General features: G+C 46.6%; 3 protein-coding genes across 6 annotated transcripts; 1 reads left to right on the top strand and 2 right to left on the bottom strand.

Moving 5' to 3' along the window:
* Nucleotides 1-21,594: 21,594 nt before the first annotated feature.
* On the bottom strand, nucleotides 21,595-30,349 carry Rem1 (RRAD and GEM like GTPase 1). 3 transcript variants are annotated; one of them, XM_046433858.1, is made up of 5 exons: nucleotides 30,235-30,349; nucleotides 28,907-29,454; nucleotides 27,739-27,821; nucleotides 23,485-23,686; nucleotides 21,595-22,282 (listed from the first exon to the last, which is right to left on the bottom strand). In XM_046433858.1, the coding sequence occupies exons 2-5, from the start codon at nucleotides 29,244-29,246 to the stop codon at nucleotides 22,011-22,013; spliced, it is 897 nt and encodes a 298-aa protein (XP_046289814.1). In that variant the 5' UTR covers nucleotides 29,247-29,454; nucleotides 30,235-30,349; the 3' UTR covers nucleotides 21,595-22,010. The 3 variants fall into 3 exon arrangements, with proteins under 3 accessions (XP_046289814.1, XP_046289816.1, XP_046289815.1); XM_046433860.1 differs by having other exon boundaries at nucleotides 27,739-27,818; XM_046433859.2 differs by having other exon boundaries at nucleotides 30,115-30,249.
* Nucleotides 30,350-30,453: 104 nt separating this feature from the next.
* Nucleotides 30,454-36,171, top strand: Defb124 (defensin beta 124). 2 transcript variants are annotated; one of them, XR_006849628.2, is made up of 2 exons: nucleotides 30,454-30,612; nucleotides 35,973-36,110. XR_006849628.2 is itself a non-coding variant. In XM_046433954.2 (2 exons), exons 1-2 carry the CDS (start codon nucleotides 32,894-32,896, stop codon nucleotides 36,128-36,130), a joined length of 216 nt encoding a protein of 71 aa, XP_046289910.1. In that variant the 5' UTR covers nucleotides 32,490-32,893; the 3' UTR covers nucleotides 36,131-36,171. The 2 variants fall into 2 exon arrangements, 1 of the variants encoding a protein (XP_046289910.1); XM_046433954.2 differs by lacking the exon at nucleotides 30,454-30,612 and adding an exon at nucleotides 32,490-32,951 and having other exon boundaries at nucleotides 35,973-36,171.
* Nucleotides 36,172-54,272: 18,101 nt separating this feature from the next.
* Defb123 (defensin beta 123) lies at nucleotides 54,273-60,843 on the bottom strand. Its single transcript, XM_046433040.1, has 2 exons — nucleotides 60,786-60,843; nucleotides 54,273-54,418 (listed from the first exon to the last, which is right to left on the bottom strand). Exons 1-2 carry the CDS (start codon nucleotides 60,841-60,843, stop codon nucleotides 54,273-54,275), a joined length of 204 nt encoding a protein of 67 aa, XP_046288996.1.
* Nucleotides 60,844-61,286: the final 443 nt, after the last annotated feature.

Genomic DNA, 61,286 nt, shown 5'->3' with positions numbered 1-61,286 from the left:
GCAGGAGTTTTATTTTATTTTAGGAAAAAAAAATATATATTTTTTAGGTGTAGATGGACACAACACAATACCTTTATTTTTATGTGGTGTTGAGGATTGAACCTGGGTCCCGCCCGTGCTAGGCGAATGCTCTACCACTGAGCCACAATCCCAGCTCATATATATATATATATATATATATATATATATATATATATATATATATATATATTTTAAAGTTTCAACAGTTCTTTGTTAAGTAAAACCACAGCATGGCCTAGGTGGAGAGGAAACATCTAAGGTACCACCAATATGGCTGGTTTGCTCAGGCCTGATTTCTGTACTTCTGCATATACCATATGATAGCACAACACCACGCCTCCCTTGCTCCCTCAAGGTACCAGCTAAGTCAGAGGATGGATCCACACCGAGTGGGATCATCTGTGGATGTCTGTACCCAGGGCATAGATGTGAACCAGCATTGCCTTGGGTCCCCCTCAAGGTCTCTCCTTTCTCTTGGGTATTTCTTTTTTTTTTAATATTTATTTTTTAGTATTCGGCGGACACATCATCTTTGTTTGTATGTGGTGCTGAGGATCGAACCCGGGTTGCACGCATGCCAAGCAAGCGCTCTACCGCTTGAGCCACATCTCCAGCCCCTCTCTTGGGTATTTCTATTCCCTTATTTTCCTTCTACTTTCAAAGAATTGACATTCCAACATTTACTAGCCAAATTTTGCCACTTGCTTATATCAGTTCTTTGAAATATTATTGCCTATGATCCAGAACATGTTCTTTGCATAACAGAATCTAAAAGTTGTACACATCACACAATGTAATTCAATGACTATTTCCAAAAGAGAAAACAATGATAAAAATTCAGTTGCCAACTTGGAGGATTTTAGACATTCCAAGTGTTCTATTTTGTTTCCATGGCCTGAAATTTCTCACTCAAGAAAACAGACTTCTTTCCTAAACATTTACTGTGCTTTTGCAGGAAAGGCCAGGTAGGCAGGCTTAGGATTGGCTACACCCCCAGCCATGGCCCCTTTATTTATTTATGTATTTGTTTTTTGTACCCCATGGTGAAGTGTGGGGCAGGGTTGAACCAGGGCCTTGCCTATGCTAGGCAAGCTTTCTACCACTGAGCTACATCCTCACTGGAAGCAAGTTTTCTCTCTGACGAACTTCTCCCAGGGGAACAAATTAAATGCTTTCCAAACTGGAGCATAAGTTGCCTTAAATATCAGGGTCTGATAACTGGGATATAGTAGCAGTTTCAAAATTTCATAAAAGTCATAGCTAGAAGGTGTTTTGGCTGTTTCGCAGATGGTCCACCTTATGTTCATCTTCTGCATCATCTTTATCATTATAGTCCAGTGCCTCATCCGGGGACACGTGGTCCTGCTGTACCAGGGGACCAAAGATTTGGGTTACAGCTCCTTCATCTGGGCCATGTCTGACAACAGGTTCCAAAGAGACTCAGTGTCACCTGACTCATCACAGAATACGCAAAGTCACAGCAGCTCCCATCTGGCCCCACTTACTCTCCTCACCATACCAGTTTTATAAGAGAAAAGAAACCAGGATAAAACTCTGCCCCTGTAATTCCTTGTGTTTGGACTGAGATCCTCATTTGGGAAAATCTTTTTAGAGGCCCCAAATGCTTATGTGGAGATGTATCTAATACAGCGTTTTCAGCTTCATGATCCTAGAGAAATTTGCACATGGGCTAATCAGGGGACACACCCAGGATTGTCCTGCTCTGTGTGGGTGTGGCTGTGGGCTCCCGTTAATGCATGGTTACTGGGGAATGGATGGACAAAGTGCCAGATGCTCACAGTGGGACAGCAGGCAGAAGCAAGTGCATGGCCAGTTAGGGTGACGCTGCATTCGGTGTAGGCAGGGCAGTCCTGCTTTATGCCATTTGTCCTGGTCTGATTATAGAGCCCCTTTTCACTCTCAAAAGTGTATTAGGGGCTGGGGCTGGGGCTGAGCAGTAGAGTGCTTGGCTGGCACGTTTGAGGCCCTGGGTTCAATCCTCAGCACCACATAAGAATAAAGGTATTATGTCCATCTACAACTAAAAAAAATTTTTTTTAAAGTGTATCAGTGTGGATGGTAATCTATGGTTGGTAGGTCAGGGTCCTTAGAAGCAGACCCTGCAATTTTGGGGAGAAGGGAGTATTTTTAGGTGGCAGGGAGTGAGAGAAGGTGACAGGGTCTCAACTGGAGGTGTGTTCCCCAAGGGGAGCTCTGGGGCACAAACTGAACCAGAGGTGTTCTCACCTTGGGACAGGGGCTCCAGCCCAGCCCTCTGACCCCTGCATCTGTTAGTTACTGGCCACAGCCAGGGGATCGGGGATCAGGCTCATCTTCCTGGCTGGTTGGCTCCTGTTGGACCAAGGGCACTTCTCCAGAGAAGGTGGCAGCTGAGTGGTTTTCAGCCAAGTTCTCACCGAGTCAGAGGAAGGCTCCCATCACCCAGCCTCGTCAACATGTGCAGATCTCATCAAATAAGCTGAGCAGTAAGAAAAGTGTACAGTATGATACTTGTGGAAGTTCGTACTCCATCTAACAAGGATGTTCACACACACTCACACACACACAGACACACACACACACACTTTTTGAAGTGCTAGGAATTGAACCCAAGGCCTCGTGCATGCAAGGCAAGCACTTTACCATCTGAGCTATATCCCCAGCCCAGGATGTTCACTTATGAAAGAATTCCTGCCAAGCACATTCAAGTGGTCGCCTATTAGGGGGATGGGAATGAGAGTGGGAACTGAGGATTAAGACAAAAAACTATGTACAGAAGTAAGATACAACAGGGATCTTGTGAAAAGTGCTGATAATAGTCTAGGAATGAGCATAATGTGGTTTTCTATTTTTATTTCTATTTTTTTCCCAGTACTGAGGATCAAACCCAGGACCTTGCACAGGTTAGGCAAGTGCTCCTGCAGTGAACTACATGCCCGACTCAGGAGTGAGTATAACGAACTTAACCCTTTCTTCCTGACATTCAAAAAAGACCATGGAAGATCTTTGAAGTCTTCAGGAGAAATTCACCATTTGAGTTCCCTTTGTTCTTTGTTGGGTTGCTATGGAGGCTGGATTTACAAAGAGATGGCAAGTGCCTCTCTGATGGTGGATCAGCATTCTTTGGTTGACAGGGCAGGAAGCCTGGCTCGAAGCACTTTAGGAAAAGCAGAGAACATATCCAAGGAGGAGGTGAAGAGCGAACCCCTGCCCAGAATGAGTAGGGCTGGCGCTGGGCCTCGAGAACTCTTAGAAGCCGGGACATCCATGCATCCTTTCTTTGCTTTTATCTGCTTACTGTCTATCCTCTTTCACAGCAAACCTGCATGCTACTAATGGCAGACTCCATGGACTGAGTTAACAGGTTGTGATTTGCCTCAAGAACCTGGGAGTTCCTCGGGTCTGAGCCTCCTTGGTTTAGCTTGGTGAGGGGTCTCCAGGCTACCCAGCTCTAAGGCCTCTAGAGTGGGAAAGACTTCCATTACTGGGTCTGCAGGCGAGAATTTCCACCATCTCAGGCTCGGCCATAAGAGGTTGGCATAATGGAATACTGGAGTCATAATGTTAGCATCAGGTATGTATTTCCAGGTGAATGTCATCATCGAGCACAGGTATATTCCTAGGGAGGGAGTGGAGTGTATGTATGGAAGGTACCTTGAACTTGGGGGGACGGAAGAACCTAAGGGACCTGGGTTCTAGGGCTGAAATGGCAATTCTACTTTGCATTAGGAAGGAACTGGAATTTTTAGGAGGCAGAGAACGAGGAACCAGGAAAGAAGGGGAGGATGCAGGAAGGAGTGGAGCCACTGAGGTAGCTCTAGCACGAGGCCAAGACTCTAGGCTGAGAGAGGCGAGCATTGCCAGCGGTGGGTAGCCCAGGGCCTTGCTTGAGGCTCCCACGTGAGCCATCTGGTGACCCAGTCCGCAGTGCAGTCCCAGAGTGTCCTGGTTCATGGGGATATGAGCACATCAGGGATTTCCCATCTCCATGAACGCTGAGTGGTAGGAGGTATAAACTGAGGACAGAGGATCTTGGAATCAGAGGATACCACAGTATTTTGGCTGCTGAGTGAGATGTGGATTGGTCAGGACAGGAATAAAAGTGAACAAATAGGTGCTGAGGATGTAGCTCAGGGGTAAAGCGCTTGCCTCTCATGTATGAGGCACTGGGTTCAATCCCCAGCACCACATAAAAACAAATAAAGATACTGTGTGTTCATCTACAACTAGATAATTTTTTTAAAAAAAGTGAACAAATAGATGAAAGGAGAAATATGGTGGCTTTGACTGGGGTGGGGCCAGGGGAAACAGAAATGGACATGATTAAAATGAAGTTGGGACATTTCTGTATTAGGATTCTACTTAAGAAATAAAATGAAAAGGACTCCCTGTTGGGGTGTAATGGAGGGGGTAGTGTGACAGCTGGGTTCCTGAACTGACCCACTGAATGAGGAGATGGGAGGACCCAGGGAAGCAGGGTGTCCTTGGCCAGCTTCCTCTGCCCATCTACAGAACTTGCTGTAGTGCTCTCTCTCTCCAGCAGGGGGCAGCCTAGGCCAGTTAACAGGGTCAACCCCCAAGGGTGTGGCTGTGTCCAAGATGAGCCCAGGAACTCCCACAATGGGACAGCCACTGCTTGGGCTATGGAGCAGCAGTAGACCTGCTCTAAGACTCAAATTTAACCTTTGACTTTGGCGTTGATTCCAAAGAAATCTGGGCATATCCCTGTCCAAGGCTGCTGGCCAATCCAAGCCGCATCATCTTTCTTGCATTGTTTCAACAGATTCCTAATTCTCCTAGAGTTCCTTCTCCATCACACCTCTTTGCTTCAGTGACTCCCCATTCCCCTCAAGGTAATTTCACACTCCTCTCCTTGGCCCATGTATGCTGCCCCTGCCTAGTTGTCCAGCAATTTCAGAATAACCATATTTGGCTTCTTCTCTTTTTTGGGGGGTGGGTACTGGGGATTGAACTCAAGGGCACTCAACCACTGAGCCACATCCCCAGCCCTTTTTTTGTATTTTATTTAGAGACAAGGTCTCACTGAGTTGATTAGCACTTTGCTTTTGCTGAGGCTGGCTTTGAACTCGAAATCCTCCTGTCTCAGCCTCCCGAGCCACTGAGATTACAGGCAGCCTCTACCATGCCTGGCTATTTGGCTTCTCTTAAAGATTTAGAAGGTTCCTGCATTTTCATAACATGCTAATACTTACTGAGTTCTATCTACTAAGGACAGGCACTGTCCTAATTTGCCCAAGGTCACACAGCTTGGGTTGTGTCTATTAAATAGAATACAATGAATGGGATGAGTGTACAAATGTTAATCTTTTTCATGGTTAAGGAAACAGGTACAAAGGATTATGAGGATTCAGAGACAGCAAACAGCACTAGAGATTGAAGCCGGGAAGCACCATGTGCTTATCTAGCGTGCAGACCCCTGGCTACTAGGCCCACTGCCTGACAGCAGTTTGGTGACTGAATTGTGCTGCTCACTCCCCCACCCCTACCCCTTTTTGGTGGTGCTGGGAATCAAGCCTCATGCATGCCAGGCAAGCACCCTACTGCTGAGCCACATTCTGAGCCCCTGGACTGCCCCTTTTAGGTGGGGAACGTGCTCTCTGGTCACCAAGTGGCATGCTTCTTTGTATACCTGCTTGGTTCCTGGGGACTCAATTTTACAGAGTGCTCTTTGCTTCTGAGGGCAAGAACAGGGAAAGAGAAAGGAACTTTCAGACCATGTGGAGGGAAAGAAGGGTGGTGGAATCCAGACCGGGAATTCTCCTGCCCCAAGAGATGGCCAGACTGTAGAGACGGAGAGAGGGTGAGCTTGGGGAGGCTGGACCCAGGCTGATAATTCCAGCCTTCAGCAAGACTGCCCCCTGGCTTCCCTCCCTGTCCCCTGGCAGGGAGGAGCCTCTACTAAGAATGGAGTTGAATTTCCCTCCCATTTAGAAAGATGGGGGTTGGAGTGGAATTTAACTTCATATTTCATACCTGACTTTGGGAGTTAAGATTTTCATCTGATGGAACAAATTTTAACTATTTTTAAAAATTATTTCTGTCTTTATGAAATACACACACATATGCTCAATAATTGTCAGGCTAATGGTAATACACTTTCAAGGAGTACTGACTTCTCTTTCATGCATTCTGCTTAATATTTAAATGTATTCACTAACTCAATATTCATGCTGGGAATCAAGCCTCATGCTTGCCAGCCAAGCACCCTACCGCTGAGCCACATTCTGAGCCTGGGCTGCCCCTTTTAGGTGGGGAATGTGCTCTCTGGTCACCTCTTGGGCAAGCATCTTTATTTTCCTTGTTTTATACATGAAGATGAGGCACAGAGAGGCTAAGTAATTTGCCCAAGGTCACACAGCTTGGGTTGTGTCTATTAAATAGAATACAATGAATGGGATGAGTGTTCCACTTCCCAGTGTGCACCCTGGTCTCCTTTGCCCCAGAATGTCTCACCCCACACTGTTATATGCCACAGTATAGAATTGCACAGCCTGAGGGGTAGGAGACTGCCCAGAGCCTTCGGTGATGAGTTCCTGAGGTTCACAGGGTAACTCCTCAGCCCCGGGACTGATTCTTGGTCCTTTCCAATAACTCTGGCTTCTCCTTCTAGCCTCTTTCCCACTCGTGCCTACTTTCAACATATACTGACTCCTCGTGGGTTTGCGAGATTCTTTTGAGTCACCCTGCTTTTGCTCCCTGTGCTTGGTGCCTCCTTCCATTCCTGACATTCCATTGTTCTAAGGGTTTCTAGCAAGACAGGCAGCCCTTTAAGCTGTGGTCAGGCCTTGTTGAGCAATGCCAGAACATTAGATTGCCTCTGGGTCCAGCAGCCCACTTGGAGCTGGAGGTGAAGGAGGTGATTGTGGAACAGAACCCTCATCCCCATCTCTCTGGTGGAGACATGGATTCCCAGAGACGAGTCCTGATAAAAGCCAAAGAGCGGCCCAGGCCCTTTCTACAAAGGGAAGTGGATTTATCTTAAGGCTCTTGCCTGTCAAGAGGTTGGTGGCCTTGGGTGGTGATTGCCATGGCAACTATCTCTGTGGAGATAGTGACCAAGGAGACTGTTGCCATGGCGATAGCTACCAGGTATAAGAGACAAGTGATTGGCAGCTCTGTGTGGCTGCCAATTACAAGTGTTGGGGTCTGACCACCTCAAAAACAGCTCGGTTCTGAGCGCAGCGCCTGCAGCTCCCCCCTGGAGGTCATTTCCTTTGGAGGGCAAAGGGTGTTGAACGATTTTCGGACTTCAGGGAGCCCCAGCTAAAGCTGCAAACCCCTGCGATGCGTCCTCCGATAAGCTCAGTCAGCTGGTTCCCAGGAGGATGAGCTGGCTTGCAGGCAGCCAAGGGTGAGATGCCGTGGGAAGGAGATCCTGACGGAGGCCGGAGGAATGTGGGAAGCACCAAGCAGGCGGAAAAACGGGGATGGGGAGTGGGGGTGTCAGTGCAGAAAGGGAGGCCACTGTGTGAGCCTGGGGCTGAGGACGGGCACCTGGCCGCCCCACCAGCCTGCTGGGCCACGTCGGGCACGTCTCCCTCCTCCTCGGAGCTCTGATCTGGGTCAGGGCTGTGGAACAGACTCGCTTCGGGGTTTATCTTAAGGCTCTTGGGTGTCAGGACGTTGGCGCCCCCCATGATCGCCATGGCAACTATCTCTACGGAGATAGTGACCAAGGAAACTGTTGCCATGGCTGTGGCTACCAGGTACAAGAGGCAAGGGATTGGCTGTCAGTTCTGCCTGGAGACAGATATTTCTCCTTCCCTTTCTACTATCATCTGCTGAAGTTCAGCGTTTGTGGGGCCAGTTACAGTGAGTGATACCCAAAGAGAGAGTGACAAGTCAGGGACCCGTGTTCTTAGGTCAGGCTGGGTGACCTTGGGCTGGTGTCTGCTTCCCTCTGGCCCTTCGCTTCCTTATCTGGAAAGTTAAGAGATTACACAAGGTCCCTTTACTTCTAAGTTTCTACCATGCAGGAGACAAGTTGTAACCAAAGGGCTGTTTCTGGAGTCATATGGAAAGTGTCAAAAACCTTTCTGTCATTCACTGATGATCCGCACCGCCCTGGATAGCCCTGCTACAGCAGGTGTCACCTCTTTTGTAACTGTGAGAAGGCCTGGGGGTTCCCAGAGGAGAGTCCAGAGCCTACATTATTGCTGGAGGGCACTTGGTTATTAACAACTAGCAAGATAGTGTCCACATGTCTTAACAGCTGGCCTGGCCCTACCTCTGCCTACCAAATACCAGGCTCGGCACCAGCCTTGCCCGGGTCTCTGATGGTGGGATTATGGGCACTGTGCGGAGCTAGGGAGATTATCTGGACAGAGGGTCCACACTGACATCCTGGAGATCAGGATGCATGTGGCCTAGCGGGTGGCTCTCAAGTCCAGCTCTGGGCAAGACTCCGGGAGTAGGATGGATCCTTCCCGGTGGCCGCACCCTCCCTGAGTCAGCTGTGCGCATCCCTAGAGAGTGGAGTCTGCCCATGTCTGGGTTCCAGGGCGGCCGGTACCCAGACAAGTGGGCAGGGCGCTGCAGAAGCTGGCAGAGCCGGAGCTGGGAGCCCCCGGAGGAAGCAGGAGCTCAGGACGCCTGCTCCTCTCCCAGGAGACCCCGCCTGGGCTCAAGCCAGATCCTCAGCCTCCTGGCTCTGCTCCAACCCCACCCCGCCCCAAGCCCAGCGGGGGGCCCCCCCTTGCCTCTCCCAGCAGGACTTTGCAAACAGTTTCTCCGGGTGGACGGATGGACGCGGCTGCGCCTCCTCCCCACACACTTTCCATTCCCAGCCTGAGCCCCAGCCAGGGTTCCTCAGGAAAATTGGCTGAAAGAGACATTTTCCATGCTCTTGACTCCTCTGCTGGGCAGCTGTCCTTGCTCCGCTCTCTCTCCAGTTGGTCACCCAGACCCAGAACGGGGGAGGGGCTGTTTGGCCAACCCGCAGCTGCTCATCCACCATATAAAAAAACTTTTTTTTTTTTTTTTAAACTGTTAAGAAAAATTTCGTGTTTTATTGTATCATGAGGCATTGAAACATCTGAACAAATCAATATCTGGGTGGTGAGGCAGCTGCTATAAAAAAACTTTTAAAAAATGTTTCCACCATTTACTTTGATCTGTCCTTCGCTCCCTGGGCCTCAGTGTTCCGATCTGTGGAAGGAGTTGGCCACTTGAGGAAGCAGGCTCAGTTAGCAGTGGGACATTTCTTTCTTTCTTTTTTTTTTTTTAAACATTTATTTTTCAGGTGTAGATGGACACAACACAATGCCTTTATTTTTATGTGGTGCTGAGGATCGAACCCAGGTCCCGCCCGTGCTAGGTGAGTGCTCTACCGCTGAGCCACAATCCCAGCCCCAAGCAGTGGGACATTTCTGATTTCATCCTTAGCCCTGCTCATTACTCACTGAGAACTTTTGGGCAAGTTACATGACATGTTGAAGTCTCAGTTTTCCTCATCTGGAAAATGGTGCTATCTCTTACCGTTGTGAGGATTAATGCAATAAGTCGAGGAAAGGGCTTAACTCAGTGCGTGTGGCAAACGCTCAATAAACACCTACTAAAAATTAATTGCTAGCTGGAGGTGGTGGCACACATCCAGAATCCCAGCAACTGGAGGTGGAGGCAGGAGCATTGCAAGTTCAAGGCCAGCCTCAGCAATTTAAAGAGGGCCTTAAGTAACTTAGTGAGACCCTCTATCAAAATTCAAAACTAAAAAGGGCTGGGGATGTAGTTGAGTGGTAAAGGCGCTAGGGTTTAAATCCCCAGTACCCTCCCTCCGAATTGCTATTTTGGGGTGTTTTACACACCCCAAAGGACACTTCTATCTAGGCAGAGAATTAAGTGTGGAATAAGTAAGTCTAAACTAAGATTTTTTTTTTTTTTAGCTTGAACAAGACCGACTTTATCAGAATACAGAAAGTTGAAATTAAAAGGAAATGAAAGTATGTTCCAGAGACTACAAATGTAGGCAAAGCAATCATCACTATAATAATACCACAGAAAACGTGGAATATCAGAATATCAGAAAATGTGGAATATCATCAGGAACAAAAATGGATATTTCAAAGTAATAAAGCATTTTTGCCAACCAAGAGGAGGTAACAATTGTAAATATGCACACATCTGATGGTGTCATCTTAAATACCTGCAGAAAGTTTATTGGCAAAAAGGAAAGGGCCACACAAAATCATGGTGGAAGATTTCCTTTTCTTTTTTTAAATTTTTTGGTGCTTGAGATTGAACTGAGGGGCACTTAACCACTGAGCCACATCCCTAGTCCATTTTATTTTTTATTTTGAGATAAGAGTCTTGCTAAGTTGCTGAGGGTCTCGCTAAATTGCTGAGGCTGGCCTGGTATTTGTGATCCTCCTACCTCAGCTCCCCGAGTCTCTGGGACTACACACATGCACCGGCATGCCTGGTTATACATGCCCTTTGACTAGCAGATTTGAGTGAGGGCAAAACATTTGCATTCCTCTTAATTTCCATAAATAAGTGAAACATGTTATGGTCCATCCATCCGTACTGTGGAATAATTTGTGGCGTGAAAAAGAACAAGGTAAAGAAAAAAAATTAACTGAAAGGAGAAATAGACACATGTATGATTATGGCTGGAGACTTCAATTCTCCTTTCTTTTTTTTTGGGGGGGGGCGGTACCAGGGATTGAACTCAGGGGCACTCGGCCACCGAGCCACATCCCCAACCCTATTTTGTATTTTATTTAGAGACAGGGTTTCACTGAGCTGCTTAGTGCCTCGCCATCTCTGAGGCTGGCTTTGAACTCATGATCCTCCCGAGCCGCTGGGATTACACTGTGTGAGCTGACTTTATTGGAACACTACACCCAATAGCAGCCTAATACTATTATTTTCAAGTGTCTGTGGAACATGCACCAAGATAGACCATATATTGAATTATGGAACAAGTCTCAAGTTTGCAATTGAATTAAGCTAGAAATAGATAACAAAAAAAATATATATATACAGGAAGCCCGCAAGTATCAGGAAATTAAATAGCATACATCTGAATAATGAATAGAAACAAGAAATCATAAGGGAACTCAGAGAATATTTTGAACTGAACAATAATGAAAGAAACAATATATTAAAATTTGTGGTATGCATCTAGAGCTTAGAAGGTAATTTTTTAGTTTTAAATATTTATATTAGCAGAGAAGGGCTGGAGGTATATAGCTCAGTGGTAGAGGGCTTGCCTAACATTCATGAGGTCCTGGGTTCAATGCCCAGCATTAAATAAAAGTCTCAAATAAATGATCTAATCATCTATCTAAAGAATGTAGAAAAACGAAATAACTTTCAAAATAAGGTGAATTTACATGTACTGGCATAGATAGAAAGCCCGGATACATGGAGTGAGAAAAGCAAATTATAACTGATATGTACGGCATTGTGGCAAAGATTGCTTGTTGTCCCTCAATGCCTATTTGGAGCTGGTGCATGGCTGTTCAGATAAAGTACATTTCCTAAATTCTTGTACAATTAAGCATGGCAGTGGAACTAAGTTCTAGCCAATGAGATGGAAGCTGAAGTAGTTATGTAGGAGTCTTCTGAGACTGTCTTTTTGGCTCCTTACTGCCTCCTGCTGGCTAGAATGTGCACATGATGGCTGCACTTGGAGTAGCCTATTGTATTGGACCTGGTGGAACCTCAAGATGGAAGGAGTCCCTGGTTCCTGTACTTATAAGCCTCGGAAGCGATTCTGCACTTTTTGTACATGAAAGGGAAATGAACTTCTATCTTATTTCTATCACTATTCTTTTGGGTTTCATTTCTTGCAACTGAACTCAATTCTAATGCATATGACCACGAATCCACTGATGTGAAAAAGCAAATGCCTGCAATCCTAGTGACTCCGGAGGCTAAGGCAGGAGGATCACCAATTTGAGGCTAGCCTGGGTAATTTAGTGAGACTCTGTCTAAAAGCAAAACGAAACAAACAAAGCAAGAACTGAGGGTGTAGCTCAGTACTGCGGGGACAGTGGGGATGCACGAAGAAATATATGTGTGTGATTTTTGACTTTGTAACCACCTTCCCCTCAGACCATTTGCTTCAGCATTAAGGACAGGTTACATAACAGTGAGTCCCGGGGTGGGGCTGTTTCAGGGTTGGTGAGCTCGGTAACTTGATTTCCTCCAGAGCTCAGGTGCTTCCCATCCTTGGACTTTGCCATCCTGTGACTAGATCCTGTCATGATCACAAGATAGTGACTACAGTTCCAGACATCACATTCATATATTCCAGTGACCAATAAAAAAACGGGGGGGTGGGGTTGTGTTTGTTCCCTTCCACTGTGGTTTTTGTATTCAGTTCTTTTTAAAAGAGGAAAGAAGCTTTTTCTAGATCCCACTTCATTGGCCAGAGCTGGATTGTAAGTCCCCCTTTAAATCCCTGTCTGGCTTAAAGCAAACCGGATTTATTCTGGATTCCACAGAGAAAAGGAGAACAACAGCAAAATTGTGGTTCTGAGAGTGTGGAAGAAAAGAAAAATGGCCAGGGCTGGGGCTGTGGCTCAGTGGTAGAGCGCTTGCCTAGCACGTGTGAGGCACTGGGTTCGATTCTCAGCACCACATAAAAATAAAATAAAGAGATTGTGTCTACCTAAAACTAAAAAATAAATATTAAAAAAAATCATCAACAATGAATAAAAATATTTTTTTTTAAAGAAAAGAAAAATGGCCAAACATCTGCTCCAGTGTATATGGAGATGGTAGAGAAAAATCCAGAAGGACAAACCCCAGCTGTTAATGGGGGGTACCTCCAGGGAGGGGCGGGGATCCAGGGGAGAGAGGATGGAGGGAATTCTGGGGCAAATACCAAAGTTGCCCATTGGGAGACTCTTACCCAGTTTCCTGTAGCCCACTGAGGCCACCTTGTGTGGGGCAGCTTGGGGATGAGTCATGAGTTGCCCCTGAGTGCCGATGTTATTCCTTTCTGCCATATGATTGCTTTCTCAGGCCCCCTAGCAGCTGGGGTCGGCCACAAGACCCAGTTTGGCCAGTGAAATAGGAAGGGAAATTTCTGGGCCAACAATTTTGCCGCTATTAAAGAAAAGAATCCTTTTCTGACCTTTTCCCTTCTATTCTTACTTGGGATGCTAGTAGAAGGATGTGGTGCTTGGGATTGTGGTAGTCAAATTATAACCCTGAGGGAAATGACTAGAGAAGTCGACCAGTGTCCTGACATTTTAGGGCCGATGAATCAACTTTAGAATTGCTTACCTCCGGACCTCTTGTTAGAAAATGTTCTTATAAGGATTCCTGTCCAGTGGAGCTGTAGGCAACTTCACAGATAAATGCATTTTTAAAATTTTTTTACCATATATTCTCTGTTGTTTTGATTTTTTTCTTATAATGAAAATATATTATTACCATGATTCAAAGTTCAGTTTAAAAAAATTCACCACCTGGCATCCTTGGTATCCCAAATGCCAGGGAAGGAGAGGCCTTCTTGGAAAGAGGGAGAGAGAGAAGTCGAATAGGGGAACAAGCCGTTCTTTATAATTATGCACTAACTGTGTGGGGTAAGGGGGCCTTGCAGGCTGGAGAATGGCAGAGAATACATTTCCCTGTCACTCTTTGGGTTTAGACCAAAGGTTATAAAATGTCAGCCTCTTGTCAGAATTTGGCTGGGCGGACCTATTCTGCCCAGGGTTTTTATTTCACTGTTTTTTTTTTTTTGGTGGAATTAGGGACTGAACCCAGGGCTTTACATGCTGGGCAAGTACCCTACCACTGAGCTACAGGCCAGTCCTGCCCAGGGTTTTTAAAAATTGGAATTAACAAAAATTACCTAAGCATTGAGCTATTTCTTATAAAGATTTGGCTTCCTGGTTTTTTTTTTTTAGAATAACTGACATATCCAGCTGGCCGCAGTAGCACATGCTCATAATCCCAATGGCTTGGGAGGCTGAGGCAGGAGGATTATGAGTTCAAAGCCAGCCTCAGGAACAGTGAGGCACTAAGCAACTCAGCGAGACCCTGTCTCTAAATAAAATACAAAATAGGGCTGGCGATGTGGCTCAGTGGTCGAGTGCCCCTGAGGTCAATCCCTAGTACCAAAAAAGAAAAGAAAAGAAAAGAAAAAAAAAACTGACATAGCAGCAGCAACTGACATAACACCTGGCAGCAGCTGGGTTCATCTCTGGAGAGCAGGGGCTGGGCACGCAGCTCAGGGGGAGCGCTTACCTACCAGGTGAGGCCCTGGGCTCCATCTCAGGTGCCTTCAGTTTGCCACAAGCCTCGATGCTCCTTAGTGTCCTTGATCCAGTTCCACTTGACTGGCTGTGTTGCTCGTTTGACTCTGAGCATTTCGGGCAGCAGCCTGTGGTTGTGGTTTTGCATTAGTGCAGTGCGTCCCATCGGTGTGTGGACGGTCCACTGTAGCTTTATAGACGGTCATGTGCAAAGTATCGACTCTCATTCAGTAGATGGGCAGAGGCTGCAGGGGACCGACTCTGCAGTGGTCGCCCTCACTCAGGACTGCTGTCAGGATGGTGGAGCTAAGATCCAAGAATACCCTTGACTGCCCTGTTGGGGCACCTGGGGTGTCACCTACCCCAGTGACTCAGACTTCTGATGACATACTGCTGGGAGAGGGGGATCATTCAGGGGCAAATCCCATACCTGTGGGGAGACAGGAGAGTTTTCTGAGAGATGGGTAGACATTTGAAGGTGAAGATTCAGGGAGCTGATGCTCCTGGAGAAGAGCCGGCCTTGAGGAGGACTGGCCAGATCAGCCTCCGAGGACTGTGGCTCAGCACCTGCCATCCCCAGGGTGGGGGAAGCCCTTTAATTTGGGGCCTTTCCTGTGTATTCATTAGAAAAGGCTGGAGAGAGGAGTAAGAGTGGAGATGTGAACTTACCCTCCTTCCTGCCTTTCTCCCTTCCACCAGGGTAGGCAGAGAACGGCTTCCCAAAATGTCCAGGTGCTCATCCCTGGAAGGTGTGAATGTGTAACGCTACATGATAAAGGGGAGTTAAGACTGGGCTGGAGTGGAGCTTGCTCATCAGATGAGTAAATAAGGAAATTATCCTGGACTATCTCAGTGGGCCCCTGTAATCTCCAGAATGGAAGCAGAGGCGGAGAGTACCAGAGAGATGGCGTGGCCTGACAGTGCCGGCTTTGAAGATGGAGGAAAGCAGCTGGCCTCTGGAAGTTGGAAAAGGCAAGATAAGGGACTGTCCTCTAAAACCCCCAGAAAGGCCAGGTGCAGTGGTGCACATCTGCAATCCCAGGGGCTCAGGAGGCGGAGGCAGGGGATTGTGAGTTCAAAGCCAGCCTCAGCAACTTAGTGAGGCCCTAAGCAATTTAGTGAGACCCTGTCTCTAAATAAAACATAAAAAGAGCTGGGGATGGGGCTCAGAGGTTGTTCCTGACACCAAAAATGAATAAATAAATAAAAATAAAAAAATAAAATCCCTAGAAAGGAAACAGCCCTGTTGACACCAGGATTTTAGCACAATCAGATCCATGTTGGACTTCCACCCTTCAAAATTGAAAATTGAGGATAATAAATTTGTGCTGTATGGAGTCACTAAATTTGTGGTGATTTGCAGCAAAAGGAAGCAAACTGCAGGCTGCCTGGGAGGGCCTCAGAAGGGTGACAGCGTAGCTTGCTGCCTCGTGACAGCTGAGGGATGACACCTCCAGATGGTCTCTGCACAGCTGCCCAGTTACCCCCCCACCCCCCCACCCCCATCTGAGTTTCTCAAATGAGACTCCAGAGATGGGCTGTAGCAATGTTTCCCTGCCCAAATCCCTGACTCTCACCACCTAGAGGAAAATGTTTTCCTGCTGTTGAGCTTTGGGGTGGTGTGTGTGTGTGTGTGTAGTACCAGGATTAATGGGGTGGCTTCTTATGCAGCACAGTAATTAGAACAGTCCCTCTATCTGGCATGCATTCCCAGCCTTTTTTTTGTTGTCTGAGATGTGATTTTCTCCTCAGGTAACCTTTCTTCTGGGATGGCCAGGTTGGAGTCTACCCTCGAGGGTAAACACTGGTTAACCTAAGCTAATGATTGGGTTTGAAGGTGGTCAAGTGACCATTTCTGGCCAATGAGAAATGAAAGGAAGTTTGCTGGAGGTCTCTGGGAGAGAACCAGGGAGAACCAGCCTTATTCTTTCCACTGGCCCTTGTCATGTCCACATTTGATGCCTAAAACTAGAGTGGCCATATTGGAACCCTAAGGGTAACCAGCCCAGGGCAAGCTGAGACTTAGAAAATGGCAGAATAGAAAGATGGAAGGAGAAACTCTTACACATGTGATCAAAGAGACATGTACAGTGTTCATAGCAGCACTGATAATAATAGAAAAAGGAAAAGTCCAAGGGTAAAAAGGAAAATAAATTGTGTATGTTTGTATAATGGAATACTAAAAAGAATGTAGTAAGCTTACATATCTCAACAGAAATGAATCTTACAATATAAATTGAATGTGAAAAATAAAGCTAAAGGATGCATATAGTATATTTGAGTGAAGTTTAGAAACATACAATACTATGCTTCACAGAACATAGATGTAGGAAATAGTAAGAAATGCATAGAATATATTAACAGCTATAATTCATGGAGTGTTTATTTACTGTGTGCAAAGCATTGTACTAACAAAGAACAACGTGATTAAATTCTCACCATAGCCCTTAGAGAGAGAATGTTATTAATATTCTCATTTTCCAGATGAGAAAACTGAGGCACACAGGGAGAAAGTCAATTACCCAGTGCATATAGTAGTGCATTCCTAAATATCAAAAATCCCATTTAATTCTATGGAATAGGAATTCCCACCAATTTATTATTATTATTATTATTATTATTATTATTATTATTGTTGTTGTTGTAGATGGACAGAATGCCTTTATTTTATTTGTTTATATTTTTCTGTGGTGCTAAGGATCGAACCCAGTGCCTCACACATACTAGGCAAGGGCTCTACCACTGAGCTACAACCCAGCTCCCCACCTCCCATTTCAAGGTGAAGGAAAGGAATCCAAAAGAGATGCCTGAGATCGGATTGAACATGGGTTTTTTCCTAGTTCCAAAATCTGTGCTTTTCTGCCAATGTCTTGTCACATTCAGGAAGCATGGGAATGTTAGCCTCCCTCCATACACACCCTACCCTTGAACTTGAACCAGATGGAACTGGGGGAAACTGCACGCATTGCTGAACCCAAAGCTCCCAGCCCATCATCAGTATTATTTTTAACTGAACCCTGAACTGAACAGAAGGGAACAGTGCTCAAATTGAAACCAAACTTGTATATTTTTTCAAGCTGTTGGACTAGAATTTTCAAATGGTCTTGAGATAGAGACAATCACATGGATAATTCTACCCAAATCTCTTCGCTCTGTATATTTTCATTTGTCTAAGGTCACTTGCTCATGACAGAGCTGAGAGATTCTTCATCTTTATAAAGCATTTGCAGAAAAAAATTTCTAGCCCTCATTTACCCTTCCGCTCCCCTCCTGGCCAGGGCAGGGACTTGGACATTCCTGTGTCTGCCAGCTGGGACCTCTGTGCTCCTTACCTTCCTTTACAGCCTGTGAGTCTGTCCCCATGTGAGTGAAATGAGACATGTATTTCCTACCACCCAGGGACTGGGAGCTGCAGCCTGGACTGGATTCCTCAGGTTCTCCAAGCAGAAATCTCATGCTTCTGGCTGAGAAATTGAAACTTTCCACCAAGGCCAACGATCCTCCGGAGTCTGAGCAGCCTGGCTGGGGTGTCTTGGAAGCCAGGTGGCCTTCATCTCCCGTGGACCAGGCTAGCACAGTTCATGACCCTCCCCCACAGCAAGAGGGGGGACTCTGGAGAGATTGGGGGGCCTCAGGGGAGATATTCATCTTTCCAGAGCTTTATCATTTTTTTCCATAACAGTATCCTCCCTTTAAGGTGGAAAGTCCCAGCTGGTGGGCGGCTCAGGACTCTTGAAGTGTTTTTGTTCTCTGCCCAGCCCCCAGAACAGGGAGCAGGGTAAGGCAAAGATTGCTCCCCTCTTGTACCAGTCCACTCTGGGTTTGTCCTATCAACAAACGGTGCCCTGTAGGTGAGCCCTAAACACGGAGGGACTAGACTTCCCTGATCTGAATTCTGGGTCTGCTATGTATGTGCCAATGGTGCTATATTGGGTCGAAGGTTCTTTGTGCTCCAGTTTTTCCACCTGAAAACTGGCATACGGTGGTTGAATCATCAGTTTTGAGGATTTAACAAATTTAAAAAGCACTCAGAACAGCACCTGGTACCTAGGAAGAGGGATGCAACTATTTGCTGTTTTTATTGCATTGACCTTGAGCTAGGACAATTCATCTTTTCTCCCTAATCCATATAATTAAGACAGCAATTCTTAGGGGAGGGGGTAAGGGGGCAGGAAAGATGGTGGAATGAGATGGACGTCATTACCCTAGGTACATGTATGACCGCAAATATGGTGTGACACTACATTGTGTACAGCCAGAGAAATGAAAAGTTGTGCTGTAATTGTGTACAATGAATCAAAATGCATTCTGCTGTCATATATACCTAATTAAAATAAATAAACAAATTTAAAAAGAAGACAGCAATTCCTTCTTGCTTCGATAACTAATCTGAGCTGAACCGATGACCCTTCCTTGTTGGGTGGCCTAGGATCTATTTCTTGGGTTCCCTTAGCCTCTCTATGCTCATCTATGAAATATACCTATTAAGTAGAGGGTTGTGCTAAAGAGAAAAAGAGAAGCATGTAGCATGGGATCAATACTACCATATAGAAAGAGCTTTTAAAAATTATCTATTTTTGTTTATTTGTTTTGATGGATAAGAAAGAACTTTCTAAACCGTAATGAGCTGTGTTCCTGGGAAGAGTACTATGGATTTCCTCTCGGTTTCCAGCCATATCTTGTTCACACACACTTAGAATCAGAGAGGTCAGGAGAGGTTGGTTAATTAATCCATTTTTTGAGCACCCATTTTGAACCAGGCACTGTGGTGGGTGGTAGGGACAGAGCAGCACTTAGGACCTTTCCCTCATGTGGATTTCATTACTGTGGGGGAGGCAGACAATACACATGTGAGAACATAAATATATGATACAAGTTCAGATTCAACCCCTTTATTTGGCATATGGGAACACTGAGGCTCAAGAGGGAAAGGGATTTTCCTAAAGTCCTTCCATGTCATAGTCAGGAAGACTCCCAGGTCTTCAAAATGACGCCAGCCTGGACAACTTAGTAAGACCTTGTCTCAAAATAAAATTTAAAAAAGAGGCTGAGAATGTAGCTCAGTGTAGAGCACCCCTGGGTTCAATCCCAGCACCGGAAACAAAATAAAACAAAGCCCTTAACAAACCCTGGTTCCCCCCAAATCTGAAGCAACACTTATTGAGACTTCCTGGGCGAGGGAACTATTTTAAGTACTTTATACATCTTAAATCATTTGACCCTTGTGTGAACTTTGAGGGAGGGAATTGTCACATCCATTTTATGGATGGGGAAACTAAGGCACAGAGATGTGGAGGGGAAGAGGGTTGAATTTGGACTTCTGGTTCAGGGCAGGTTATCCTGCCAGAGCTGGCGGCATACTGTCCCTATCCCACCCTGGTCTCAGCTATTTCTTCCACATTCTGAGTGGCCTGGGCTCAGCGCCCTCTGGCCTCAGTTTCCCCATCTGTGAATGGAGCCGTATGGGATTGGTTTTTCAGGGCCTTCGCTGACTACCCTGATTTCCTGTCTCTTATCAGTGTATGGTTATTTCATTCTCCTATTTGTTTTCTGCTTGCCCTATCAGGCTGTGGCAGCTCCAGGGAGCACCGGGCACCCTCCTCGGGATTCACCGCATCTCCTGAGCGCCTGGCACGGTGCCCTGCATTTAGAAGATCCTCAGTAAATATTTATGGATGGAGAAAGGAGGGATGGAGGGCCACCCTCCTCAGCTTTCTAGAGCTGCTCTTGAACTCCCTTGGCCTCTCTTCCTTTCTCAGCCTGGCCACCACGCTGTCCCTCCTCCCCCCTCCTCTCACCTCCCCGGGCAGACTCCGCAGGCTCCGGCCTCCATCCGGCCTGCATTTTTCCGGGTTTGATATCATTTTTTCCACTCTCCCGGCTGCTGCCGGCTGCCTCTGCCAACTTTCCACAGCCCTCCCCAGACCGCAGGCCGGAGACAGCTTGGAGCGGGGGAAGACCCTCCTCCTCTTCCCTTCCTCCCGCTGAGGTCGGGGTGGAGGAAAAGGTGTCATCAGTGACCCGCTGGCGAGACTTGGGGGACGGGGCGCCGCTGGAGGTTATCACTCTCCAGGTCTCGCTGCCGGGAGGCTGGAACGTGGTGACCCACGTGCGGGGCTGAGGGATCCGGGCAGGCAGCTGGCTGGGGGCAGGGGTGTCAGGCGTCAGAGACGAAGGTCCAAACCTCCAAACCGTTAGCATCTCGTTCTCCTCTCAAAGCAGTGACACCCCTTCTCGTCCGTCTGGCTGGAAACTCCTGACCTGATCCCCAACATGCACCCTGTCCCTAGGCAGGCTGGCCACCTCACTACCTCTGTGCTCTCACCGGCAAAGGGAAGCCGTGGGAAGCCTGGGCCCTGGGTCTTCACTGGCTGGGTGACCCTGAGGTGCTCACTTCCCTTGGCTGGACTTGAGTTTCCACGTTGGGAAAATGCATGAATTGGAATAAACTGGGGTGGATCCTGGAGATTAATGGATTGAGTTTCATGTTCATAGACCATTACCGCCTTAAATTGCATGCAAAGTTGTGTTTGAAAATCTGTCCCTCCCCACAATATTTCTTTTCTATTCCATTCTTTTCTTCCTTTCTCTTTCTTTCCTGAATGAACCCCAGGCCTCTTGTATGCTAGGAAAGCATCTACTACTGAACTACATCCCCATCTTCCCAAATTATTATTTTTTTTAGCATGGGGGGATTGAACTCAGTTGAACCCAGGAGTGCTTATCCACTGAGCCACATCCCCAACCTTTTTTTTTTTTTTTTTTAAATTTTGAGATAGCAAGGGTCTTGCTAAATTGCTGAAGCTAGCTTTGAACTTGTGATCTTCCTGCCTCAGCCTCCTGAGTCGGAGGGATTACAGGCATGCACCACTGCAAGGGCCCCATTTTGCCAAGTTCTTCAAGAAGACTGTGGATAATTTGGGTATAGACTCAGTGGGACCAGCCTGGTTTGGAATCCTGGCAATATCACTTATAGCAGTTCTATGATCCTGTGTGTGAGCCCTTACTGTCCCTGTGCCTCAGTTTCCTAAAGAGTCAAAGCAGGTTAATGGTATCACCCTCCTCTCAGCAGGTTAATGGTATCACCTTCCTGGATATTGTGGGGAGGGACAGATATTCACTAATATCTCTGATGGCTTAGCACATAGCCAGTTCCCACAAACACCAGCTGTTATGTTGTTAGAATGAGTGCTGATATTCCTTCCATATCATGTTTTGGGACTCTATAATCTAATTCAGTGGGTCACACTGAATTGTGGTTAGTTGTGATCCACTGTGTTTCTCCTAAATACATGAGTCAGGGACTATACCCTGTGGTTGGGAGAAAAGCCTAAGAACACAATTGATTCAATGACTTTATTGACATCCAGGCCAGTAGGCTAACCAGTCAGTGTAGATGGGCATGCAGGAGGTGGGGACACCTGGAAGAGCCCAGAAGGGCCGTTCTGGGCATTCAGACAGGGCATCCTTCTGGACAGGTTTATCATGGAGGGTTTCTATGGGTTGCCCAGGGACAAGAAAGATTTTTACCAAAAGATACCCACCACGTAAAAAAACCCCCTCTACTTTGTGCCCAGTGAGGCTTTGGACCCATAGTCTGTCCACTGCTTCCTTGAGGTCGAAGGGTCCTCGAAGCTCTGCCATCAGGGCAGCGGATTGGAAGGGCCTTTGACTCGGACTCCAGGCAACTGCACCTTTGCCTTCGGTGGAGGACAGAATGTACCCAGTGTCCCTCCACCCCCAGAAGGGCGGGTGGTCTCAGAGCACGGCCAGGTTGTGGCAGGACTTGGAGCGGGCCTTGAGTGCCCGGCGGCGGGCGCTGCGGGCAGTCAGGCGGGCCAGGAAGCGGCGCGCGCGCTGGCCCAGGCTAGCCCTCCTCCGCGGTGCAGGGGGCTGCTGGGCGGGGCTGTCTCGGCGGCGCAGGCGCAGCTGGCGTACCACGCCCTCGAAGAGCTCGGCCACGTTGTGCTGCAGAGTGGCTGAAGTCTCGATGAACTTGCAGTCGAACACCACGGCGCACGCGCGGCCCTCTGAGGGGCGGGGTCAGGTGAGCCGTACAGACAGACGGAGACAAAGATAGGAAGAGGTGGATCAGTGTCAACTGGAAGCCATCTTGCCTGTGCCCATACCTAGGGCAGTTTCAGGGGACTTAAGAGATAAATCATGTGGGGCTTTGAGGAGTTAGTTCACAGTCTACTGACCGATACTGATGGCAGAATGAGGCTGGGAGGACAGGGAGGTTAGGAGCAGGTAGAGACCAGGCTGAATGCCAGATTGAGGGCTGATCTCCTGGGCATTAGAATTACCTGGAGGAGCGTGTTGAAAAGCAGGTTCCTGGGCCCACCCTCAGGAATTCTGATCCTATAGGTTTGGGATGAGGTCTGGGAACCTGTGTTTTAACAAAATCTCCTGCGGATAACGTTGCGGATTTTGGGGGTGCCTTTCCACAAAGTACATGGTCTTCCAGCTCCGGGATGCACTAGGCTGTGAGACAGGGGCCTGAATTCTAGTATTTCATGGCTGATGACTTGTGAAACTGGCTTTCTCTTCCTTTTTAGTCTCAGTTTCCATATTTTTAGAGATGTTATTCTGTAAGTGGGGCCATTTTAAGATCTTTATGGACCCAACCAGAAATATGAAACATTAAAATATTCTCATCCCACTGTAAATGTAATTGATAGATAACTTAAAAAGTTTTGGTTTGTAGTTGCTGGTTGACACAATATTATGTTCCTTTTAGACAATTAAAGCTTTGGAAAACTTAAATTTATCATTTTCTCACTTCATTTTGGAGCCAATAATGGTCATTTCTCAAACATAAGCCCTTCAAAAGCGGATAGGCACTGGGCCTCTGACTGGTCAATCAGGTGTCCCTGATTCAGGGCATGTGGAGCTACCGGGAAATTTGAAAGGAAAGAAATGAGGAGGTCAATTCTGGTTCTGGCCGCTGGCAAGGAGGACCGATTGAGTGAGGGGCTAGAGAACTAGAGAGACTGGCTTAGGACCAAGGGGAGATGCCAAGACAGGGCAGAGAGGCAAGGGGGCTGGCAGGATTTGAGGACCAAGTCCTGAGGTCTCTCACTTCTTCCCAGGTGAGAGAGGAGGCAGTTTTCTGCCCAGTCAAGAAGCTGCAGGGTGGGAGTGGGTTGGCAGGGCAAACAGCCCCCAGGCAAGAGCCCTGGAGGAGGGGCAGTGGGGTCAAGGGAGAGAGGAGGGTGGGTGGAGGGCTCACCTTCCACAGAGACTTCCCGGCAGCGGGCCAGATCCGCCTTGTTGCCCACGAGGATGATGGGCACGTGGTCTGCCCGATGTGTGCGCCGCAGCTGAATGCGGAGCTCAGAGGCGCTCTCGAAGCTGCCTCGGTCCGCGATGGAGTACACGATGACATAGGCGCTGCCCATCTGCAGGCACGACTCCTGGCTCCAGCTCTCATCCTGTAGGGGAGGGACCCCAGGCCTGTGCTCAGAGGGCACCTGGCCCTGGCTGAGAAAGAGGCTGGTCTGGTCTAGTGGGAGGGGTTAGGGTTGAGGTTACATTCTGCACAGGTTTGGGGGACAAATTCTATCATAATTTCCTGTGTCACTTCGGGAAAACCCCTGATCCTCTCTGACCCTGGGTTTCTCTGCTTGAAAAATTGGGTGGACACTGCATCACTTGATTTTGTCATTCACTGATCACATCCACAGGCTCGGTACTGGGGGCAGAGAAGGACTTGGTTCCTTTTCCTGCCAAGGGAGAGGGGGTGGTCTGGCTTTGCCTGTTCCGCTCTGTTGTCTGGTTTCTGAGGAGGGTTTGGCTTTGCTAGACATTTCTGTAGGATGCCTGCAATCCGGAATTAAGAGAGAGAGACAGAGACAGAGAGAGACAGAGAGAGAGAAATGAGGACAGGAGGTGGACTTCAGGGAAGGCCTATTCAGGCAGTTTTGAAGTGAAAGGGGCTAAAAAGCAACTGTGGAGTGTAAGTTCAGAGGGGGATGGAAATGATCATCCCCTTCCCTTTAAGAAGTGGAGTCCTGGGGCTGGGGTTGTGGCTCAGTGGTAGAGTGCTTGCCTAGTGTGCGTGAGGCACTGGGTTCAATCCTGAGCACCGCATAAAAGTAAAATGAAGACATTGTGTCCACCTAAAACTAAAACAAACAAACAAACAAACAAAAAAAGTTGAGTCCTTTCAAGTTGTTTGGCCAAGGAAAGGAAAGAACAGGAGTGATTTTGATATTCCATTCTGGATGGGGGCCATTAGCCAGGGACCGCATTCTGAAACTGGATCACCTGGGTAATAAATTTATGTGTTTAATTAGACACATTCCTGCCCTCCAGAAGCTCCTGGTGCAGAAGGGGGATTGTGAAAGTCAGCTTTTCATCACCGTGACCAAAATACCTGACGAGAACAACTCAGAGGAGGAAAAGTTTATTTTAGCTCATAGTTTCAGAGGTATAGTCTAAGGTCTGCTGTCACCATTGCTCGGGGGCCCAAGGTGAGGCAGAACATCATGGCAGAAGGACATGGCACCAGGAAGCAGAGAGAGGCACCTCTCCAGTGACCCATCTCCTCCAGCCACACCTCACCTGTCTACTGTTACCACCTGGCCCATTTAGATTACTAAACCAGCAAATGGATTAATCCACTCATGAGCTTATAGTTGTCATAATCTAGTCATTTCTCTGAACATTTCTGTCTTAACACAGGAACTTTTGGGGGACACCTCATATCCAAACCATCACAGATGTTAGTGGAATGGAGAGTTTTTTTGGGGGTACTGGGGATTGAATCCAGGGTTGCTTAACCACTAAGCCACATCCTCACCCCCTTTTTTGTGATTTACTTAGAGACAGGGTCTCACAGAGTTGCTTAGGGCCTCACTGTGTTGCTGAGCCTGGCTTTGAACTCATTATCCTCCTGCCTCAGCCTCCTGAACAGCTGGGGTTACAAGTGTGTGCCACTGCACACAGCTGGAATGGAGAGTTCTAATGCAGTGTGGTGTGTACCTTCCAGAGGGCCATATGCAAGTGGTTGGAGGAGCCAGGTAGGTAGGGTGGAGGTCAGCAGATTGTGGGATGGTTTTCCAGTGGACCAGTGAGTGGGGTTTGAAAGGTGAGCAGGCCAAGCAGGAGAGAAGAGGTTCCAGATAAAGAGAATGTTGACGCTAAGGTCTGGAGTGGGAAAGGTTGAGTGTGGCGAAAGCATTGATTGTAAGTCAGAAGATTTCCTGATAACCAAATAAGATACTTGAATGGGAAAGTATCAGATCTGCAGACAACATCATTGTCAAAGAGATGCATTCTCAACAGCCACACTGATCATTCCTCAGGCCAAGTAAGCTTGGGATGGAGTCCCAAGTGAGGTGAGTTCTCAACCTTGACTATGGATGGGTTCCTTCCTCCCTTAGGGTCCCTGTCCCCATCTGTAGGATGAGAGGGTGGGGCTTGACCATTTATTCATCATACAAATATTTATGGAGGATGTGACAGGTGATCACCAATAGTCAGTTGGTGCATGGATTGGTGGGTGAGAAGCAACTGGGAGTGTGATTCAAAATATAGATTCCAGACCCTACTTTTGGAGGTTCTTATTCATTAGGGGTGAAGCTTAGGAATTTGATTTTTAATCCTCTCCAGCTGATCAGATGGTCAGCCAATGCAGGGCACTACTGTTCTGTCCAATTCTATCTGTTGACATCAGAGTACCGTCCAGTCCAGAGTGGAAAGGACAGGTGCTTATTCCAATAGATTACCACTGCTGGGCCTGCTCTGGGAACTCCCTTCACAGGCACTGAATGGGGAAACTGGTTTACTTTCCTTATTTTATGGATAGAAAAGTAAAACAAAAGTCCAGAGAAGAGGAGAAAACATTCTCAAGGCCTCACAGCAAGCTGGGTGCAGATCTCCAGTTCCTGCTTTCAGGCCCAGTAACCTCCCCCCCTTGTCCCCAGTGCGGTGCTCCTTCTCTGACCCCTCTTCTTCACTCACTGGACCATGCCCAGGGAATCCTCAACTGCATCCAAAAAATAGATCTGCAGTCACCCACCTGTGAGCTCTTTGAGGCCAGGGGACATGTCTGCCTGGTTTACTGCTGCATCTCCAGCACCTGGCCCATGACGGACACCCACTAAGTGCTTTAGAATGAATGAATGAGCTGAAGGTTCAGAAGATGGTGCTCCCGAGGGACACAGGTAGGGGCTGTCCTGGTGTGCACAGGCTATGGAGTCGCATAGATCTGGCTTGGAATCCTATCTGCTCTTTCAGAGATTCGGACATCTGATTTAACCTCTTTGAGCCTCAGTTTCTTTATCAGTAGAATGGGAATCAGAAGCCTAACTGTATATTTTTGGTTTTGCCTGAATGTCATACATCCAGTGAAAGAGGGTGCACCATAAATGTCAGCTGTCATTGTAAGAATCATCATTATTATGCTCATTTGGATCTGCATTACTTTTTAAGCTTGTTAAGAGAAATTGACCACTTAGCGCCTTCATTCTCATTCTTTGGGCCTGTGGGTGGAACTGGCCACCATTCTAGTCAATCACTCAATACTGCCATAGGGTGGGGCCTCCTTGAGAGTTAAGGAAAGGTGCTACCCTTTAAGAAGATGCGATTTCAGTTGACTTTTGGATCCTTCTCTTTGCTTACATGTATATCCTCAAAGGTCAACAATAGGCATATATTACCATATAAAAACCCAAAGAAGATAGGAAAGTCATAATAGAGACATGTCCCTGTTTGCTGTCCATTTCCTCCTTTGGAAGCGGGTAGGAAGGATCCCTTTGGTTTCCTTTTTCACTATCTACCTAGTTGTAACTAATAAGAATTATCACATACAATTTTCCACCCTGCTCAGCATTTATTATTCATGTTCCAGACTAGGCTCACCTCTTGGAACTGCCTAAGAAAGTTTTAAAATCAGCTGATGATGGGGCTGGGGGTACAGCTCAGGGGTAGAGCACATGCTTAGCGTGTTGCCTAATCAAGGTCCTGGGTTGATCCCTAGCACCAAAAGCCACCCAACAACAACAACAGAAGTCAGCTGAGGAGGAAGACAGGATGACAGGAACGTCTGCAACAACTCACCATTCATCAGGCAAGAAAACTGTAGGTCACAGTAGGCAAGTCACTTGCACAAAGCTATACAACTAGTAGGTAAAAGAAAGGGGGCTTCAACCTTGGGCATCCTGGTGCCAAATGCAGCCTGCCTTCTCCTGCACAGTGTGAGTGGGTGGGTGGGGTGAGGCTGGTCATGATGCTGGGGAGGCCTGCAGGGGAGAAGCACATCTTGGGGTGGGTGCCAGGAGGGGATCCACGGAATGAGAGAAGGGATCAGGGTTGTGAGGGTCTCTGTCTTTGGAAAGGCTGTTTAGGAGCTGTAGGTTTTGGGGGAGTATGCTCAGAATGGCCCTTGCCCCAAACCCTGCTTTGTGTGTCCCAGGTGAGAATAAGAGTGTGGTGTGAGGCTCAGCACCTTGTCCCCCAAGTCCTGCTTGCAGTGCCATACCCGTTTCTCGGCCTCCCAGGTGTCCATGACCACCAGTGTGGTGTCCTCGCCATCCACCGTGAGGGTCCTCTCATACACATCTTCTGCAACCAAGGGAAGACTGTATCTCAGGGAGGAGGGGCAGGCCTGGGAGATGTGGGGCTCCCTAGCCCCCCTTTCTGGTCACATCACCCCTCCACTTCTCCTTGGGAGTGCTCACCACACTTATTTGGTGTGTCCTTCCTGGTAGGTCAAGAAACTCCATGAGGAGCCCATGCTTCCCTGGCTGCCGGCATAGTACCTGGCACGTGGTAGGTGCCAGGAAGGTGGGTGTAGTGGATTGAATGAGTGGGTGGTGGGGTTAAAGTGTGGTGGATTGAAAGGTTGAGGCGGTGGGGTTAAAGCTGGGCTGGGAACCCTCCTGGCCCCACAGTCTCTGACTTAGCGTGTGCATCAGACAGGTCATGTTAAGCTCTGGGCCTTGGTCTCCCCATTCACACACATGCAGGTGTAAGTCTATATGCCCCTTGGTGAGTTCTCACTCTTAGGAGTGTTGAGGCTGCAGAAACAGCAGGGCCAGATTGTCCCCACCTCTTCTCTGCTTTTAACAAACCCCCGCCCCACTCACTCTATGTCCTCCCATCCAGTCCCTTAGGGATCTGTCTTCATTTCCTCTGTCCCCATATCCAATCATCCTGGGTCCCCTGGCCCTGTGAGCTCACTGCATTTCTTGGGTATAAAGCAACCCAGTTCCTGGGATCTGGGAGTCTCCACTTTAGAGACTTTGCTGTAGGTCATGGTGGCCATCGTTGGGTGTCTATGGGTCTGGGGCATCGGAGAGTCAGGGGGACTTCGGAATGGGAGTTTCTGAGTTGGGTGAAAGTCCACCATTTCTTGACAGTTTTCTGAATTGCCCCCCTTATGACATGAAGGTGAATCATACACGTCTCATCCATGAAAATTTGGCAAATTTTCTCATTCTATTTAAGGATTTCCCTCCTTTAGACCACCATGCAGGTTGCGTCCTGCACAATCCAGGTGAGCATCATTCACTTCATAGTCTGCGTGAATGATGCTCAGAGTTGAACAGTGCATGACTCCTACAACTGTTCTTGGCAGCCCTCTGCCCCCTGGTGACAGGCCTTTCACTCTTTTGGCCATATCCCACCCCACCCCACAAGGCCCCTACCTCCCAGCTGTTCATGGTGGTCCCGCTCTTGCTTCCCTGCAAAGAGGCTGGCCAGGCTGGTCTTCCCTACGCCAGGATCTCCAAGCAGCACCACTCGGTAGAGGGCTTCCCAGGAGCCTTCTGAGTCGCTGGATTCAGAGGACCAACCATCTGGGGCAGGTGAAGGTTTCCGGACAGGAGGGTTGAGGGAGGCTGATTGGCCCAATCGGGGATGCTGGGATTGACTGGGGGTTGCTGTGCATAGGCGACCAGGCTGGTGGCCCCGGGATGACAGGGTGAGTGGAGTGCTGGCTCTCCGTCGCAGGGGGGTCTTTGCTTCCTGCTGGGTGTTCAATGTCATCCTTGGGAGGGAAGGGCTTTGGCCACTCCTTCTTCCTTCCCCCTGAATGAAGTAGGGATGGGCAGTTGCTCTGAGCCCCTCTTTCTGTTGTAGGGTCCTGACGTGGTTGAGAAGGCTTCCTCCACAGTCCTCTCTTGTTTGAACGGGAGGCGGCACCTCTGCTCCTTGGAGTGGGGGTTTTCTGGCTTCAGGCCCAGGGTAAGGTCACCTGGAAGGGGTGAGTCGGCAGGCTGTGAACACACGAACATGCACACCCAGAGGCCATGTCCCATGCCTTAAGGATGGTCCACCCCAGGTGACAGACCGCAGCTAGGTGGATGTCCATGCACAACCTGCCCCTCCTTTAGAACATGAGACCCTTGGTACGAAAGGCATCCGAGTTGCCCTCATCCGCCCTGTTCCCACTGGTCTCTTCCACACGCTCTAGATTGGGGGTGCCCAGGAGGGTTGAGGGCCGCTGGGGGGTTTACTTCCGCTGCCGGATCCCACGGGGTCGGTGCCCCAGAAGGGCAAGGGGGACCGGGGGATCCCTCCGGCTGTAACCCGAGTGCCCTGGTGTCATGGGAACGGCGTGTCCGGCCCGCCCCCTGCGTGAAAAATTCAGGAGCGGCTGGCGCTACGGCCTCCAGCTGTTGCTGGAAGGCGGGGGCTGCGAGCCCGCCAGGCCCCAGGTTTGGTGACAGGACAGGGTCCCGGCGGGGGACAGGCGGGGAGCCCACAGGGCCCGGGAACGCATGTGCCATTTTCAGAGGCTGCGTCCGAGCTTTCCCAGCCCGGGGTCCCGGGTGTGAGGGCCCCGATCGCGGGGCAGGGGGCTTCCAGTCCGCGGCTCCCGGCCCCTCCCGGCCCCAGGGCTGGGGACCCGTACCCCGCACGCGGTTTCGAAGCTCCCCGGCCCCCGCCGGCTCCGCAGAACCCCCCCCAGCAGGCGCCCCGCGAACTCCGCTCCAACTTGGGCAAGTTGTCGGCGGGCGGCGCGGGGCTTTACCTCGGCCGGGGAGGGGTCCGGGTCCCCGCCGCCTCAGCCGCTGGGTGCTGCAGGCTGGACCGCCCGCCTCGGCGAGCAGCCCCTCCGGCCCGGCCCGCCCCGCCCCGGGCCGGGGAGGAGCGCGACCCCGCCCCGTCCAGCCCCGCCCCGGCAGAGAGCCCCGGGGTCCCCGCCCCGAGCCTGGGCCGCGCTGCGTTTTTAAGACTGCAGATCCCCTGGTGACCCGCCGCTTCCAGGCCTGCGCGAGGTCGGGGTGACAGTGTCGGGGTAGCCGACAAGAGAGAGGAAGGGTCTGGATGCCCCTCTGCGTCCGCATCGGTCCAATCCATCAGTGCGGGGCACCAACTTCAGCCTTCACAAAATCCACTCCGCCGCTTGGTAAAGGTTCAGTTTTTTAGGTCCCAGGGTTTCGGGGATCTTTTTATTTTATTTATTTTTCTGGGGTGCTGGGAATTGAACCCAGGGCCTTACTCTAGTCAAACAACTTTTATCATTGAGCTACATCCCGGCTTTGGAATAAATGTTTTAAACAAACTCCCAAACGTCCTGATGCAGATCGTTCTTGCACTCCACTTGGAGAAACTCTGTTTTGGACGGAGGATTAATGCTGGGAAACAGCTTGGGGGAAGAGAGAGTCCTGGAAGTCTGTACTGAAGATTTCTGAATATCTGATTTTGCTGTCATTCATTCCTTTGCTTATTCACCAGCTGAGGATTACTTGGGCTTTGGACTCAGGTCTCTCTGCCTTTCAGCCTATTGTCCCTTTCCATAATAGTTCATGGCTTAAAAACAAGGCAAACAAAATTCCCCAGGTATGATGGAGGAGGAGAGTCACTGATCTTGGTAGGGAAGTTGGCTGTGGGGCCGTGTGTGTGTGTGTGTGTATGTGTGTGTGTGTGTCTGGGTTAGTGTTACTGGAGATTGTTACTGCTCTATCCCTCTAACCACATCTCCAGTTCTTTATTATTATTTTTTTAAAAAGAAATTTGAGGCTGGGTGCGGTGTTGCTTGCCTGTAATCCCAGCGGTTCAGGAGGCTGAGACAGGAGGATCTCGAGTTCAAAACCATCCTCAGCAAAGGCTAAGCACTAAGCAACTCTGTGAGACCCTATCTCTAAATAAAATACAAAATAGGGCTGGGGATGTGGCTCAGTGGTTGAGTGCTCCTGATTTCAATCCCCCCCCCCCAAAAAAAAAATTGAAACAGAATCTTGCTAAGTTTCCTGGGTGACTTGTAATTTGTGATCTTCCTGTCTCAGATTTTCAAGTTTCTGGGGTTACAGGTATGTGCCATTGTGCCTGGTTTCCTGTAACTCTTGGGGGTGCATATGTGTGGGAGACCTTGGAGACCAGGCTGTACCTGTGGGTGGAACTTGTCATGGCTGAGGGGTTCAGGTGTCCAGCTTGGAACAACTCCTACAGCAGCCCCCGCAAGTCTTGGGTAGACCCCAAACCCCTCATGCCTGGCTTCCTTCCGAGGCATGACCCTCTTGGCCTCCGTTTCTCACCTGTGTGGTGAGACACCACCCTTGGAAGTGAGATGACTTAGCTTCCAGGCCAGCTCTGCAACTCAATTGCTGGGTGACCTCAGTCAAGTCAACTCCCCTCTTTGGGTTTCAGTTTCTTTATTTAAAACTGTACCCTCAACAGGTTATACCCCCACTAAGTACTTATGGTTGTCTAAAATACAAAAGGCTGAACTTGGCATTCAAGGTCCATTGTGCCCTCACTCCTGTCCTCTGCAGGGTCAATTTCAGCCTCTCCTCTCAACAGAGCCTTGCTCCACACACTCTTTCTGGTGCCCCCTGTCCCTTCTGCCTGGGGTACCCTTTTCTCTACTCATCTTTCCCAATGCAGCTTAGATACCTGACTACCAGACACGACTCCAGGCTCTAGCATATACATTATCTTAGTGGTGCTCATACCTTAGTGTATGTTAGAATCACCTGGAAGTCTTCTTAAGCTGCGGTTTCCCAGGACCCACCCCCTAGAGGTTTGGAAGGGCGGGAGAGTTTGCAAGTTCCAGTTCAGACCAGGTACTTACTGGCTGGGGACACGTTTTGAGAATCATTGTATTGTTTCATTTAATGCCATAAGTGAGATGGGTAGCTATTACTCTCTATGAGGTAGGTTTCTTCCCATTTTTAGAGTAGGTGTCAATGCATGCTTGTTTGAATGGGCCAGTGTGTTCTCGTCCCTTCTCCTTGCCATTAAGAAGGGACACCTTCATTTGTAATCCTTGTAAAGGAGGCTCGTCATCATTTCATAGATGACAGCTGGGGTCCCAGAGTGGTTAAGTGACTTGTCTAAGGTCTCCCAGACACTAGGGGGAGATCCTGGGATTGACTTCAAGTCATCGCTTTTCTCACTCACCCATACAGGGAAGGTGTCCAGTCTCTGTCCCCAGGCATGGCTTCAGGAAACTCAGCCCCCAGCTTCAGAGCTGCGCAGCCTCTGGAGGGTGCAGCTGACCGGTTCCCACAGAGCTGGCTGAGATCCCAGGCAGCCTTGGGACAACATGGCCTCATACTCCCACCACTGTCCCCGGCCCTGCCTTCATCTGTGGTCCATAAAGGCTGTTCCACAGGCAGCCAGGCTCAACCACTGGGTTCCTCTCCTCTTGAGTCCTCCCCAGAAGCCTCCCCAGGAGTCCTGTAGCCATGGCACAACTACTACTACTCACTGTGGCTCTTCTGGTCCTGGGTCATGTGCCACCAGGTAATGTCACCCGTGTGTGTGTGTGTGTATGTGTGTGAGTGTATGTGTGTGTGAGTGTGTGTGTATGTGTGTATGTGTGTGTGAGTGTGTGTGAGTATGTGTGTATGTGTGTGTGTGTGTGTGTGTGTGTAATAGGCTCCCAGGTCCTGGAGGACAGAAGGGCCAAGATCAACATTTAATTTTGGCCACACCACTGACTTATAGCAAATAGCTAAATCAGCTGTGCCTCAGTTTCCTAATTTGTAAAATGGGATTTCTTCAACAATTATGCATTTCAAAAATCCTGTGCATCAGGCACTGCTGGGATTTTGACTGGAAGAAAGCAAGTCCTTGCTTTTGTGGAGCTAACACTTTATTTGGTGGAAATAGAAAAAAGAAAAACACATAATGTGTCTGTGATAAGAAGAATAAAAGCAAGGTAAGGGGTGAGAGCAGCAGGGGGTGATGGGCAAGCTGACGGGGTGGTCTAGGAAGAAATCTGATGGGGCTTTAAACAATCTTTTTATTTTAGAAAATTCTCAAGTACACGTGAAAATAGAATAGTGAACATTGTGAGTTTTTTTTTTTTTGTACCAGAGATTGGACCAAGGGTGCTTAACTACTGAGCCACATCCCCAGCCCCTTTATTTTAATTTTTTAAAAATTTTTGAGACGGGGTCTTGCTGAGTTGCTTAGGGCCTTGATAAATTGCTGAGGCTGGTTTTGAACTTGTGATCCTCCTGCCTCAGCCTCCTGAGCCACTGGGATTATACTTAGGGGCTCTGGTGCTGGGGATTGAACCCAGGGTCTCACAAATGCTTAGCATGCTAACTACGTATGTGCTCTATCACGGAGCTACACCCTCAGCTCCAGAAGGTGAGTTTTTAAAAAATGTTTCATTCTGGAAAAATTTAAATTTATGCAAAACAGATTAGTGTAATGATTTGAGATTTTAAAAGCAACTTTTTTATTTTAGAAAATTTCAAGCAAATTAAAAAAAAAACCAGTTTAAAGAACTCCTTAGTACCTGTCACCCAACGAGAACACCTTGCACTTGAACCAAGCTGGTTCTGTTATTGGCCTTTTCCTCTGCTCCAATGAGTTATCTGGAAGTACATTCCGTGGTGTTTTCGTTTTGTACTATAAGGTAGGTCTGAACCGAGTTCTGAATCGAGTGAGATGCAGGGGAGATTGTTCTTTCCAGGTGGTGGGAGCATCAAGGAGTGAGGCCCTGGGGCAGGAGGATGGTAGCCTGGTGTGAGGAACAGCATGGAGTCCCGTGTGACTAATGGGGACTAGAAAGCGTGGGAGGTCTCGTCAAAGACATGAGGAGGGGAAAGCAGATCATCCTCCAGAAAATAACATCTCTGGGTCTTAGGTACTTGGGAAACTCAGATGTGATGATGTGCTAAGAGTATTTATTCTAGGAATGGCCAGTGCCTGAGAGTTAGGGGCTCTGGTTCTGTCGAGACCCACCACTGAGCAGCTAATCTATCTTGAGCAAGTCCCTTCCTTTCTTTATCTGGATAGTGGAGAGTTACCTAGAATGGATTGTGGGAGCTCCAACTACTAAGCTGTTATTCTGATAATCTCACCTTCTACTAATTGAGCATTCATTTTGTGCCAGGCCTTGGGATAAAATGATCCTGTAACTTTCCTCTGAAAAAAGAGCCATAGAGCTGAGGAATTTAAGGCCAAGGTCACTCGGCTGGGAAATGATGGAGCTGGGATTGGGATTCAGGAGTTCTGAGCTGAGGTCACATCACTGTTGATCACTGTGCTAAGCACCCTCTTCAGAGTACAGATTCTTTGTCCCATAGAGATTTTGAGGCCAGCATTGTATCATCCTGAGATTCTCTACCTGGACAAATGGCAGGATGGGCCAGTCGGCAGGGCTAGGGGAACCTGTGGATGGTCCCAAGGTGTCATCTGAGGATTGTGTGGGATCTCTTTAGTCCAGGGAGACGTAGGCAAGCCTCTCCCTCCACCCTCCACTCGGTCCCAGTTCTGAGTTGCTCGCTCTCTGCCTGTCTAAAGCCATGCGTCTAGAAATGTTGCACAACAGACAAGCCTCCGTGGTTCTAATCTTGTCTCACTTTCCAATTTTTGCTCAAATTGGCCACCAGAGAGCCCTGATCACTTCCATCTATTTATTTGCTTGTCCTCTTGTCTTTTGTGGCACAAGAAATTGAACCGAGGCCCTGGAACATGCGAGGCAAGTGCTCTGCCACAGAGCTAATCCCTGGACTCTGATTTCATTCTGAGAGAGGGTCTTTTTTTTTTTTTTTTTTTTCTCCTTTGGTAGTACTGACATTGAACCTAGGGGTATGTTACACTGAGCTGCATCCCTAGTCCTTTTTATTTTCAGACAGGGTCTCACTGCATTACTGAAGATTGCTAACTTTCTGAGGCTGGTTTGGAACTCCTGACCTTTCTGCTTCAGCCTTCTGGGTTGCTGGGCTTACCAGTGTGTGCTACCAGGCCTGGCTACTTGCTTGCTTTTAAGTTGCTTTCCCTGCCTGTGGGAAAGGCCTGGACCCACGGCCATATTGTTTATTTTGGGTCCCTCCACGCTCCATGTTTGTTAAATGAATAAACTAAGGAGAGATTATATTTCAGGCCATATAACTTTGGTTATATGACTACTGGGGTGGGGGTGGATAGGACCTGTTCTTTCTAAGCCTTGTCTTTTCTATGGCCCAGGGTTGGAAATTTCCTCATTATAATCTAATTTTAAACAGTCCCTTTTATATCAGGGCAGCTTGTGTCATGGTTCAGAGTGTAGACTCTGAAGCAGATTGCTTGGGTTTGAATCCTGGATCCGCTTTTAATGACTGTGTGACCTTAGGCGGTTTCTACGTGGACAAGAAACTTGTTCACAGTGGTACAGCCTGTGCGTTAACCAGGACTGAAATCTGTAGCCTCAGTGGTAACCAGAACTCTCACCTATGACTAGATGGCTTAACCTGTGGCCTCACTTGTGACCATTGGTCTGATCTCTGACCTATGTGCGGCTCTGTGACCTGTAGTCTTCTCTGACAGGGAGGACGGAGTTCAAACGGTGCTGGAAGGGCCAAGGGGCCTGCCGAACCTACTGCACGAGGCAGGAGTCCTTCATGCACCTGTGCCCAGACGCGTCCCTGTGCTGTCTCGCCTACGCGCTCAAACCGCTCCCACGTCCCAAGCCTAACCACACCTAGCGGCTCCAGGCACTGCCACCTTTGCTGTCCAATAAATCATACTTGGCCAGCTCCTCTGTTCTGCTGTCTCACTGAGCTCCCCTCCCCCCAAGAAAGGGGACAAAGTCCAGGGTGTGGGAGGGGTGGTTGGTGGAGGGAGACAAGGTGCCCAGGGAGAGTGGGCATTAATGACCATTGTGGATGGTTGTGGTCCTGGCCGTGGCATGCTTTGTCCGTCCAACTCCGGAAAAGTTACTCCACCTCTCAGAGCCCAACTCCCCCAAGCCTCCTCATCCGTAGGAAGGATGTGAGATTATAACAGGAGACTAGGACTTGACAGAAGGATGCAAAAACCAAGGTGGAGTTAAGAATCAGAGCTAATGATGAGTCCTAATAATAAGAATTAATGATATTAATGATAAAATAGTCAGTAATAAACTTCTGGCATTCAGAAGGGGGTGGTGTGTTTGAACGCAAGGCATCTGTATTGAGAGAAGAAGGATTTTTTTTTTTTTTTGGTACAAGGGATTGAACCCAGGGGGGCTTAACCACTGAGCCCCATCCCCAGCCCTATTTTGTATTTTATTTTGAGACAGGGTCTCACTGAGTTGCTTAGGTCCTCGCTAAGTTGCTGAGGCTGGCATTGAACTTGCGATCCTCCTGCCTCAGCCTCCTTGGCTGCTGGGATTACAGGCATACGCCTCTGCGCCCAACTAAGAAAGATTTTTCTGTTCCTTTACTTGCTACTTGGACATTTCAAGAGGCTGCAGATAGGTGGGACCGTCAGAGTTTTATGGAAGTAGTTATCATATGAGCAAGAATAGACAATAGAGGGAAACACAGCTCTTCTGGGCCTGTTTGTGGGACAGGAAGGCAGGGAGAGAATGTGAACAGAATCAGGGAGGTAGACAGACACATGGTTCCATTGCGATGTATCCATTAGGATCATATTTATCCAAAAAATTCTAGGAAACTCAGTTGGTAGGGGCTTCCTCCTCCTCCTCCTCCTCCTCCTCCTCCTCCTCCCCTCCTCCTCCTCCTCCTCCTCCTCCTTCTCCTCCTTCTTCTTCTTCTTCTCTCTCTCTCTCTCTCTCTCTCTCTCTCTCTCTCTCTCAAATAAAATAAGCCTGGGGAGCTGGGGATGTAGCTCTGTGGTAGAGCACTTGCCCAGCAGGCCAGGTCCATCTCCAGTACTGGGCCAGGGTCGGGGAGAGAGGTCTGGAGGCAGATGTAAACTGTGCATCTTTGGATTCTCTTGGGTCCCAATATGGCTATCAAGACTTTAGGCCTCAGGGCTGGGATATAGCTCGGTTGGTAAAGTGCCTGCCTTGCATGCCCGAGGCCCTGGGTTCAATCCCCAGTCTTCCCCCTCAACCCCACAAAAACACTTCTAGGCCTCATGTCCTTGCTTAGGGCAAGAAGAGGGTCTCGGAGGAGTGTTGGTACAGGCTACCCCTTCTTTCATCAGGAAAGCAGACACTTTTTCTGGAACTCCTCAACAGGCTCTGTCGGAGCTGCCCTGGGTGAAGATGCCTTTCAGTCTTGATGCACCGCGTTCTGACCAATTATTGCCTTCAGCCTGGCACAGAAGGGCCAGGTCCCAATAACTCGGGCCTTGCCCCACTTGGATAATGAGGCGTGGCCCCAGGCGTAGGCGTCACCTGCAGGGGTTACACTCACCAGTTCCTTTGTGAACCTGATCCCTTGCCTCGTTTGAATGACTTCTCCCTAATAAAAGGATTCAGCACGTGCTGCTCTCTCTTTCTGGCCTGTCTTGCCCCCCATTGCGGGAGCTACGGCTGAGGAGCGGTCACTGAAACCAAAGAAAAGCTGCTTTCTGTGTCTGTGTCTTTATTTATTCCCCAAATTCACTTGGAGGAACGCTGATCCATTTAGTCGTGTGATGCAGCAAGACTTCTGTTCCTATCTGATGGGCCAGAACTCTGTCACATGGTCACTCCCGATGTAAGAGAGACTGGGAATAAAAGGGGTTCTGTTTTTCTAGCCTCTGAAATAAACTTGAACTTGAGAGTGAGGGAATCTCTGCCCATCTTTTCCCTGGGTTTGAGCCCAGAAAGGGGCATGAATGTTGGGATAAGTCGAGGGAAACACTGAGGGCGGGGGCAGGGAGGTCTTGTCCAGAGTTCTTCGAGAGTTTCAGAGAAGAGAGCTCTCCTGGGTGGCCTTGGCCCCAGCCCAAGAATAAGACTGGAGAGGGGACCCTGCATGGTCAGGCTAAGAAAGGGGCAATGACATTCAAAATACTTCCCAGCAGGAGGGGTGCTGATGAGGGGCAGGAGCAGAATCTTGGAGGCCACCTGCTCTGCCACAGGTTAACCCTTCCGTTTCTGGCCTGAGAACCACCTTCAGATATGCCACAGGTAGCTGGCCTGGAGGAGGGGCACCCGAGGGACTTGAGAGCAGCTGTTTGCCCACCGGAATGGAAATGCTGAATTACGTTAATCACAAAGAGCACCATCTGGATATTGGTGCTGCTTCCCTCATTTCCTGGGCAAAACTGTTGGAGCACCCACTGAGGGGGCGCCGAGGTGGGAGTGGAGGTCTAGAGCCTACAAAGAGGGTAGAGGAGAACTCGGAGTGGCCCACAGAGCCACATGGCCACTCTGAGGCCACATGAGTCTGGTATCATCGCTAGGCCTCAAGGAGTCAGATAGACCAGGGCAGTTCACCAGCTGCAGGCCGCAGGTGGAAAGCGGGGGCCTGTGCTCAGCAAGGCCAGGTGGGAGACGAGGAATCGAGACCAGGCACTCGTTCCATACAGACCCAACTTCTCTGCGTTCAAGAAGTTCCAAGAGAATATTCACCGGATCAAACCAAGCTTCAAACCGGACCCAACCAAATGTATGGCACCGACACCTCCCCTTCCGTTTCAGAAAGAAACCAACAGCTAGGTTTTTGTTTTGCACAGCTTCAGCAATAGTGTGTGTGGCTTTGTGACCTTCTTTCCGGAAAGACGACGACTTCTGGGAGTGGGGACTTAGGCAGACTCAAGTTCATACCCCAACTCTGCTGCTCATGGGCCTCAGGTTGTGGGACTGGTACAAGTCACTCGCCAAGTCTGGTTGTCAAGAGGCATCAGGACAGCTCACAGGGGCACAGCTGTGGCATCAGAGAAGACCCTCTGGCACTTGATAAGTGCTCAGTAGGTGAAGGGGCTTCAATGGCTGTCATTCTGTTGAGCAAGGAGCACGACACTGGCCTTCTTTTCCTTCTCCACATAATTTTACTTTCTTGTGGGAAAATCACAGGAAAAGTACAAAGAATTCCCACAGATGTTTCTCTCAGTTTCCCAAATATAAACATTTCACCACATTTTTTTGGGGGTGGGGCTTGAACTCAGGGTCTCACCGAGTTGCTTAGCGCCTTGCTGTTGCTGAGGCTGGCTTTGAACTCGCGATCATCCTGCCTCAGCCTCCCAAGCCGCTGGGATTACAGGTGTGGGCCACCACACCTGGTGACTTTTCTCCACTGTTACCTTCTCTCTATCTATATATACATGAAAATATACTGAAACACAGTGTGCATCTTTCTGAACTCTTTGAAAGTAAATTGCAGGCACGATGCTCTTTTATGCCTAAATAATACATCTGCAGGCTTTCCCTGAAAAAAAACAACAACACATTTTCTTATATGACCATACACAATATGATTATAAAATCAGGGTAATAGCCACTGACAAAATTCAATTTTCTAGTCTGCAGAACACATTCCGATTTCACCAGCTGCTCCAATGAAGTCCTTTGTAGCAAAAGAAGATCCAGGTCATGCTTTACGCTCAGTTGTCATGTTTCTTAGATCTTCTGGAGCCTGGAACAGTTCCTCAGGCTTTCCTGACACTGACAATTTTGAAGAGTCCCGGCCAGCTATTCTGTGGAATGTCCCTCCGTTTGAGCTTCTCTGGTGATGATTATGTGTGGTTGAATTCAGCCCTGAGTTCGTGGCAGGGATGCTATAGAAGCAGTGCTATCTCTCAGTGTGTCATTCGGAGACAGCCATTGTTGGCTTTCCGAGGGATGAAACCAAGACAAACAGACGAGATGGATCTCCCTAGACTTAAACCCGACACATGCATGGCCATTTCCCACCCAGTGTCCAGACTTTCATCTGAGCGTATACTCAACCTCCTAAGTCATAAGAACACACCCAATAGATGAAAGAGATGAGGCAATTCAAGGGTGGGAGGTTCCTCAAAATACCTCACAGATGAGGTTCACCAGCCCAGAGAAGGAGAGTAATTTGTCTAAGATCACACAGTTCCCAGGGGACAGAGCCCAGAACTTGGACTTATATCTCTGGATGTGAAGCCAAGGCTGTCTCTGAGGTGGAATGATAGCCACACATTGGTAGGACAGGTCAGTATGAAGGGGATGCTCCTTGGTACTGCAGGTGTGTAAGGTGTACCAGTCAGATAGGGGACATTAGACCAAGGCTGCTTGCTTTGAATGGGTGATTAGAAATACCATCCAGAGCACAGACTTTCTTCAAGGAGTCACTGAGTGATTGAGATAATGATAATATTGGTTACCCTTTATTAAGTATCAATTGCCTTACCTACGTCATCTCACTTAATTCTCACAGTCATGTATATTAGTATCTCTGCTTTTTCTGTGAAGTAACCAAGGCTCTTAGTGAAGGGAGTTGCCCAGTTTAAACCCTAGTAAGCAATGGAGCTGGGACTCTACTTTGGTTCTCCAGCATCCATTTTGTCTTCCAGAGTCACTCTTATTTGTGCTTTTAAAATAACATTTTTTCCTAATTGTGAAAATAATGCATACTTATAGGAAAAACTTAGAAAACTAAGAACAACACATAAGAAAACTAAAATCATCAGTACTTTCACTGTACAGAAATACAAATTAAAAAAGGTATAAAATGCAAATTAAAATGAAGTCAAACTGTAGATATTTTGTGTTCTGTTTTTTTTTTCACTTATTGATATATCATGACAATTTCTGACTATGCTTATTCCTCCAAGACAAGATTTTTCTTAAAAAAAATATTTTTTAGTTGTCAACAGACCTTCATTTTATTTATTTATATGTGGTGCTGAGGATTGAACCCCGTGCCTCACACATGCCAAGCAAGTGCTGTACCTCTGAGCCACAACCCTAGCCCCAAGACAAGATTTTTAACACTAAATTGCTTCCTGAATCTGGAATTCCCAAGCCTCTGGTATTACAGGCATAGGCCACCACTGGTTCAAGGAGAGAATCCTCCAGTATATTTGTCCTGTAATTGTTCACATTTGCTAAACATAGACATGACACAGGAGTACACAGGTTTTCAAAACGTATGTGACAAACATATTGTAGAAATTCATTATATATAGTATGCATATTATATTATATCCACAATATATAAAGAACTCCTACAAATCAATAAGAAAAAGACAAACAATTCAATAATAGAGTGCAAATATTTAAACAGACATTTAACAATAATAAAAGGTATAAAGTCCACGGAAAGATGTTCAGTATCATTGATCATCAGGGAAGTGCAAATTAAAATCACAACGAGGGCTGGGGGTGTAGGTCAGTGGTACAGCACTTGCTTAGCATGTGTGAGGCACTGGGTTCGATCCTCGGCACCACATAAAAATAAATAAATAAAATAAGGTATTGTGTCCATCTACAACTAAAAAAAAATTTTAAAAATCACAATGAGATTAAAAATCACTATACACATGAAAGTAATTAAAATAATAAGACCCAGGATAGCAAGGTTGGTGAAGGTATGAAACAACTAGAAATCTGATAGGTTGTTCATGGGAATGTAACATGGGCCACCACTTTGGGAAAACAATTTCAAAGTTACTTTGAAAATTAAATAGATATATGTCTTCATAAAGATGTTTCTTTATTTGTAATAGCCCGCAAGTGGAAACAACCCAAATGTTCAGCTGGTGAATGGATTCATTGAATTATATCCACATGATGCCACAGTACTCAATAAACAAGAATAATTTCCTGATAACACACAACTGAATTAATCTCAGAAACATTAAGGGAAAAGAAGTCACCCACCAAAGAGCACACACTGAATGATTCTACTTTACATGATGTTTTGGAAAGACAAAACTAAATGGATTTAAAAAGAAAAAAGTTCAATAAAAAAGAAACCCCGAAAAAATACTGTTTTTTTTTTTAATCAATTAGTTATCGATGGACATTTATTTATTTATGTGTGCTGATAATTGAACCCACTGCCTCACACATGCCAGGCAACCGCTCACCACTGAGCCACAACCCCAGCCCCAAGTACTGTTTTCTTGACGTGTCTTTTTTTCTCAGCACACGTTTGCAGATTCGTGTAAATGACCTGCTTATGGCCCTCAAAGCAGGAAATCCTGGGAGAGAGAGAAGCATTCTTTTTTCAGGCCTGCAGTCAACGGTGAGACCGGTGATTTGCAAGGGAGATACTGCCCTCAAGGGGTTATTATTGGATATTGCTAGGGACATTTTTGATTGTCAATTCCCTATTGCAATTTAGGGGGCTGGGGGTGTCAATTCCCTATTGCAATTTAGGGGGTTCGGGGCTAGGCATATTATCTGGCATGCAGTGCGATGGACTGTCCAAGAAGAAGTACTGACTTGTTTCTTCAAACTTGTAGGTGAGAAGCCCATTTATAATTTTATGAGCCCAGAATGAAGGCTGTTTTGCAAACATTTTTTTTTTCCACCTGAATTTTCCTGGAATGAAACTGTTGTGTAAATCACGGTCTGACAATACAGTTTTGGTTAGAACATCACCGAACCTCTTCAGACTTTTTGAAAGTCGGACCAGGAAGCAACACTGTGGGCAGTATCTGGGTCACTCCCTACCCCCGGCTGAAGCTGGCTTTGAACTCACAATCTTCCTGCCTCAGCCTCCCAAGCCGCTGGGATGACAGGTACCAGAAATGGTGTCAGCAACTGGGGCTGCTAAGATGGGATTCCTGAAGGGTATTGATATCATAACGTAATTATGACATCATGGGCCATGGAAGATAGGTCACTGGTCACCTATGCTATGAGGTGGCACCACATTTATTTGAATCACCACTTGCAGTGGCTTGGCTGGATGTAGTCAATGGAGGCCAGGTTCTGGAAGAGCCGGTGGCTGCTGCTGTATTTTACTTTGGGAAGGGGACTGTGGGGACTGTGGGGTGACCGGGGATTTCTGACAGCGCTCAAGAGCTGACAGAAGGAAAGTGACAACACAGGGTTTTCAATTCCCAGTCAGAGTCAGGTTCAGAGCAGATAACAGAGGTCGATGTGGTCCTCAGAGAACCTCTAATTTCTTGTAGCTGCAGGAAAGAGGGGCTGAAAATCAGACCCTCAATTTCCATATCCACGCTGTGGAATTCTGTTGGTCCAATTCAATGGTTTATGTGAAAATTAGGGCTTAGATTGGGAAGAAATAACATCTTGCAGCTTGGCAAGGGGTCATTTGGTGGACTTGAAACAGTTGACTTGTATGATAGATTACGTTTCACTTGCCCAGTTATTTCCAGAGAGGCTGGACCATTTCACATCCCAAGCAGAGGTGTGTGAGAGTTGCAGCTGTCAAAACTCATACCTCATCAACAATCATTTGGTCAGTCACTTTAATTTGTTTTTGTGGTGCTGCAGGGTGAACCCAGGGCCTCGTGCATGCTAAGCAAGTGTTCTACCACTGAGCCGCCTTCCTAGCCCTTCATTTCAATTTAGACACTCTAATTAATGTGTATAGTGGTATTTTATTGTGGTCTTATTTTGCATTCTTTAATAACTAATGCTTTTTATGCATTTATTTGCCATAGTGTATATCTTTTTTTTTATTGTTGTTGAACTATCTGTTCGAAATCTATTGCTCTTTTTGTTAATGGATTGTTTGTTTTCTTTTTATTGAGTTTCCAGAGCTCTACATATTCTGGATAAAAATCTTTAATAAGACATTCATGTAAAAATTTTTTTAGTTGTAGATGGATACAATATCTTTATTTTATTTATTTTTTAATGTGGTGCTAAGGATTGAACCCAGTGCCTTGTACATGTGAGGCAAGCGCTCAACCACTGAGCTACAGCCCCAGTCCAAGACATTCATTTTTAAATATTTTCTTTTCTAGGTCTTTATGACTGATTTAGTTTTCTCAATTTTTCTGGCCTTGCATTAATTAAGGCACTTAATGCTCATAACTTTTATTTATTAAAAAACTTTTTTGTTATATACTGAGAAGATAAAAGAATGTTTCAAAAACATGAAATTCAGGAGGCTGAGACAGGAGGATCGTGAGTTCAAAGCCAGCTTCAGTAATGGCAAGGTGCTAAGCAACTCAGTGAAACCCTGTCTCTAAATAAAAATACAAAATAGGGCTGGGGATGTGGCTCAGTAGCCAAGTATCCCTGGGTTCAATCCCTGGTACAACCCCTCCCCAAATATATTAAATTATAAGATGGGTGCATTAGTGCATGCCTATAATCCCAGTGACTCAGGAGGCTGAAATAGGAGGATTGCAAATTCAAGGCCAGCTTCAGCAACTTGGTGAGTCCATAGCCACTTAGTGAGACCCTGTCTCAAAATAAAAATTAAAAAAAAAATTAAAAAGGGCTAGGAATGTGACTTAGTGGCAAAGGACCCCTGGGTTCAATGCCGTGTGTGTGTGTGTGTCGGGGGGGGGGGAAGAATTTGAAAGTATAAAAAGAAAAAGACAACAAACACCTCAGTATCTACCAACAATTTTAAAAAAAAGTCACATTACCCCACTCTGTTCCTATAGAGGTAACTACTAATCTCGATTTGTGTTTATTATCATCTTAGCTTTTATTAATAGCTTTATCACTTGTGTTTATAGCCCTAACAAAAATTTGATTATATGTGCACAGTTTTGAACAAGCAAGTATGGGAAAAATTTTGTTGGAATTTCATTGAATTTAGGAACAATAAATATAAAATTGATTCTTTATTGAGACTCAGTTCATGAACATAGTTATGTCTGTTAATTTAGGCTTTCTATATTCTTCCTTCCTTTCTTTACCTCTCCCTCTCTTCCTTTTTGCCGCAGTCTGGCTGGGCACAAATCACGAGCCACTGAAGCAGGAACAAACTTTATTTTTAAACTGAAGGAAAACACTTCACACAGCTCCCTGGGAATCCTCCCCGAACACACCAGGAGGCTTGTCCAGGAACCCCCAGCCGGAAATATCTCTCCCGGAAATCCCTCCTCCTGCACTTCCCCAACCAATGGGAACTCTCGGGGAATCCCTGGAAATCCCCACGAGAACTCCAAAATAGTGTGAGAACTCAAAAGTTGCTGCAGAGGCGGATAGTAATGCCTCGCCTGTCAATCAATACTGTTGGCAAAATGCCAGGGGCCATACAGACTCGGCCGTGGATCTCAGCATCTCCCCCTTTTTGTTTAATTAAACAACAAGCAATGTGGCTTAGGGACCGTGCCTGTTAGGCAGTCCAATTCAACATATGGTCCTTACCCGTCATCGGATGAACTGACCTCTAGGCGTCAGCCTCCTGTCTTAGGTTGGTACCACTGCAATTGGATCATACCCGTCACTGACTACCGGTCCAGCATACAGCCATACTTGTGGATAGGCCTTTGCACCAGTGGGGGGGTGAGGTTCTTTGCCTCACCTCTGTTGGCCCCCAAATTTTAGACCATCACTAGTAGAAGGGAGGAGGATGCAAAATGCCATGACACTAAGCCAATTGAGGGCTCCTCTGAAAAATTGTACCACCGGTGACACCATCAGCAAAAATACTCCAGCACTACCACAATTCGCTGTACCAACAGATAGTTCACAATGCATACAAGTGATACATAGTCCAGGCAAGGTCTGCAAGCAATTCAAAGCAGAGGAATCTGTCAATATGTCCATTTCCTCCCAAAGTAAATCGACTCCTTAATTGAGCATTACTTGTTGAGTTATTATTCATTGATGCATCAGTTTTTACAGTTTGTTGTGATAACTATCGAAGAAGCTGTAGTTTGGTTTTATCTTTGTCTTCACCGGCACTGGGATGAAGATAGGAATTCTGGCAATGATGCTAAGAAAAAAAATTATGTAACATTCCAACAGGCACTAAGAAAACAATTTTTTGAACAATTTACATTATCCTGAACAGAATTATTAAATATAATGAGAAGGAAAGGTGAAAGTAAACAAACAGATCTGTTAACCTCCTTATTTGTTCACATATTAAAACAATTTTCAACAGCTGTTTACCCAATCTAAATTAAACCATTAAAATCACGTGAATAAAAAAATTCGGATCCATTTATTCATGAGCGCTCCTCATATATGATATATGGACATACACACATACAGACATACAACACAAAACAGAAGTGTGCACACATAACATACAACACATAAGACAATAGTAAAGGCCTTGTAGCTTTACCTAGGTGAAATCTCCATTGCAATGCTTAAAAACTCCACAGTAAAAAAATAAAACTGATCAGAAAAACATTAACCTAGGTCTGTATGAGCTCAAAAATAAAATAGAACTTTATGATGTGGGAAAAGGCAAATAATAAAATAAATATTGAAAAAAGCATCCTGGTTAATCATTGTCGCAGATGTAAGAATAGCCAAACTGGAGTTCTGGATATCAGCTGTTATGGATTTGAGTCAAATCATCTTCCTTTTGGCCTGTAGAAATTGTTTTAGTTAATCTCTCTGGAATCCAATCGGCTGCTGTTCTCCCTGTGGAAAAACACAAACAGAACCCCGACTCCAGACAATCACTGGGTCAGGACCTTTCCATTGTCCTGTTAGAATATCCTTCCAAAGTACCTTAGGCTTATGTACATTTTTCGGACACATATGCCTTTCCGCAGCACTAAGCCCTGAGGAATCCAAATTTAAAAAGTTTAGAGTAAAAAGGGTTATTTTAAGTTTATCTTTGGGTGACATATACCCCTTTCCAATTCCCTCTTTTTGCTTTAGTAAGTACATTTTGATAGTTTGATGAGCTCTTTCAACTATGCCTTGTCCCTGTGGATTGTATGGAATTCCTGTTATATGAGTAATGCCAAATGATGAGCAAAATTGTTTAAAAGAGGTAGAAGTATAACCAGGGGCATTATCTGTTTTTAACTGTTTTGGAATGCCCACAGTGGCAAAATTTTGTAAGCAATGAGCTATAACATCTTTAGTTTTTTCTCCAGAATGAAGGGAGCCCATCAAAAATCCGGAAGAAGTATCAACTGTAACATGCAAATATTTTAATTTTCCAAATTGTGCCAAGTGTGTGACGTCCATCTGCCAAATATGGTTAGGTATCAGTCCTCTAGGATTGACTCCAAGATTAACTTGTGGTAAAAAGGTCACACAATTTTGACATTGTTTTATTATTTGTCTAGCTTGTTCCTTAGTTATTTTAAAATGCTTTTGTAAAGTATTAGCATTGACATGGAACCTTTTATGAAAATGTGTAGCTTCTTCTAGTGTAGAGAAAATATGTATGTCATGTGTAGTTTTATCTGCTAAATCGTTGCCCAAACTAAGGGCTCCAGGCAATCCTGTATGTGCTCTGATATGTCCTATAAAGAATGGATCTTTTCTGTCCCAGATTAGACTTTGTATAGCAGAAAACAAAGAGAAAACAGTAGAGGAAGGGGAAATCCTGCCAGCATCTTCAAGGGATACTATAGCATTAACTACATACTGACTATCAGAGAATAAATTAAATACAGAATCGTTAAACATCACAAAAGCTGGTAAAACTGCATTAAGCTCTACCTTTTGAGCTGATTGTTTGGGTACTAAAAATGTAAAAGTTTGATCAGGGGTAACTACTGCTGCTGTACCATTATTTGACCCATCAGTGAATACATTTGGAGCATTCATGATAGGGGTTTTTCTTGTCATTTTTGGAAAAACTACAGGATGCGAAGACCAAAAAGACAACAAAGGATTAGATGGTAAGTGATTATCAAATGAAACATTAGATTTACACATGATTATTGTCCAAGTATTTAACTCATTAGCTAACTCATCAATTTGATCCATAGAATATGGAGTAATAATTTTATTGGGAGAAATCCCAAACACTCCCTTTGCTGCTTTTATTCCTTTGAGTATTAATTGTCCTACAGCCTCAGGATACCTAGTAAGAATAGTGTTAGGAGAATAAGATAAATGTATCCACAATAATGGACCTTCTTGCCAAAATACTCCTGTAGGAATATTTTTTGTTGGTATTACAATAAATAATAAAGGCAAAGTTATATCAATTCTATCCAAATGCATATTTTCCATATATGTTTCAATAATTTTTAATGCCTTTCTTGCTTCAGGCGTTAACATGCGGGGTGAATTTGGATCTGATGGACCTTTTAGGATATCAAATAAAGGTCCCAACTCTCCTGTTGGTATGCCTAGATAAGGCCTTATCCAATTTATGTCTCCTAATAACTTTTGAAAGTCGTTAAGTGATTTGAGTTGATCTATTCGTATTTGAATTTTTGGTGGACGGACCATGGTTGAGGATAATAGAACTCCTAAATAATTAATTGGAAAATTTAATTGTACTTTATCTATTGCTATCTCTAGATTATAATTTTTTAATAAATTTGTAAGTGTGGCATAACATTCTAGCAATGTGTTTTTATCTTTGTGTGCTAACAATACATCATCCATATAGTGAAATATTTGTAGTTTAGGATTTTGATTTCTAAGTGGCTGGATTGCTTTGTTAACATAAATTTGACACATAGTTGGGCTGTTAGCCATCCCTTGAGGGAGTACTTTCCATTCATATCTCTGATCAGGACCTTCATGATTCAGTGCAGGGATAGTAAATGCAAAATGTGGACTATCCTCAGGATGAATTGGAATTGAAAAAAAACAATCTTTAATATCTATAGCTAAAACGTACCAGGTTTTTGGCAAAGCAGACAATTGAGGAATCCCCGATTGAGCAGGTCCCATAATAACCATCTCATTATTAATGGCTCTTAAATCTTGCAATAATCTCCATTTACCAGATTTCTTTTTAATGACAAAAATGGGAGTATTGTAAGGAGATACGGAAGGTTGTATATGTCCCTCCGCTAATTGTTGTTTGACCAGGTCATGGGCTGCTTGTATCTTTTCTTTAGTCAGGGGCCACTGAGGAACCCATACTGGTCTATCTGATTTCCAAGTAATTTTTATTGCCTCAGTGACCCCTTCTGAAAACCCAGTCCATGTCTATTTATTCCCTGATCTATTTGAATTGGTGCTGCTATGCCTTGTTCTCCTAATCTTTTTTCTTTCCTGAAACCTTGTCTAGCCCTAATAGTGGGCACATTTGGATTGATGTTATTTGTTAATGTCAAACCTAATTGATCTAGGACATCTCTTCCCCATGAATTTATAGGAAGATGATCCAATACATATGGCTGTATAGTTCCTTCACATCCTTCAGGATCCTTCCAATCTAATACCATTGCACTTCTATGGGGATTAGTCACCACTCCTAGGCCTTGAAGCGTTTGAGTGGCTTGTTGTAACGGCCAATGTTTTGGCCATTCTTGACGAGATATGATGCTAAGGTCTGCACCTGTATCCAGTAGCCCATTAAATTCATGTCCTTGAATATTTAGTTTTAGCATGGGGCGAGAATCTAAATTTAAAGACAGCATAGCCCAATCTACACCTGTGGAGCCTAATCCCCTGGAACCTCTTTCTATAGTACTACTGGAAAATTTATCATGTAGGCTGGGTATTATTAATAACTGTGCTATTCTATCTCCTGGTGAAATTACTGATATACCCTTTGGAGAACTAGCTATAATTTTTATTTCACCTTCATAATCGGGATCAATTACCCCGGGACTTATCATAAGTCCTTTTAGCGTAGAAGAACTGCGTCCTAACAATAAGCCTACTGTTCCTTGGGGAAGAGGTCCTTTTACTCCTGTGGGAATGATTTGAACTCCCATCTCTGGAGTTAGTACTGCTCTGGCGGAGGCGCAGATGTCCAACCCTGCGCTCCCTCTGGTTCGTCTGATGAGAGATCTGATGGATAATGTGTCCTGGGCACTACCCTGATGGTGTTGCTGGGTTCCTCCATGGTGTTTCTGGGTTCCTCCAGTGCCCCATACATTTGTGGTCGTGGGCCCCGGAGCATTGGGCCCCCCTGTCCTTTTTTTGACAATGGAGCCTGATGCCTTTCTCCACGATATCGTGGGTAAACACTTGGTCCTTGTCTGTTTTTTGATAACGGAATACCCTCTATGGTGGTTTGAGAACGGCATTCATTAGCCCAATGTTTCCCTCTACGGCATCGTGGGCAAATACCCGGTATTCTATTCGTTTGATATCTAGCTTTGTTAAACCCTCCTCCTATGGGGCAACTCCTTTTAAAATGTCCTGTTTGATCACAATTATAGCATGTTTTTGGCCTGGCATCTAAAGCCTGTTGTATTGCTGCTAAGACTTGCCCTTGTTCATTAATGTCTCTACATAATTTAATATATGTGTTTAAATCTTCATGTCTTCATGGTCTAATGACCTCTCTGCAACAACGATTTGCTTGGTCATAAGCCAGTTGTTTTATAAATGGCATTGTCTGTTCTGTATCCCCAAAAATTCTGGAAGCTGCTTGAATAAGCCTATCTACAAATTCAGCGTAAGGTTCATTAGTTCCTTGTATTACCTTAGATAATTGACCTTGTAAACCTCCATGCCCCTGTAAAGTTTTCCATGCCCTAACCGCATCTACAGCAATTTGTGCGTATACGCCAGGATCATATTCAATTTGTTGCCGTTGACCCTCATAAGGTCCTTTTCCTAACAACATATCTAGATTTCTTTGAGGGTAACCGGCTGCTGCATTTCGTCTAGCTGTCTCCCTGCAAAATTCCTCATTCGCAACCTTCCATAACAAATATTGTCCTCCATTTAGCACAGATTTACACATACTAGCCCAATCTGCTGGCGTCATGTCCAAGTTGGTAATGGATTCGACCATGCTTACAGTGAACGGTGCTTGAGGACCATAGTTTGTTACAGCCTCCTTTAACTGCTTCACTGTTTTGAAATCTAAAGCGCGGTGAATTTGCTGCCCTCCTGCCTGCTCAAGTACAGGGCATGCTAATCTTTGAGGTCCTGTCTCAGGATCCCATCTATCAACTACGGGGTTTGAGGGCCACTCAGCTATCTCCATAGGGGGAGCTGTTGGTTGAATTACGCCCTCTGGTGATAGAATGGTGTTAGTAGCAGCCTCCTGTTGGAGCTTTTTCCCTAATAGCTGTTTCTCCTCTAAGCTTTCTTCCTTTAAATTTTCTTCCTCTGTCCGACTAGCTTGAGAGACCTTCTCTTTTGCTTGATCTAAAATGTCTTTCTCCATGGTCTGAACCTCTAACAATTTACTTAACACTCTTTCAGTTTGTTTTTTACTAATTTCTGATCTGTTATAAAGATAACGCAACCCAATAAGATAACACAAAACAAAACCGAAACAGAATGAAACAAAAACAGAACAAAAAGTCGTTGTATCAATTTTCCTATTTTCTTGATATGTGCATTTGTGGTCTATTTCTATCTCTTCCTCAGGGGCGAACAACTTCAAACCTTGAGCCAACCATTTTTCCCAATCTGCCTGAGAAAATTCTAGGGATAGGCAGCTTGAAACAAACACAAAACAAATCAAAACAAGAACACATTGTTTTTTAAAATGGTCACCCATTCTCTAGCCTTCCCTTAGGGGCAAGCAATTTCACTTACCCCGAAGCTTCAGACGTTCCCCGTACGGGCCACCAAATGCCGCAGTCTGGCTGGGCACAAATCACGAGCCACTGAAGCAGGAACAAACTTTATTTTTAAACTGCAGGAAAACACTTCACACAGCTCCCGGGGAATCCTCCCAAACGCACCAGGAGGCTTGTCCAGGAACCCCCAGCCGGAAATATCTCTCCCGGAAATCCCTCCTCCTGCACTTCCCCAACCAATGGGAACTCTCGGGGAATCCCCGGAAATCCCCACGAGAACTCCAAAATAGTGCGAGAACTCAAAAGTTGCGGCAGAGGCGGATAGTAATGCCTCGCCTGTCAATCAATACTGTTGGCAAAATGCCAGGGGCCATACAGACTCGGCCGTGGATCTCAGCACCTTTTCTTTCCTTTTTTTTTCTTTTTGAGACAGGGTCTCACTATGTTGCCTATGTCATTGACTGTGAACTTGAGATCCTCCTGCCTTGGCCTCCTGGGTATCTGGGATTGCAGGGCGATGACACTGCACCTGGCTTCACTGATCTTCTTGAGTCTGTGGATTGATGTCTTTCAATAATTTTGGAAAATTTACAGTATTATATTTTAAGAATATATATTCCCCTCTTCTCTTTTGGTACTCCACTTAAGCACACAGTAGGCTATTTGATATTGTTCCAGCCTCTTGTGCTTTGTTATGTTTATTTTGCATTCTTTCTTTTCTCTCTGGGGTTTGAGTTATGTATCGTCTATTGATCTACTTTGAGTTCACTTATTCTTTCTTTCTTTCTTCTACTATGCACTCGGTCTGCTGTGAAGCACATCTAGTGTATTATTCTTGATTTTAGATCATATATTTTTTGGTTTAAAATGCTCAATTTATTCTTACAGATTCCACTTGAGGGACTGCTATGTGATGATCTGCAATGGATCCTATCAAGTGTTCATGTCTTTGGACCCTGGGTCATGTGACTTGCTTTGGCCAATGAGACTCCAGCAAATAATACAAACAGAAGATTGACAGATGCTGTGTATTGGGCCTTCCCCTCTTGGAACTAGCCTCTGCATAAGAAGGCAAAGTAACTTCCTTGAGATGGAGAGGCCTGGTGGAGAGAGATGTAGTCACATGAGTGACTCCATGTGAGAAAATCAGAAACATTCATTCAACCCACAGAATTGTGAGAAATAATAAAAAGTTATATTTTAATCTACTAAGTTTTGGAATGGTTTTGTGATATGGCAGTAGAAAACAGATACTTTCTTATATATTAGTTTTAATTTTCCATCCTATCATCTTTCTTATTTATTTTGATGCAGGGGTGATTGAACTCAGGGGCACTTGACCCCTGAGCCACATCCCCAACCCTATTTTGCATTTCATTTAGAGACAGGGTCTCACTGAGTTGCTTAGTGCCTCACTTTTGCTGAGGCTGGATTTGAACTCACAGTCTTCCTGCCTCAGTGTCCCAAGCCGCTGGGATTACAGGCATGTGCCACTGTGCCCGTCCCTATCATCTTTTTTAAAATAAATCTTTTCTTCTGATTTCTTTAGTATATTTATGATAGCTATTTAAAGTTGTTAATGTACTGTTTTTGAGTCTGCTTCTATTTGATTATTTTTATTTTTGATTGTGGGTCATATTTTTTCTGCTTCTGTGAATGTCTTATAATTTTATTTTTTTTTTCTTTTTTTTTTTTTATTTTTTTAATATTTATTTTTTAGTTTTCGGCGGACACAACATCTTTGTATGTGGTGCTGAGGATCGAACCCGGGCCACACGCATGCCAGGCGAGTGCCCTACCGCTTGAGCCACATCCCCAGCCCCTCTTATAATTTTAAATTGTACAGATGCCAGAAATTGTATTTAAAAGAACTAGAATAGATATTATTTATCTATTCTAGTTAGGGACTAGAATAAATATTATTTTTCCCTCAGGGAGAACATTCTCCTTCTGAATCTGGTTGTTAATATACTTCTGCAAACCAAGAACATAAAGTGTACTTATTTTTTGTTCAAGGAAAGTTTTGAGATTTCAAACTAATGATTCACTGTACAAGGATGAGGGTACCAGGATGAATAATGCAACCAAGGACAGTTTGAGAACAGAATTATCACTGAGTTAATTTCTGAAAAGAAACATCCTTTTATCTTAAGCTTTTTACCTTAAAAAATTCTAGAAGAGCACACAAATACATCTTTTGTTAGCTGCCAGAACAATTATGCCACCCTATCTTGTAGATTCCAGGAAATTCCACCGAGCTTTGGTGAGAGAGTGAGTGTCGTCTTATGAAAGTAGTTTTGACTTCCTGAACCACCTGTGCGGGGCTCTCCTGCGGGTCCTGGGGTACACCAACAGGCGAACACGGGGGTCAGCCACAGATGTTTATTGACAAAGAGCTCAAGAATCCCCCGGCTCAAATCTAGGGTGACTTCATGGGCCTTTTCCTGGCTCCAGGCTGCAGGGCACTCACAGCAGCCATGGCTTGTTCTTGGGCTGGTACTTGGGCTTCACACAGCACATTTTGCCGTTTGTGCAGTAAACATAGACCTTCTCCTTCCTGGAGCATCTCTGGCGGCATTTGCCATGAAGGTTCCAGCACCTCAAGGCGTCACCTGAAAAGAAGGAGAGACAGGAGGAGTTTGGGGTTTTAGGGTGAGGAGAGGGAACCCCTCATGGGGCCACCAGGGTGGAGTGATAGAGGAATAGAAACTGAAGTTCAAGGAGGTTAACTCTGCTGGAATCTGTGGGTCGTGGGATTAGAGAGAGGGAAAGAGAAAGAGAGAGAGGGAGGGGTGAGCAAGAGTGCGGGGAGCCCCCAGTCTTCGGAGTAGTTATCAGGTTTAAAGAAACTACCAAAGGCCAGTGAAAGAATCTCGAAAGGAAGTAGGAGAACGATCCCCATGATTGTGAGGGTCTGGGAATGTTCTGTATGCCCACCTCCCTGAGGGGAAAGGCCAGAGGGTCATTGCCAAATTAGCCCTAGACCAAAGGAGGTCCCTGAAGAAGCTTAACAGTCAGTTCTAAGATTGTCCATCTGATTACTAGTGACCTAAGTGCACGGCAGAACATGATCCAGCACTCTTGAAAGGAATATAACTGAATACAGCAACCAAGGGTGTAAATTTGACAGGGTATAGAGCCGCCAGCTAATTTTCCAGGCAAAACAACAACAACAACAACAACAACAACAAAATCAGGAAAATATGACCCATAACCAGGAGAAAATCAATCCACTGATCCAGAAATAACAAAGATGATGGAACTAGCAGATGGACATTGTTTAAAAAAAATTTATTTATTGATTGATTTATTTAGTTTTCGGCGGACACAACATCTTTGTTTGCATGTGGTGCTGAGGATCGAACCTGGGCCGCACGCATGCCAGGCGAGCGCCCTACCGCTTGAGCCACATCCCCAGCCCCAGATGGACATTTTAAATATGCTCCACAGGCTAAAAAAGGTACAGGGAGAACAAGGGCATGATGAGAAGAAATAAAGGTGTAAAAATATTCATATGGAAATTCTTGAAATGAAACATTAGTGAACGAAGAGCTCATTTTGTGAGATTAAGGGCAGATTAGACTGAAGAAGGAAAGATGGATGAAGGTGAAGACATAGCAACAGAAACTACCAACATGAACCACAGAGGGGGAGCGAGGGCGGGAGAGGGAGGGAGAGAGAGCGCAGACATAATGAGCAGATTAGCATTCCTCCAGCCAGAGCCCCAGAGGAGAAGAGAAGGAGAGACCCAAAACAGCACTTGAAGGAATAATGGCAAAGAAGTTTCAAGGTTGACAACAATAGTCAATGCACAGAAGCAAGAGCCTCAGTGAACTCCAAGCAGAACAAAACCTGAAGAGAAGCAGGCAGAGGCATGTCATAGCAAATCCTAAAAATCATGCTAAAGAAAAAAATCTGAGAGAGCCACAGGACACATGAAATACACAGGGAAAATGATGACAATAATAGAAGAAGTCCATCAAAAACTGCACACTATCAGAAGACAATAGAGAGAGGCTTTTAAAGTAACAAAAGGAAACAAATTCAATCCAGGCCAGGTGTGGGGGGGGGGGCACACCTATAAGCCTAGTGACTTTGGAGGCTGAGGTGGGAGGATCACAAGTTCAAGGCCAACATTGGCAATTTAGCAAGACGCTAAGCAGCTTAAGAAGACTGTCTCAAAATAAAAGCAAAAAGGGTTGGGGTGTATCTGAGTGGACAGTGCCCCTGGGTTTTCAATCCTTAGTACAAAAAAAAAAATCAATCCAGCTCCTTCCTTCCTTCCTCCTTCACTTTCTCCCTCCCTTCCTTCCTTTCTTCCTTCTTTTCTCCCAATCTTTCAGGTGATTGAGCCCATAGGGTCTTTACCACTGAGTCACTTTCCCAGCCCTTTTTATTTTGGGACAGGTTCTCATTAAGTTGCTTAGAGCCTCACTAAATTGTTGAGGCTGGCCTCTAACTTGTGATCCTCCTTCCTTAGCCTCCTGAGTCTCTGGGATTATAGGTGTCTGACACCATGCATGACTCAACCCAGAATTCTTTACACTGCATAAGTCCTCTAAAAATGGGGAGCTACAACTTTAGCTGAGAAATTTTATCACCGAAAGATGTCACTACAAGAAGTGTTAAAAGAAGTTATTCAGGCAGGAGAAGAATTATATCAGATGGAAGATTAGATGTCTACATAAAGGAGTAAAGAGAGCCAGAATTGATTAATATGTGGCCAAAAGTGAACAACATTTGTTCTCATTTAAAATATAATTGCTTAGGGCTGGAGATACAGTGGAAGACCATTTGCGTCATATGTGCGAGGCCCTGGGTTCAATCCCATCACTGGGAAGAAAAAGATGATCATTTAAAGCAAAATGAGAGCAATGCACTGTGGGGGTCATAGCAGGTATAGAAGTGAAATGTAAAGCAAAAGCACAAAGGCCCAGGGGGCGGACATGGAAGTGGCTCTTTGAAGGCTCCACACCCCTGGAATTACTACTCCAAGGCAGACCAGGCAAGGATAAAATTGGCTATTACAAACCTTAGAGCTTGCTCAAGATCTGGTACAGGAATTGTACAAGATGGGCCTAGAATATTTTGTTACACCCTGAAATCGCTTCCATTCATTAATAAAGGACAAAACGCTGAGAATTCCTCTTTTCTCAAGTCACCAGTATTGGAAACTTTGTACTGAAATCATTATCATTCTTCCCCAAGGAACCAGGTCTTTCCACACTGAAAAGCAGCCTGATTTCTGTCAGGTACAGAGTTGTCAGATAAGGAATTTGGGGATGCAAAATCCCCCCTATTTCTTGGTTTTGTGCTTTCCATGGAAATGGGGGGTCCTGAAGCCATTTCTCAGCCTGAGGCCTGCTGTGAATCCCTGTCCACGTTGTGCTGAGGTTCGGCTTTGCCTAGAAGTCAGACTCAGCCCTTCCCCTTAGTCTGATGACAAACCCAGTTCTGTCTTCGTTGGGTGAGACGGTTATAGGACGAGCACCTGTTCACATTTACTAAGTCACTCATTTGCTTTATGTGATTTTCAATATCTGGGATTCTGTGTTTTATTTTGCAAAGAAGACAAGGAAAAACCATCATTTTAACAGCAGCATCTTGGTTTTTAACTTGAGTGTTAGGATGAGCTATTGGTCTGGGAGAGAGGAAAGATACTCAGGCTTTTTGTTTTAGCCTCTTTGGAGGCTATTTAGCAAGAATCTACACATTTTAAAAATACGAATAATCTTTACCTTGCAACTTCCTTTCCAGATGCCTATCCCAGGAAAATAGCCACAGATATAGACCAAGAGGACTTTAGGGAGCAGGTACAACTATCCCTGAGTTAGACACCCACCCTCGGAGAACTTCTGGTCCAGTGAGGGGAAGAGGGGAAGAGAGCTCAAGTGTGGTTCAAGTTAAGGAGCAAGAACTGAGTGCTCCAGGGGTCAAGGGTCAGGCTGAGGGAGCTTCCTCCCAACTCCCATCTTGCCCACAGGAAGTGCAAGGGAAACACTTGCAATTGTTTCCAGGGCACTGGGCAGTCTCAATCCACTTCCTGTAACCGCAGCAGCAGGCTTGAGAGCCCTGGTGGAGCTCAATCCCCCTCTGCCAGCCCGGTGGGACAAGCTGGGCACAGAGGTCTTCTGCTTCTCCGCCGCTGCAGCTTGCGGACTGACCTGACCCCGGGAAGCGGAGAGAAGTCGTGGGGAAAGGCAGGGCAAGAGGATCTGTGGCTCTAAACACCCAGGATGCTCTGGAGAGATGGCCAGGGCAGGGGCGCACTCCCTGCCGGCAGTCAGAGCATAGCTCAGGGACATTGCCAGTGCTTTAGAGAAATTCCTGTCTGCTGCGAGGACACAGCACGGCATGGGACCGCCTGAAGGGGGGTTTGAAATGGCTGAGAGATGCTACCAACGTTTCCCTCTGCTCTCCTGTAGCATAAAATGGATCTGGAAAGTCTGCAAATTCTCTTGTCTCTGGTGAAGACAGGGAAAGAGGTGACGAGAGTTGAGATCCAGAGGAACCTGCCAAGGCCAGACTCCAATGAGGAAGGCAGAAAGAGAAGGTGTGAATAGCCTTAATCTGGAAACCACATGGAAGAATTGATTGAAATGAAGGGTCAAGTCAATGGGGACCAACCCCTGACAAGGCCAGGGGATTTCACCATCCATGGGATCTGGTAGCAAGTACTAGAATACTCAGTGAGAGCTATCCCATACCCAGTGAGAGCTATCCCAGAAATCAGTAAGGATCAGGCCCAGGGCCTTAACTACCACCTCCTGTTCCTGCCCCAGGGCCTTTGCACCTGCTATTCCCTGAAGCCTATGTGTTCTTCCTCATCACTAACTCCTTGTGCTCCCTAAGGTCATAGAGAATCATGCCACGAGCACTCCCTTAAACATGGCAAATCCACCTCCTGGTATTTGCTGTCCCCTTTCCTTCCTATTCTACTCATTGAACTCATCACCTGACATACTACATGTTTCACTTATTATTCTAAAAAATTCATTGGGCCAGTAGAATGTAAGGTCAAAGAGGACTTAGATTTTGCTCATCTTATTTTGTTCTGTTTTTGTCACTCTAGAACCTATCACAGAGTCTGACACATGAAATCCATTCAACTGTATTTACTGAATGAACCAACTCATTAATTCATTGATGACCTATCCAGTCATTTCCTCCTAAACCCAGATGGAATTCTGGGAAGGGGAAGATGGGGCATAAGAAAGAAGACATGCCAAAAGACCAAATTCAAGAGCCTGAAGCCAAGCATGGTGGCACACACCTGTAAGCCCAGCTATTGGGAGCCTGAGGCAGGAGGATCACAAGTTCAAAAACAGCATGGGCAACTTAGCAGACCCTATCTCAAAGTGAAAAATAGCAAGGGCTGGGGGTGTTGCACAGTGGTAGAGCACTTGCTTAGCATGAGTGAGGCCCTGGGATCAATCCCTAGTACCAGGGAGGGGGGGGGAGGGAGGGAGAGAGAGAGAGAATATGAATAATTTTTTTTTTTGGTATTGAACTCAGGGGCACTCAACCACTGAGCCACATCCCCAGCCCTATTCTGTATTTTATTTAGAGACAGGGTCTCACTGAGTTGCTTAGCGCCTCGCCATTGCTGAGGCTGGCTTTGAACTCATGATCCTCCTGCCTCAGCCTCCTTAGCTGCTGGGATTAAAGGCGTGCACCACTGAAGAAAAGCAAACATCTAGCTGCTGAGTTTAAAAGGCACAGCCCCTGTGCAATCTCTCCTGCTCCTTCCTCCCACCAACTCCTCCATTATCAGAATAGAAGTTCCTGGGAACTTTCAGATAAGTCATAGAAAATAAAGAAACTGCTTGTTTTTCTTCCCCAGAGAAAAATTTCAGTGTGTTCATTGTTGTTCCTTGAACCTGATATCACTGTGCACCCACGATGCTGTCAGACCTTGGGAGAAGTGAGGAGACTGACCCTGTGAGCATCTGAGGGGCTTTGGGAGCCACAGAGTTAGAAAACAGCGGGGTGGGCTCTCACCTGGGTTCTGCGCTTTCTTCTTTACCCCAGTTGGGTGGTGTTTCGAGCCATAGACAGATGCAAGGACCTAGGTGAACTTGCTTAGGGATTTCTCACATTCGGACTCTGGAATGGTAAGTGTGGGCCTTGGGGAGGGCAGAAGCTTCTGCCAGATGAGCAGGAGGTGGCAGGTGGCTGGTGCTAGGCTGGGGGTGGGCAGACCTGCCCAGGGCCCTTTTCTGGCTAAGTCTTCCCGCAGCCTCACCTGGCCCTGGAGGCTGAGACCCGGGCCGTGGACACATGTTCAGCTTCCCCCCATCCAACCTACAGTCGGGACAGTTCCCTGAAGGCACCGTGCTCTCTCCCACGTCTGGACCCTCGAGCAAGCTGACCTCTGCCTGGGCCACCCTTCCTGCTCTACCTCTTCTCCTTCCCTTTCTCTTTTCTTCTCAATTCTCAGGACCGGGTATCCCTCCAGGACTGTGCTGCCCTCTGCCTGGGCTGGCCCCTCCCAGGTGTACCTAGTCCCTGCTTCCCCCTGCCACCGCCTGGGTGGCAGGGCTGTTTAGCTGTCTCCCCAGGGCCATGCCGTTTATCTCCGTGGCCCTGGCTCCCAGCACAGAGTCGGGGCAGAGACAGCAAAGTGAATATAAGCTTTTCTCTCCCATTAAGGCAGCTGAGATCTCTCCTGGGGACATTTTTGCAAAGGTTCTGCTATTGCCCTGTCCTCCTCCTGGCTTCTCCTACCCACCTGTCCCCCTCTTCCTCACGTGCCAGGCCCCTGGAGCTGAGCAGGGGAAGGGAGGGTGGAGTGACTGGGGAGAAACTCTGGGTGTTGCAGTTGGTACCTGAGATCTGCAACCTGGTGCCGGCCAGTGACCTCCTCTGCACGACCCTGAATGCTGGCCCCTTGCTGGCCCAGGGAGTCAGTCCTCCCTGCCCTTGAGGCCGGACCTCAGTCTCTCCATCTTTCCCCTCCCCAGAAGGGGTCCAGGTTACCTGGAATGAGCTGGGACAAGAGCAGCAGAGCCACCAAAGTCAGCGATAGGAGCTTCATGGTTGGAGCCGGCTCTAGGCAGAGCAGCTAGCAGGGCAGAGCCGTGGCAAGCTAATGGGGGCTGGGGGACTGTCCTGTCTCTGGCCAACACTCCCTCTGATCGCCCGGAACTCAGATGCCCATGGGGACAGTCCCACGCCCCAAGTCCACAGTGTGGGTCACACATCCCTGCCGATAAGCCTCCCTGTATCTTTCTGACAGCAGGGTGCTCGGCCAAGGTCAAGGATGCGCACAGCGCCCAGCTCGAAAGCGCCGGCACCCAGTGACCACGAGGGGGCGCCACGAACCAGACTCCGGAGGGTCCGGGAAGACTTGGAGCGGAGGCGCCCCGAGCAGGGGACGGAGAGTAAACGCCCCAGCTACAGCCACGAGCCGGAATGAGGCTGCAGGCTGAGGAGTGTGTGGAACAGACGCAGCTGCGGCGAAGAGGGAGAGGACAATGG

Source organism: Marmota monax, unplaced genomic scaffold, assembly GCF_021218885.2.
Source record: "Marmota monax isolate L192 unplaced genomic scaffold, Marmota_monax_Labrador192_F-V1.1 WCK01_AAM20220418_F8-fsc00014, whole genome shotgun sequence".
Lineage (NCBI taxonomy): Eukaryota > Metazoa > Chordata > Mammalia > Rodentia > Sciuridae > Marmota > Marmota monax.
Note: the sequence above shows the minus strand (reverse complement) of the source record. Positions and strands in the feature narration are given on the sequence as shown.

What these genes read in the sequence shown, in the direction of transcription:
- Rem1 (XM_046433858.1), bottom strand. Translation starts at nt 29,246, where the DNA reads ATGACATTGAACACCCAGCAGGAAGCAAAGACCCCCCTGCGACGGAGA. An exon ending in CCACCATGAACAGCTGGGAG is followed by an intron (nt 27,822 to 28,906) that starts GTAGGGGCCTTG and finishes CCTTGGTTGCAG; the next exon opens with AAGATGTGTATGAGAGGACC. An exon ending in CCTGGGAGGCCGAGAAACGG is followed by an intron (nt 23,687 to 27,738) that starts GTATGGCACTGC and finishes CCTCCCCTACAG; the next exon opens with GATGAGAGCTGGAGCCAGGA.
- Defb124 (XM_046433954.2), top strand. Translation starts at nt 32,894, where the DNA reads ATGGCACAACTACTACTACTCACTGTGGCTCTTCTGGTCCTGGGTCAT. An exon ending in CCTGGGTCATGTGCCACCAG is followed by an intron (nt 32,952 to 35,972) that starts GTAATGTCACCC and finishes CTTCTCTGACAG; the next exon opens with GGAGGACGGAGTTCAAACGG.
- Defb123 (XM_046433040.1), bottom strand. Translation starts at nt 60,843, where the DNA reads ATGAAGCTCCTATCGCTGACTTTGGTGGCTCTGCTGCTCTTGTCCCAG. An exon ending in CTTGTCCCAGCTCATTCCAG is followed by an intron (nt 54,419 to 60,785) that starts GTAACCTGGACC and finishes CCTTCTTTTCAG; the next exon opens with GTGACGCCTTGAGGTGCTGG.